Raw genomic sequence first — 72,089 nt, 5'->3', positions numbered from 1 at the left:
ATGTCCCAGAAGTAATTATTCCAGGGGCATTATGGCTACTGAAAGCGTGTGCAAAACAAATACATGTACAGGCTGACAGAGTAAAATGGACTATAAAATTCAGGGTTTCAGGGTTAAGGGTTTACATGGCCACGTAATGGGATTATTTGGGAAGAAACCCTGCCTCTGTTAATCAGGTTCTCAGAGGCCAAGGGCCCAAATTCTTTGACCGCAATAAGGGTTTACAAAGCATTTTAGAAACCAAATTTCTGTGAATTATCGGGTTTTTGAAGCACATATAAAAGCGTTATATGATTAACAGGATGGATGTTGTATTATGAGTGGCATCACCGTACTGTGGGCACCAATCAGGCTGGCTTGAAATAAACCTTGCCCTAATTAAGGATAAAAATAACATAAATTCTTGCTTGTGCTTATTTTAGTTTTTTGAACTTTTTGGCTCTTGACCTTTGCTTGTGCTTTCTGACTTTGATATTGTTTTCCTTTTTGGTTTTGGTAGCTGAATTGCACTTGAAATAACATTCAGGCCTCACGTCAGGTTTCTGCTTACTCTACTGTCTTGCCTTCAGCTCCTGATTTTATTTCAACATTTTATGACAATGCCAGATTTTTTCCAGCATAGAATGATACATGGGTATTATACTGTGGGTGCCCTTTAAGGGACTGGCACCCCATTCAGTGTTAGTTTCTGCATTTAGTTCTCCACAATCCTGAAAGTGCATTAAGTAGGGTCAGTAAAATGGTGTTTGATATTTGAAATGCGAAGATTAGTCCTGTTTATTAATGGCCCTCAAGATCAAGGTTTAGGGGCGTCATGCATAATTCCGTGCGTAGAATTCACACTAAAACATGCCGTACGGACAAAAGCGGAAATGTGCGTATGCAAAAAAAAAATCCAGATGCATAAATCTGTGCATACACCAACTTCCACGTTCTTCCACTCCATAAATCCCAGTCAGCATGAAAAGTAACGCATGTGCACGCACCTACTACTCCACCCCAACTCCTCCCAGAATTACACCTCTTTGAATATGCAAATCAATATAAATAGCCCCCATCTCAGCCTTCTGTGAAAAGGCAATGGCAAAAGCATGAGGGAAAACAGAAGAATTTCAACGAATACCAAGTGGAGGCAAAAAAAAAGCGTACTATTTGTTGGTTTAATTAGTGGTATAAACAACAAAAGGAAGTTGATCGAGTGACATAGAGTGTCGGAGAAACTCGAAAGCTTAAGTTCACAAAGTCGCACAGTTCCCAAAATTAAAAAGAAGTTGTCAGATATCAAAGTTGCTGTGAAAAGGCGAGTTATAGCCCACCGTCTGAGTGTCATATGAAAGCTTATTAAGGTACAGAGAAAAGAAAAAAAAAAAATAGGGACACAGTGGGAGAAAAACTCAAAATTTCCACTTTAATCTCGAAATTTCCACTTTAATCACGTAGTTTATTTTGTCATTAAAGTAGAACATCATAAACTTCATCTTAAAATTGTTTCATTTACTAGTTTCTCAAATACCATTGTAACTAAAGTAGCACGTTAAATGCTTTGTATTGTATATATTATTCTATGTGCTCTATGTGTGTGAATCACTGCATGCTTCTTAAATGGGCTTTCTCTTCTTCCGACAGGGCACAGAATCCATTACATTTGTGACATTACAGCTCTCTGAATAATTTAAATACTGAGATGTATACTTGATATCATTTCAGTATTCATATCATATCAATTAAAGCATGTATTAAACATGGGAATACGGTGGCGCAGTGATAGTGACGTGCTGGCGCCCTGTCCACAGATTGTTCCTGCCTCACGCAAGATACTTGCTGTGACGTGCTGTGTGAACTTCGATGAAATAATTTATTGTGGCAGTACTGTCTATATCAAACATACTAATACCCAATTCCTGTTCTTACTTTTCTTTCTCCAAATACCCAATCATCACACAATCAGCTCTGTAATAGACGTTAAGGCATCTGTAAGCTTAGAACGCTGATTCTTCAAAACTTTTAAGGAACATTGAAATATCTTCATAGTACGTGTTTAATTATTCCATCCATCTATCCTTCCAGTGTTGCGCCAGCACCAGCAAGAATACAGTACGAGGAAGGAACAATCCCTGAACTGGGCGGCAGCTCGTCGCTAGTGCTGCGACACCGTGTCCTCACATGTTTAATTATTAACAATATAGATTATTTAAATGTTAACATTTCTTCTATATAATGTAATAAGCATATTTTTGCTGCATTTCATCTTAAAATGATATCATCATCATATGTAAATACACACTAAAGTGGCTCAGGTTGTGCAATATTATAACTGTAGTGCAAGTTTACAGTGAGGTAATTGTACTAATAAGTGCAAACAGTTCTACAAGGAGCACTTGATGGATTGATTGAGCGCGTTTATAGTTCTTGGGATGAAACGGTTTCTGAACCGCAACGTCAGTACAGGAAAGTCTCTGAAGCGTTTGTCGCATGAGAGCAGTTCAAAAAGGCAGCATGGCTGAGGCAGCGTGTGCTTGATGCGGTATACTGATAATTCTCTTTCCGATCAGCTGCTGTAGATCTGTGATTCCACACTCAGATACAGTGATATTAATACTCCGAGTGGTGCAGTGAGAGTAATATGGAAAAAGATGATCCGCTGTGGTAACCCCTAATGGGAGCAGCTGAAAGAAGCTGCAGTGAGAGTAACAACGCTAAAGCAGCTAAGGTATTTGAAATAGTTTGGCCATTCTGTTGACCGTTATATTATTACAGGTTAATTACAATCAGTTGCCTTAAACTAATAAACAATATGTGGTTAATTTCAGTGTATTTGATAAAGCCGCGTCAGGGACGTGGATCTAAAAAAGAAAGGGAAACCACACAGGAACAAAAGCACTGCTTTGATGCTGGGTGCCACCAGTTTGCAAAACCGAGCAAAGAACTTGCGTATGCCAGGGTTTGAGCTACCATGAAAATGTGCATGGCTTTACGCCAAGTTTAGTTTTAATGCATCGCGATGTGAGCATGGAAATGGGATTACGCAACATTATACACGAGGCCCCAGGTTTTGGCATGGTTAATATCCTTTTGAGAATGGCATGGTTTCCAGTTGTTCAGATTGGTTTATTTCATTCAACTTTCCTCATTTCAAAGCCCGTGAAGTTTAGTTGAATTTGTTGTTTGCTCTTTGATGGGCTGGCACCCTGTCCAGGGAAGATTCTGGCCATGTGCCTGATGCTTGCCGGGATAGGCTGTAGCTTCCCAGCCCTGGGTAAAAAGGTTTAATAAATGGATGGATGGATTGTTGCTCTGTGTCAGCCTGCTTCGAGTATGGGTGCCTGCATGAATGATGATGATGATGAACTAGTCTTCTATGCAGCTAGCTTTCTGTGTCATTATAATGGAAAAAGTGGACCCACAAAATGTATTTTTACTTTAAACGCTCTTCATTAACAGCATCCTAAATATTTACAAATTATAGCAGATAGAGCATGCCTTCATTTTTCCACATTGTGCCTTTTTTGCACTGAAGGGTAGGAAAACAGCTGCTTAACCAGAACGACATGACACAGAGGGCCTCATGGGAACTTTTGCAAACAGCCCTCAGTATGAACTTCTGCTGAGTAGGAGGGAGGTTCATTGCCCTGGGTAAGTTTGGTCAGTTTCAGGTGCTCCAAGGCAAACAGAATCTTATCAGCCCACACAGTATAACAATATTTTTCAAACGCCTCAGTTGCTGACTTTAAAATGACTCTTTTGTTCTCAGGCTATTATAGATCTTTGAACCTTTCTTCCATGACCTTCCCTTTTTTCGTCATCCCAATGCTAATGGTTTAATTGTTGAACTACACTTTTTCCTGAGGGTCATGCTGTGGCTCCGTTTTCAGTGCTGGGTTCAATTCCTGGTCCCATGACACTTTGCACCCGTTCGCCATACCTTTGTCGGTTTATCTCACATTTTTCTGTGAAACTCACTATCAGCTTCATTGGTGGCTCTGAATTAGCCCAGTGTGTGTTGATTTGAGCGTATCTTGCAGTGGATTGTTGTCCCATTCCATGACATGCACCCAGGATAGGTTGCAGCCTGCAGCTCTTTATGACCCCCAGGGCTGAATTGAATGGAGTCAGTAAACAGGATGTAAGTTTTGCGGTGTTAATTGACTTTACTTTTTTGTTCAATGTTTTCCTTAACCATTTTCTAAACTCCTGTATCTGATCTGTAGATTTACTGGCAATTCCATTTTGCACCGTTTACCTCTGCCAGGGCCTATAGCCTATTATGACTCTCCTAATTTCGAGAAGAAGGGTGAAACAAAATGAGAAAATGAAGAAATCGAAAGCAAAGAGTAAAATGATTCATTCCAAAGTTGCAATGGAGTTAGAATTTTCCCCTCTGTGGCCTGTTCGCTGAGTCATCAGTATGTATGTTTTTATTTCTTGTTGGAACTGACTATTTTAAGATCAATGCAGACTGCCAAATCTCTTTTTTAATGTTCATTTGGTCTCTGTAAAGTCAAAACCTCACGTTATTAACTTTCAGCTCGGTGTTGTCTCTCACAACAGAAATCGCTTTTCATTTTGTCTAACGCTACTTGTCATGTGTATGTCTGGCGTGATGGAAGCTCTACTCTCATTTCCTGTCAACCATAAAAAAAATGTAACTGCTTCTGTTTTGTTCAAACAACAGAGTTTGGGAGCTTGACTTCTGTCCCAGGGCATTTTCCTTGCGCTGCGTGTTTGCTGTTTGAATTTGTTTACATTCGCTCACTCGACCCGAGTCACTCACTGATTTTTGTTTTACTTCTTGGCACTCCATAGTGGACCCACATCAAATGCCTGTGGGTATAATTATGTCTCCCTTCAGGATGACCGGATGTCCCGAATGAGCCGTACACTCACGTCTATCTTCTTTCTTTGTCTTCTCAGTACCAATTTGAGTTTTCCATGTCATATTTTCCCAGCAGAAGCTGTGGGATGCAGTTGTGAGGATTTTTGTGAGAGATCACATTCTGTGTATGGGATTTTGGTCCCCTGTGCAGCTTTTGGCATGATAGGAAGCAAGAACGATAAATACTACCGAAAGGGTTTGAGGCGAACAACACAAAGAGCTCTGTCTCTGATTTATTACACAATGAATTTGGAAAAGAGTTCTATAATAAATTAGAGCAATACAAAAATATATTCTCCCTCTTTAACACATTATGCTCCATGCTGGCTTAAAAGCACATCTCATTTAAATAGCAACATCATCCACGATGTACGCTTGATAAACCCAATGAACCTAGAAATTTGCCAGGATATTTGACCAGGAATTGTGGATTATAAAATGCATAATTCAAAGGCATAACGAAATTTCTATTATTGTCAACCTTGCAACAATGCAATGATCTTTTATAGATGTGTGATGGAGCGATAAGTAGTTTTAATCAGTTAAGGAGATATCAAAACTAATAACTCTCTTGCTATTTCTTGGACATTTTATTTCACAAATTCAAAAATAATCCATTCATACATAAATTGACCAGCAAGAATAAAAAAAGAAAAATGTTTTAAATGAGCCAATGTTTAACCAAGAATTCTGACATTAGTTATAATAAGAACTGCTCATGATGGGGCCGGAGGAGAATATGCACTCTATGTGGTCCTTGTCAAGGTAAAATCTAAGAAAAGTGAAAGTTATGTAGAAACCCTGGTCTATAAGACTCAATGATAATGCATATATTGATTTGCAAAAAGTTTATACGCAGGTCATTATTCCAGTAGACAGAGAAAATATTCCATGATAGAAAGACATTGAGAACTGGACATATCTTGAGGAGGTATATCCACCTGTAATAGATTCTGAATTTGATCTTTTAACACAGTCTTTGAGCTGTGGCAACTCATACCTAGTAGAGGAGGTGGACCTCATGCTGTGAAAACTGTACTTGGATGGATGGTCGGTGGGCCTTACAAGGAAATAGATGACCTCGCAAAGCACAGTGGTAAGCTGCCTAAATACTCAGTCAATCGTGTGTCAATAACAGAAATAGACGAAATTTTGCACCAACAGTACAATTCAGATTTTCCAGAACGAAGCTACAAATTTTGTCATACAGCTACATATGACTGAGTGGCTCTAACTCTACCGAAGAAAAGATTATAAATAAGAACGCCTTATGGACTGTTATATTATGAAAAAGTGTTCACAAAAGGTACTTTAATCTCTAAGGTTCATTTACATTGGTGGAGAAGTTAATACTAGAAATACCTAAAGTGTTAACATTGATTCACACATACATCCTGTAGCACATCCCTGTTTAACATTCACTCAACACAGATAAGCTCAAATCTGATGCAAGAATATCTCAACATTGGCCGAGGCTGACTATTCTAACAGTCAATATCTCACTTGGGCCTAGAAGCCAGTCCGCTCATGAGCCATCCCTGTCAGCATTCACAGATGTGTCAATCCGACTTCAAGTTGTATCCCTTAAAAGGGCTAAACTTCAGAATACCTCAACAAAAGACAAGAGCCACCATAAGGGCTATTTCGCACCCAAATGGCTACCTTTGAAAATGCTGCACAATCTAACAGAAGCCAAGGGTCAAGTCATGGCATGCCGTTCTCGAATTACAACCCCTCTGAAAGTACTTAACCCAGACAAACACAACTTTATATTAACACTCATCATTGATTCTAAAATGTCTGTAAACAACAAAACAAGTTCAGTAAGGTAATACCAAATTTTATTCCAATCGTTGTTTATGTTTGTTTATTTGCTGAAACACCATGCATAAATGAAGAGCATACAACCTGAACGGTTCAAATCAGGGTCACACAACAAGCTTTGGATCAAGGGTGCTGTAGCATTAGATACTGCAGCCTTTGTCTTCTTAAGTCAAGTGTGATGCTTCTGAGCACTAAGACAGTAGATTGTAAATCTGACAGAGTTGCTATCTCTATCTGACAGTTATGATGCCTTTTTAAAAATGCTTTTCAAAATCCTTTTCTTTATAAGGTGAATTTGATGGCTACTTTATATGCAAGATCTTCAATCAGTTGAAATTGAACATCTGATCAGTTCCAATAGTCTGGTTACTTAAGCTACTTATAAGAAAAATGTTGACTTACAAAGTCTGTATACAGTATCTCAGCTTCTTACAAGCATATACACACTGGTAAGTTTAACTTAGCTTAAACATACTATTCTAATAGATAATACCTTTGCTTGCATGTTCTTTAAAATTTGTATATCCTCAAGAATACAACACTCTTTTAAAACACACTTGTCTGCCCGTATTTTATCTCTCCTGTAAAACATACAAATCATTTGTCCTTTTGATCTAATGAGCTAATTTGCACCTGCCTGCTGTTCCAGTTACAGTACACTTTGATTTGTTAGCTTTACTTTATGAACTCTGGGCACACGGTTTATTCATTTAAAAGTCATTCCTACATAATTCTAAAAAAAACAATAAATTAAAACATACAAATTAAATATTATGAAACCTATTAAGCAAACTGTACATTTTTTATCTTTGCTACATGGATTAACGTTATAGATAGTGTTATGAATTTCATAATTCTAAAACTCAGAAGCAGGCCCCATTTTCAAGAACAAGCCTGTACTCCCAGACAGGTCTGCAAAATGCAAGGTATGCCTAACACTAATAAACTAAACCTGGCCCCCAAAAATCAAGAAATGGACTTTCTGGCTTGCACATGCAGAAAGGAGCCAAAGCCTAAACATTCTAAAAGAGAGGGGAACCATAAAACCCCTGGCCAAAAAACTAAACTAGATTTACTTATAATTAAAGAGTTTACTTATAAAAACAGGGAGAAAATGGGCAAAATAGTTTACCTACAAGGAGAAAACCAAAAGTTAATCAAGTTTGGGACCTAAATAATGAAAAAGGCAAAATGAAGCAAAGTTCGAAAGCTGTAAAAAAGAAAACAAGAATGCTTACAGTGCAAAATTAGCAATCCAAAATGACCTGAACAAAATAAGCAGTGAAATGAATGCCTCTTGGGTCATTTAGAGAGCTAGGGCAGTTGTTTAAGCTGCCACATCATGGAGAACCATTCCCTTAAATTCAACATTTAAAGCACAAGAATAACAATTAACAGATTGATTACAAAATACAAAATAATACACAAGACAATATTAATTCAAAATAAAAACATATTCCATTCATTTAACACAAAAGAATCAATAAAAATATATGATAAATAAAAGGAAAAGAAGCTAAAGCTTGGGAGGAAATCCTAGCCAAACCATAACAAAAAATGTGAGTGTTTGCCTGAAACAATTAACTCCTAATGAACAAATGAAGGACTATACAGACAAAAAGGAGAGAAAAATACAGATCAAGCAAACACGAACATCAAGAAGAATTAAGTAACTATGCTCTAAAATACTGCAACAAGATGATGGGCAAAAAACACTGGCTCTCCTCTAAAATGAAAAAGGCTATAGTGACTATGTATTAACAAGTCCCTTTTGAAGTTCAAAGATATCCACTATGTCACCATGCAGACCACACTTCCTACACAGTAACCTTTGGCCTGCATGCTGTGAATACCTTGACAGCTCAAACTTCCCAACAATAGTGACAACCAGATGTGCAGTGCAATGTTGTTGTGACCACAAAGCTATATTGAAAGCCACAGGTGGCTGTGAGTCAGACCATCAGTTAAAATAAGTAAACAATGAAATGTACAAAGATCGAATTTAAATGAATGCAACCAGCTTTTGATTCTAGATTTGTGCAGCTGACACTGAAGCAGTGGTTTTAGGAGGGGGTTGTGTGAGGAGTGAGTTGGCTGCACGGGGGAGAAGAGATGCTTGTATGGAACTTATTATTTCTTCCTTCTTTGTTTCTCATAATTGGAGTGAAAAGGATGTCTCCTTTTTTGCTGTTTTGATGTGTTTTTGAAGACATTGATTCATATGTTCTAGTGCTGTCTATAATAATGGTTGATTTTGTGGACACCGAGCTGCTTAGTGGATCTAACCTTTGTTATGTTCTAGATTATGATCAAATCCGGGTATACTTACACCAGATACAAATTAACGAACATAATTCGATTTAATACAACTACTACTACTATTTACTGTTACTAAATAGAGTTCATAGGTCCTCTACACACCTAATGAAAAAATGTAATATGCTAAAAAGGTCATTATTATGCCATGTACAGAATACAGTGTAATTCTAACTTGAATGTGCTGTGGCGGGCGGCTGGGGGTTGTGCCCACCAGGCACACCGAGAAGGACCGAATGAGGGACTATGCCTCCCCGTAACAACGAGAGGGCTGCCTCCCTCCAGTCATCAGCTGGAGTTGGGTGGAAGAGGACGAAGCTCGGAGGAGAGGAGTGGAGGCGGTGAAGGCAGGACTTCGGAGAGGCCTGGACTTGAGGGTGTGGGGTGCAGGAGTACTGGGTTGTGTGCGGGACTTGGACTTTTGTACATAGTGTAAATAAATGTGTTGTGAGTTTGGAACCATCGGTGTCTGTCTGTCTGTGCCGAGGCTGATCTTCCACAGTGCTAATCCACATGTGACACACGCACCTTACCAGGAAACCTTGAATCTTATGACTACATTAACTGTTAAGATTCAGTGCATTCAAAATGGTGAAAGGGTGTCAGACCCATTAACCAGGCCAGGACCTCCCTAGCCTGCCCAGAAATAGACCTCAACCAAGGTAGCCTGACCCCAAACTCTACTGGCAGGCTTCAGCCTGTCCAGGCCCCAAACATTGAGAACAGGCTTTTGAAGTTCAAACCTATCCTAAATGTAGAAAATATATCAAAATCAAGGGAGAGGAACCATTAAAAAACCAAAAGTCCAAAAGCAGGATCTTAATAAAGAAAGATATGTATTTATAATTAACAAAGGAGAACCAAATGGCAAAAATAAACACAAAACAAGACAAAAAATGAAGTGCCTAACGGGCAATTCTCAGTGAATAAAACCGAAGGTGAACTGCAGTATTCAAGAACTACACACAAGCAAACTACCCACAATCCAGAAAATCAGTCCTCATGATATGAACTTAATCCAAATGTCAATGAAGCACTGAAGAATCCACTCTTTAGCCTCAGCATATACAGACTGATAGCAGTATTTTATCTGGTGCATCAGGGTGGCCCCACCTTTTGAGCTTTTACCTACAAAATGCAAGGGATGAAGGAGAATATGCAATATATACATAGTAAATAAATAAACAGAATGACATCAACAAAAATACATAAATACAATAAACATCAGAAATAATATACTTTATAATAAGCAAAGAAGAAACAGAACATAAAAACACAGTGAAATTGCCTTAACTGGGGGTTTGGCATTCCCGGTTTTGACCACTGCAGCTCAAATTTATTAAAAAAGAATCCACAATATTGTCAAAGAAGAACTTTGAAATTCCTGTGTGCAGCACTGCCTTCTAAATACACACAAGAAACCATATGCTGCTGAGTCACAGCATACCCAAGCCTAGCTAACCCTCAGTGGGTTCACTTCAAGCACACAATCATCGTTATACTTTTATATAAATCCTGAGCATCTGTGGGGTGTTCTGGAACCTTATACCTGAGAATAAGGCAGCCCGACTTATAAACAACCCAACGCAGTTCATCTGAATGCACTTGGGAGTTTTTGGTGAGTTACTGTGATTTTTCTGTGTTTTTCTTTTGTGATGTATTGAATTTTTGACATTTCTGCTCTGTCGTTTGACCACTCTTTGGGGCTTTGTGTAAACTGTATTGTTTTAGGCAACTCCTTTTGCATTTTGTGCTCCAACAGAGCTTCATTCTAGATGAAGAACATTTCTTTGAAAATAAACCATTACATTTTTAAAGATCCTGTTTTTTTTCCCGTCCTGGGTATGACGCTAATCTGCATCCATCCCTGTATGTAGGCCCTCCAACCTGCAGGGAAAAACTTGGGGGCTGGGGGCAGAATTGGACCTCCAGCCACCATTAAAAACTTCACACTGTTCCACTCCATCTGAACTAGTGTGGTACTGAGGCGTCACCCGTTGCATGGCTGCACTTGAGTTCTAATCTGGACTTGAGTTGATTTGTCATGTGGTGGGTGTGGCAAAGCACTATATCAGCGTGTGCTCCTAACCTAACCTGTGTTTTCCTTTATATCTAGCTGGGGTTTCATGGTATACCCCCCAGTGACCATTTTTGGAATTGTTTGGGAGCTCTCGAGTACATAACAATGTGTTACAAGATGATTATCATATACAAGTAAGAATTACAGGTACACAGTATATGCTGTTTAGACATACAGACATACTATATATACTGCACAGTGCACTACTAACCATTGCATGGTATTAAAAGAACTTTTAATAGATCTTTTTCATAACACTGCAAATGTAAGCTAAGTTTGAAGCTTAATCCTGAAAGATTTTGTTTGTAATTGTGACCATGTGGACACATGTGAGTGCCTACCTAACTTTTCAGTAACTCTTAAGCACCAGTACCATCATTATATTTTTTCTGTCTTTCATACTACGAGTTGAGGTGGCAGCACATTTAGGATAGACCAGACCACTCTGTCTCTAGTGACTTCTTCCAGGTCCTTCAGGGCAATTCCCAGATTCTTCAAGGCCAGTCAAGTGACTTAATCTCTCCAGTGTGTCCTGGCATTGCTCCTCTGACTTTTAAAAGTAGGCTGTGACTGACACATCTCTTGTGGAACATGGCCAGACCACTTCAGTTAGGACTTCTCAGTCTAGAGCAGCGGTTCTCAAACTTTCGTATTTCGCACCCCCTCTTTTCTACCTGGAATAATTCTGCTCCCCCTGCATAATATAAGATAGATGAGAATAACCCATGATACAACTAACAAAAGTATGATACTCGTGTGGTGTCGCAGTATCCTACCATTTTTACTTCCATAAGATTTGCATGTTTTTGGCTAACTTCGATGAAATATTTGCAATTTATTTTTTTTACAGTGCTTTAATAACTGTTGAAATGCCTTGTGTGGTTTTTGGTAGTAATACGAATTCCAAAAATAAAGAATAAATTATTTATTCTTAATTATTTTTTTATGTAAAGAAACAATTAAATATGTTTTCATTTTTAAAAATATCGTAAACGAGGACACCGATGAAGTCATAAGTCGAATATAATTTCGACAAATATTATACCGCTGTTAGTTGTATCATGAAAATAACTCAAAACGCAGTAAATTATTGAACTTAATTTGGCAATATTGGCTACGCTGCCAATGTGGTGCAGTCGCGCCACATTATCACCTGATCTACTGTTACCTGAATGTTTGCGACAGATACCGATACGTCTCGAACTTTATGGATTGAAAATATGCAACTATAAAAGCAGCAGCAGTGGCGCCACTCGTCATAGAAACAAACTTCAAATAGAAGAGGAGTCTATCTCGAATATCAAACCAAACCTGGACAGGCTGTGTACGTTAAAACAGGCACATATTAGTCATTAGATCTATGCCTTAGAAATGTTTTATTTTTAATTTTAGTTATAATGCATTCGTTGTGATTATATGCATGCAAATTTAAATTTGAAATAAAAATGTAAAAAATTAATTTTGATGTCTTGTTCATTTATTCGACGCTCCCCCCTTATACAGCTTCAGCACGCCCCAAAGTCTGAGAACCGCTGGTCTAGAGAAAGTAAAGATTATATTCCAAGATCATCCCTAATTTCTAAACTCCTCAAAGTATCAAAGAGCAATGAATCCATCAACCTTAGCAGGAACCTCACTTGTACTAACACAGCCTCACTGTTTTTGGTCGTCGCACTGTGCTTATAATGCACATTGATTGGCACACAGAAAGCTTCAGCCAAGGCCTTAGAACCCACTTCACTAGCAAAGTCCAGAAAAATGGCATTTGCCATACACTGGACAATCGCACAGCCTCATCTACCCTCACTTGTGAAGAAGACCCCAAGGTATTTGAACTCCTCTTCATGGGGCAGATCCTCCTTTACCTGATGGGAACAAACTACCTATCTCTAGGAACGGTTCAGTGGGGATGGCAGGGTCCAGGCCAAGGCGAAACTTTTTAATAAGCTTTAGACTTTTTAGATTTTTTTGACAATTTTGTTTGACAGGGCATTGGCAAGCTAATATGTGTTATCCATGTTAAAATTACACAATTTTTAATGTTTAAAAACTGTTACAAATACAAAATGTTGCAAAGTTATATTTTACAAATGCCAATCTTAGCTAGTTCACTGACTTACTCCAACTGAAGACGCTCTCCATTGACTCATTCAACTGAAAAGGACTAACCCTTCAAAGAAAAAGGTGAGGGAAGAAGTATTAGAAAAAAATGAAAGAGCATTATTGAAATACCTCAATTGTGATTAATAATTTTAAAATGTAGTTAAAACTTTAGTTGTTTTCATATTTTGTTTGATATTTAATATGTTTTATTTTTGCAGGTGGTGTGGTTAGGGCTGGCAAACTCAAACAAAAAATATCACAAAGCTGAAAAAGAAAAGACAAAAGAAACAGGATCACAAAGTATAATGTGAAAAAAAAGAGAAAAGTGCAACGGCACATTTGGATTTAAAGAATGTTTCAAAATAATAGTCAAAAGATTGGAGAAATTTCAAAGGAAATCAGAAGAGTAAAGAAACTGTAGCAAGCCTTCATGAATTCCTTTATAAGGGAAGAAAATAAACACCAAGTCGTCACATGGCAGGTCATGTGCCCACGTTCCTGTCACATCGTTGGCCTCATACTGGATCCCTGCTAAACAAGACTAATGAATACAAAATGACAGTTTATATCCTTCTAGAAAATAACTGTAACTTTTTTTGGCCTTATTAGTTATCAGCAATAGATTTGAATTTTAAATTAAATAAGGTCCACTGATAAATGTGACATACATCCAAAGCTAAAACTGCCCCATCTGTTTAGATAGATAGATACTTTATTAATCCCAAGGGGAAAGAAGGAAAATATGAATTTATCAGTAGGTGACCACAGATAAAGCAGGCATGCTACTCTGTGCTCACCTTTTGAGTTATTACTATTTGTTCAAAATGTCAAAAGGCTCCTGGCTTCTGTCCTGAATACGTTTCTTCCGATGATCTGAAGCACAGGATTCACTGGTTTCTGTGGTACACTTCCTTTTGTTGTGTAAGCCCTAATCAGGGAAAAGTTATTAAAGGGGAAAATTAGAAAAGACTGCTGTGGACTAAACTGAACAAGCAGAATTTAAAAAATACTTGAACTGTTAAAAACAGAAATTAAAGAAATGGATAGGAAGGAGAGCTGTGCTCATAACTCTCAGTGAAACAGTAAGAAAGTAAATAGCTGTCTAATGAAGAGTCTACTTTCTGTTAAATACTGATAAACCTGTTTTGAATGGTTAGAATTTTTTTTTTTGTTCCAGATAATTTTATTCATTTTTTTTACATTTAAAGAATTTTAATATTTTTGAAGCTGAATTTTCTAACTTTGTTTTTACTTATTGTCACATATGCGCTTTGAAGGGTCACCTTCCGGGCTCATCAGAGGTAAGCAACACCACCCCAGGACACTAGGGGGAGTGATCGCTAACTCTTTTGTCTCTTGTTTCACTAACAACTGCAAGGAGACTCCCACTGAGGGCAACTGACTCCGCCCCTTCCACTCCATGAGCAATAAAGCAGGGCTCTGCTGGAAGGAGGTGTTTAATTTGGGAGATGAGATATCCGCCCAACGGAGCTCTCACAGCCAATGACTGAGTATAGCTTGTTTTTCATCATTGCACCATCGTGCGCTTCTTATTCTGGTTCTGCTTATTATTTCAAGTAAAAGGAGTGACCCAGCTGGCATCCCAGTATTTCACATGGACTCTTGCCTCTGTCACAGTCGATGACAGTATTTATTTGAAATTTTATTTCTTTGGATGAGAAACACTTAATATTTTTTTGTCTAAATTTTATGTGTCACATCACAGTTTTAGAAGCCGGTCCAGATGAGAAATGAATTGCTAGGGGACAGTCATACAGGATTTCACACTAAATAATCACTGAAGTCACTCTGCAATGCCAAATCTGCAGGAGGGTAACAACTGAACAGGATAGTTCTGCTGGGCTGTTCTAACTGGACAAACAAACTCCTAACCTTAGATGAAAATTTGAAATCTGTGGTTCATCACGCAGTGCTTTTGTATGTTGTGAAGAATGCAAAAGGATTGTTATTTAGTGTGTGAAGCCAACTGTCAAATATGGAGGAGAAAGTTTGATGACCTGGGATTATTTGCTGGATCCTGAGTTGGTGACTTGCACAGAGTGATGGGTAGCCTGAACCAAAAGGCCTACTGCAGCATTTTATAGCATGACGCAATACCCTCTGGTCTAAACTTAGTGGGTCAGTGGTTCATCCTAAGGCAGGATAACGACCCAAAACATATCTCCAGGCTATGTCAGAACTACCTGAGAAGAAAAGAATAAGAAGGTAGGCTTCAAAGCATAGAATGGCCAGTATAGTCTCCAGATTTAAACCCCATTGAACTGGTTTAGGATGAGTTGGAGAGAGAAAAGGAAATCAACTTACAAGTGCAACACGTCTGAGGGAACGATTTCAACAGTTCCTCGGAATGTCTGACTTATTGTACTGTAGAAAGAATGCCATGAGTGTGTTCAGCCGTTATATTTACAAATGGTGGCTACTTTAATGAGACAAAAATTTAGATTTAATATTGTTAAACAAAACTATTCCATTATTTCTTTTTTATCTCCAATTGTTTATTTGTTCAGTTTTTTAATTTCAGAATATTTTGGGACATTAACCTGCATATATTTCAATAAAAACCGGAAAATGTGACTTGTAGTCATGTCATTTTCTAACCCGCTTAATCCAGACCAGGGACATGAGAGTGAGGCAGGGCTGGAGCCTATCCCACCTAGCACATAGTGCAAGACAAGAACAAACCCTGTACAGGGCGCCAGTCCATTGAGGGGCCGAACACACACACACACACAAGGGCCAATTTAGCACGGCCAATTCACCTAACCTGAATGTCTTTGGCTGTGACCCCTGCAATGCAGCAGTGCTACCATGGGACTTCACTGGACCTCGCTTGGACTACCTTCACAGCTCATTTCATAGAGACATTACAGCACAGCAACAGAGGCCCTTTGTCCGAGATTCGGATTTGAGAATTGAACCAGAGGGCTTTGATAATCTTCACTCTCTGTTTTTCGCCTCATAGCTCTCTTGTCTCAACATAGATTTTGTCTTGGTATTTTGACTCTGGGTAAATAATGGTATAATAGTACTCCATAAATGACCTGTTGCAATCCTTGCCTGACTTTTATCATGGTTTGACCCTCTGGGTCTCAGAACAACTTACAGTCTTTATTAAAGTATTATTTTGTTTGTTTTTCGATTTCATTTCTGAAAGAAATGTGCATCTTCTGGCCTGGTATGGTTAACATCTATCACCCTTTGCCAGCAGATTATTCAGTGTGGTCAGCTGAAGAGACCAGCAGCATGCATCGTAGCTGTGGCCCAGCCAAGCCCCTTGTTTTAGTGACTTTCACAGCCCACTATCAGCTTGATTTAGCTGTTAGTGAAGCTTGCATCTCCAAAACCCTGAACAGAGGTAATAATTATGGTAGGTGAAAGATAAAAAAATAGAAACTGACCAAAACAACTAAGGCTACATGCGCTAAAGATGAATGAATGTTTTTAATCATGTTGTAATCAGATGAGGTGAACTGTGGATAAGAGTCTGCCAAACATAATGACCTACCCTCAAGGGTGAAGTATCCACTCAGAGAAAACTGAATGCCGAATCAGTGCAGCATTCTCTATGGTGGTGACAGAAAGCAGACTGTCCTGAATGATGATACTAATGAAGCAGAACGGTCTATTGGTGAGCACATTTCTGCCATAAGACGTCCATTACCGGTGTGAGATCCTTTCTTCTTTTTTTTATTGTGGGTCAGTAAGCTGGGATGAGGGATTTCTTTTTGCCTGTAGCTCCATCTGGACTAAATTGTAATTGCTATCACTGTTCCAGGAGATGGAAATGACTCATGGAAGAGAATTATGATGCAGCTTCAGAGTTGCAGTCAAGCAATCAGTTTTCAGATAAAGAAATTGTTTTCTGATTAAAAACTTATTTCCAAAAAGGAACGGAACACAGTTATCCGCAACACAAGAAGCTGTGTTGCTGACCTGTGGGCTAGATTGCTTAATTATAGTTATGTTTATGATTATTTGTCTTGTCATTTAGTCCCCCCACCATGTCAGTCCTGAAACTTGGCAGGAAGAGAAATGCTATGTTCATTTTTAAAGGGAGACTACCAAAGAAAGTAACAAAAATACACACAAAACAAAAACCAGCCTAAATCTTAGGGCTGACCAAAGAAGTGCTCTCAATATTTGAGTGAACGTCTAATGGCAGGCTGCTCCTGTCATGGAATAAAACTTTCCTCTATCTTCAAAGACGGCAGTCACAGAGCCAAGATGACAATGCAGAACATTTCTACACAAATGTGTCATCAATTAAACAATTCATCTGATTTTATATTTTTTTCTGATTGCATCCCCTCATCTAATACGTCACATCATCTGATTTTAGTCCACACATACCCGGGTATTTTTTAAAACATGAGTTTTCCTCCTTTGTTCTTAATTCTGCCCATGCATACACTGTTTTAGGAAAAATCTCCATCCACATGAAAAGGCAAAAATCTGCTGTCAAGCGCTGTTGACAACACTCACAGGCGGTCTCATATTTGTCTTTACTATAAAGTGCAGCATTTTGTCCCACCAAATAGAAGTCTGGCCGGGTCTCGTACAAAACCTGTGACATTGGCGGCTGGGTTTGTGTCTTAAGAGTGTTTGATGTGGCAATGACCTCTGTACCGCATTCTGACACTTCTGTTGATTAATAGAATTATAAAATAATTGTATGTTTAAATTTAAACATGTAAAAAGTCCAGTTAACAAGGTTAACACCAGCAATACTTAAGCTACGCCTGCCATTGCACAAAATTTCCTTATGTAAACAAAACGGATAATGGTGCACACACTGAGGTCAAGCAAAGAAGATATTGGCACACAATCTGATGTTAAAAGTCAAAAACTCTGTTTCTAAACATTTGCACCCTGGAAGGAGTTTTTCAAAAGGTCCATTTTCAGGGACCTAAAATAAATTTTTTTTGTGGACAAAAGTCCAAAACATATGCAAAACGCTATGTTTTAAAAAATGCCCAGGTATGTGTGGACTAGGCCTTAATATGCAAAACTTTATTACCTTATCCAATCAACTAACGCCACCAGTAATTTCTGACTCATGTCAATTCTCCCATATCCCTGAATACTGCTGCATGAAGAGGGGTGTTTTGTAGGTTGTCCTATTGATCTTAGCTTTCAGCCTAGCAGGTCACTGAATTCAGGCAACTGAATTTGAAAGTTTAAAGACTCTAAAAGTTCCAGAATATACAAAAATATTTTACTAGGGTGAAAAACTGAAAATTCTATTAAAGCCAAATCCTACAAAGAATCTTGATAAAGGAAAATGTTTATTTCAGAAGAACAGAAGAATTTAACAGAATACTCAAAAGAGAAAAAAAAGAGTCAAAAGAGATTTGCTTCCAAAGGCAATCCAAAGTAAACAAGTCTAAATACAAAAAACACAGGCGAAATCCAAAAACAGAGGCGATAGACCAGACCCAGAAGATAAAAAAAATACTTACAAATTCTTAAATAAACAACTTGCAATGATCCACTAGCTGGGTCTCTTACTCAAGTCTACATATAAAGGTAAAGGGAGGAGCCAAAAGCACTGATGTCAAGGTGGCCCCGCCACACAGAACTCCACCCACAAAGTATATGGAATGGACTCAGATTTAAAGAAACAGTACAAAAATACAAAAATAATAGAAAATGCATAAAACTATAAAAAATACAATAAAACATGAAATACATATAAATAAAAATTCAAGCATGACAATAGTATTAGCCAAATGAAATTTGAAAACAAAAAATCAGTCTTAAATCGAAGAGACATACAACTGTTTTTAAATCTGGTGGTTCTGCATTTCAGGCTGCAGTACCTTCTGCCTGAGGGCATGAGGGAAAAGAGTTCAGAGGCAGGATGAGTGGGGTCTCTGGAGATCAGCACAGCTCTGGCCAGACAGCGTTGTTTTGCCAAGTCTTGTACATTAGGCAGTGGGGCTCCAATGATCCTCTCAGCAGCCCTCACCACTTTCCTCAGTGCTTTCCAGTCTGAAGCGCTGCAGCTCTCCTGCCACAGAGAGCTGCTGCTGGTTAGCACGCTCTCTATGGTCCCTCTGTAGAAAGTGGTGAGGACCGACTTGCTAAGATGGGCCCTCTTTAGCCTCCTCAAGAAGATCATGCGCTGGTGAGCCTTCTTGGTGATGGAGGAGGTGTGCAGGGACCAGGTTTCTTCCTGAATTCGATCACCAGTTCTTTCGTTTTTTCGACATTGAATGTCAGATTGTTGTTATCACACCATTCCACAAATGACTTCACCTCCTCTCTGTAATCCCCCTCCCCATCACCTCGAATGAAACCCACCACTGTTGTGTCGTCCGCATACTTAATAATGTGGTTTGTGCTGAACTTGGCACAACAGTCGTGGGTCATGAGCGTGAAGAGGAGGGGACTCAGAATGCACCCCTGTGGAGAACCTGTGCTCAAGGAGATGGTGTCTGATTTATTCTTCCTTACCCGTACATACTGAGGCCTGTACGTTACAAAGTTCAATATCCAGTTTTGCAGAGGTGTGCTCAGTCCCAATAGACCCAGTTTGCTGATCAGATTCTGAGGGATGATTGTATTAAAAGCCGAACTAAAGTCAACAAACAACATATGGACCAGAGCATCTCTGTTCTCCAGATGTTCCAGTGAAAGGTGGAGTGTAATGGATATGCCGTCCTCAGTGGCACAGTTGGAGCGGTAGGCGAATTGGAGTGGGTCAAATGAGGAGGGTAGGACAGAAATAATGTGGTCCTTAATCAGCCTCTCAAAACATTTCATCACTATTAATGTTAGGGCTACAGGGTGATAATCATTCATGGTTTAACTGCGGGTTTTTTTCGGAACCGGGATGATTTCTGAGGTTTTAAAGCAAGATGGCACAACAGCCTGACACAGAGAGACGTTAAATATATCCGTAAGGACATGTGTCAGCTGCTCCGCACATCCTTTGAGTACGCAACCTGGTATCTGGTCTGGTCCTGCCGCTTTCCTTGGATTAATTCTCCTCAGAGTCCGAAGAACATCATCCGATTCCAGACACAGTGCCTTCTCGTCAGGATGAGGGGTGGCCTTCGCTGGTGATGTATCATTTAATGCTTCAAACCGTCCAAAGTACTTATTTAGGTCATTCAGGAAGTTGAAGCTATCGTCATAGGGGTGAGAAACTGTTTTGTAATCTATAACAGATTTAATCCTCTGCCACAATCTTCTTCTGTTCCTGTGATCTTGAAAATGACTCTGGATCTTCTTTCCATGAGCCCTTTTAGCTCTTCTGATAGCTTTATTGAGGTTGGCTCTTGCTGTTCTGAGGGCAGCTGTATCTCCAGATTTAAAAGCAGAGTTTCTCACTTTCAGCAAGGCTCGCACCTCAGCAGTCAGCCACGGTTTATCGTTTGCCCTAACAATGATGTTTTTGGTGACACAGACATCATCCATACATTTATTTATGTAGCCAGACACAGCCTCTGCATATTCATTTATGTCTGTCCTTTGATCTGTGGTAGCTGCCTCACTAAACACAGACCAGTCGGTGCACTCAAAACAATCCTATAGTGCATTCATTGCTTCTTCTGGCCAAACTCTCACCTGTTTAAGTGATGATTTTGATCTGATGAGCACATGTCTATATGCTGGGATTAGCATAATAGAGATGTGGTCTGATGAGCCAAGATGGGGACGTGGTGATGCTTTGAATGCTCCTTTGATGTTGGTGTAGACATGATCCAATATATTGGTTCCCCAAATTGCAAAATCCACATGTTGGTAAAAATGGGGTAAACCTCTCTTCATGTTTGCCTGGTTAAAATCCCCAACAACAATGAGAATTCCCTCTGGATGTGTGGTTTGCAGATCATTGATGTAGTGGCAGAGTGTGTTAATGGCTGCCTTGGTGTCAGCGTCGGGAGAAATATAAACAGCTACTATAAGTACAACGGAAAATTCCCGTGGCAGATAAAAAGGCCGGCATTTAACTACCAAAAACTCAATGTCCGGAGAGCAAAATGTGTGGATTTTTTTTGAGTCAACACACCATCTGTTGTTTATGTAGACGATGATACCTCCACCCCGTGTTTTGCCGAGACTGCTGCTCCTGTCTGCCCGGTGAATAGTTAGCCCCACTAGGCTGTAGTGATGGGTCGTTCTTGAACGATTCGTTCATTTTGAATAAATCTTTAATGTGACTCGGGAAGAACGAGTCATCTCGTGGGAGTGATTCGTTCAGTCGCGCATGCGCATTTGCGCAACTTCCTATAGTTTCTGTATTGGAATTGATTCACCTGTTTCGAGTCTTCGGGTTTTTCGAGTCGTTCGCTCATCACGTGACAGCCCCATAAGCTTAACCAACTCAGTCTGAGCCGGAAACAGAATTGATTAGTTCATCTCTCGAGTCTTTGAGTTTGAGTCGTTCATTCATCACGTGACAGCCCCATAAGCTTAACCTATGTAGTCTGAGCCGGAAAGAGAATTGAACAAAATAACTCGAAAAATGATTCGTTCATTTTGCTGAACGAGACTCAAAGGTCCAAGTCGGTACAATGATCCGAACTTCCCATCACTACTAGGCTGATAGCAATGTCAGTTTTGGAGTCGGTGAGCCAGGACTTCGTAAAGACAAAAGCACAGCAATCCTTAATCTCCTGCTTCGATGTTAAATCCAGCCGAATATAGTCTAATTTATTCTCCAGTGAGCGGATATTTGCCACCAAGATCGATGGTAGTGGTGTTCTGCATGGATTAGCTTTAGCCTTAGCACTCAGCCCACAACGGACACCTCGCTTTTGTTTACGCATGCATCGCCGCCGTCTTGTTCTCAGGGCGCAGGTAGCACTGGTAGATGATTTCGGTGCTAAGCAGGCTTCACCGCTCGTCCGTAACAGTCTGAGTTCTTTCAGTATTTCATGATGTTTGAATTTACTAGTCCTTTATCCTGTTCCATACCCAGTGACAGAAGGTTTAGACGAGTATATATCTGGATTTCCATGTTGAGTGACATAAATCACTATAGAGAACGTGTTTTTATCATGAGCCCGTGCAGCCGCAGCCTGCGTGGCGCCGTCAAAACTCTACCTGTATGTGTGGACTGTATAAACTTGCATGGGAATTTAATAAAATATTGTTAATATACAATGGATTTTCTCATTACATTATTCAGCAAATTTTTTTACAAAATAACACATGGACTTTATCAAAATATAATTGGAGAATATAATTTGACAAATCCGCTCGAACGGGACATGCAGACATCAAAAGCAGGGCCACCTTAGGCATGGGGCCTGGGGCGGTCAAAACGGCGCTCTTGCATGACACTGACCTTCTAAATTGTCATAAGTACACTCCTAGCCATCTTTGGGACCAGAAACCAAAGCAACTGTTGACATGAAAGATTTCTTAATGGCGGCACCCATAAAGGTAAAGAGGTAAAAAACATTCAGACCAGTGCCAAATACGCATCAAATAATATTTTAAGCTTCAAACATTAATTCCTTATGGAGTAAAATCCTAAAATGGACAAAACTATTTGCAGAAAAATTAAGAGAAAGGTGAATATAGATTAAAAAGAAGTCCAAATCATAACAATATCAAGCTTGGATGCTGTCATACAGATCTTGATTCTGCCGTGCACATTCCTTTTAATTTGAAGTCAGGGATCTTATAAGAACATTTGGCTGCCTGGTCTTGTTTATGAACTGGAAAACTACACCTCACTTACCATTGTCATCTTACTTCTTTGCCATCTTGTGCTATTAGCCCCCTTTTTTTTTCTTCCCTCCACATGGCTGAATCCATGGTGCCCATTTCATTTTTTTGTTTTTGGTGTATACTGCCATCTCCATACCCTTTGCAAACTGGCAGAGCCTCTGGTAGCCCATTCCAGTACACATTATTTCAACATCCTGTTTTTGTTATTTAACTCTTGCTCATTAAACTAAATCTGCACACCTAGGTGGAGGGATGTGTCACTCCAACTGGGATCCTCTGGTGCACATGGTACAGATTTATATTTTCTGGAAAGATTACATTCACTTCTCTGTTTAATCACAAACAGATGCATGGGAGCTACTGTTCCGGCCAAAAAATAAATTGGATGGTTGGAAAAGAATCTGAACAATGACCTTTTTGTATCCACCAAATGGTACAGAAGGCTGCTCAGGTATTCATTCAGCACCTAGGATGTGGACACAGTGGACAATCCCTTTGAAGTTATTCTTTTATTGGGATACCAACCTCCAGCCTTTTACAAAAGGTTTGGCTCATCACAATCAAATACACTACAATACTATAAGTCTATCATTCACATTCCTAACGTTTTGAGCTGTTGTGTTTTGCAGAAGGAGTGGTACATGTCACTGTGAGATTTGTTTTTTTTTTGTGCATAATTTAAACTTTATTGGTCAAAAATGAATACAGCAAGAATGGAAATTATCTGTGACATGTTGCTAAAAAGAAACATCTGTACAGAGGAGCAGGTTGCACAAAAATTGGCAGCACAGAGGCCCCCCTTTTAAAGGGGAGGACCTTCTGTTAGTGTCATAGGTGGATGTCACCTTGACATCTCTCCAATTTGGAATGAAGTCTTAACATTAAAAGGAATGGTTTTATTAAACCAAAAAAAAAAAAGTACAGTGCTGGGATAATCCAAGGGTGAACACAGTGAATCAAAGGAACACTGGAAAAGGTGACAAAAATACTGAAGCAGTCTATTAGGTGGAGTGGCTTCCCCAGTTTTCCACCTCTTATTTTGACCAGTTATAAAATGACCAGATCATCATCCTGCTCTGGAGCTTAAACATTTACATGCAACCAAACTCACTTTGAGTCACTTTGGGGTCTGTAAAATCCTTGCAAACATGGCCTATAAGAAGTATTCACCCTTATTGAGGTTTTCATATTTTGTTGTTATACAACATTGAATCAGAATTGATTTTACTTGAATTTTTTATATTTTAAAGTCAAAGTAAAAACAGATTTTTGCAAAGGGGTCTAATTAATTACAAATACAGGTCAGGTCAGGTTGGGAAGCCATGTACTGGTGCAGCACGTTGCTATACCCACCACACGACGAAACAGTTTGGGATCCTGCTTGACAAGACACCCAGGCTGACACGCGGTCCAGTCCCACCCTCCAGAAATGACCATCTACAGTATCTGCTGCAGCCAAGTGCTACAGGGGCATCCCCTTGGCCTGGTCCAGTCACTCACATCCTCAACAATGAACAACTTACAACACTACACATACAAAACACAAAATAATTGGTTGCACAAGTAATATGACACACCTAAATGCTTACTGGTGGAGCCAGTGGGTTTTAGAAGTCACAAAATTAGTTCAGTGGCCATCACCTCTCTGGGGTTTCAGGTGATTGTAATATAAATGCAGCTTATCTGGAAGGTCCCACTTGGGAGGAGTCAGTATTGTGGTCTCACCTACAAAATGAAGACAAATGAACACTCCAAAGAATTCTTTGAAAAGGGGATTGAAAAGCATGAATCAGGGGATGGAAACAAGAAAACATCCAAGTGACTAAATATCCCTTGGAGTCCAGTTAACTCAATCGTTATGAAATGGAAACAGTATGGCACAGTCAGAAATCTGTCTAGAGCTGGCAGTCCAAAGAAACTGAGTGATTCTGCAAGAGGAACACTAGTGAGGGAGGCCACCAAAAGACCTGTGGGAGTGACAAGCTACAGTGGCTCAAATTGGACTGTACCTCATCAGTCATTGCTTTATGGGAGAGTGGCAAAGAGAAAGACACTAAAAACAGGTGACCATTTTCCAGAAAGTACAGGGAAGACTCTGAACTCATTTGGTCTCTAATGAGTCCCAAAATTGAGCTTTTTGGCCATCAGACTAAATAGCATAATTGAACAATGCATATTATCAAACACAACATTTACTCTGTGAAGCATGGGGTTGGAAGCATCTGGTGGTTACTCTGTAGCAGGCCTTGGAAGGCTTGTGATCATAGTATAATAAATGAGGCAAAATACAGGAAAACCATGGAGGAAAACCTGATCTAGTTTGCAAGGAACCAGCATCTTGGGAGAAGATCTGCTTTCCAGCACAACAACCTCATGAATAAAGCCAAAGCTACATAGGAATTGCTTTGAAACAACAATGTTAATGTCCTGGAGTGGCCAAGTAAGATTCAAGTTGAAATGAGGATTTGTGGCTGGACTTGATAAAAGACTCACGATCTCCATGCAGCCTGACAGACGTTGACCAGTTTTGCAAAAAAACAAAAAAAAACAAAAAACAATGGAGAAAATGTCCAGATGTGCAAAGCTGATAGAGATCTATGCATTCAAAATCAAGATCATGGCTGCTATGTACTGACCAGTCTCTTTTGTCTCGTTGGACTAGTTTTGCTTGTTTGGCATCCTACTGGTCATCAGTGCCTTTGCTCTTTAGCATGGAGAGCTGCACACTTCTCTCCAGGGTCCTGGGCTGTTTCTGCAGCCAGCATGTTCAGGTCCTTTGTCCTGCTAGTGGTGCCATAACAGCGGACCGAGGATAGAGCCTTGTGGAACACCATATTGGATATCATGTGTCTTCGAGTTGTGATTACCACAACAGACAAAGATTTTTCTCCCTGTCAGGTAGGATTCAAACCAATTTAAGACACTACCAGAGAGGCCCACCCATTGACTAAGGCGATTTCTAAGAATATTATGATCAATGGTGTCAAATGCAGCACTCAGATCTAAGAGGATGAGAACAGATAAATGGCCTCTGTCTGCATTCACTCGCAAATCATTTACTACTTGTAGCAGTTTCTGTGCTGTGATTTGTTCTAAAACCCGACTGAAATTTATTAAGAATAGCATGTTTATTTAGGTGGTCATTTAACTGCATAATGGCTGCCTTCTCCAGAACTTTATTTAAGAAAGGCAGGTTAGAGATGGGTCTAAAATTTTCAAGAGCCAAGGGGTCAAGATTATGTTTCTTAAGAAGGGGTTTAACTACAGCAGTCTTAAGACAGTCTGGGAAGACCCTGTATCTAATGACGAATTTACTATGTCAAGAACATTATCAATTATCATGCCCGATACTTCTTTGAAATAATTTGTTGGTAAGACTGAGTCCAAAACAGAACTGATCACATATAGTAAAGATGGCGGATTTAAAGGCCCGTTCAGGAAGTGACGTCATCATTAGGGCCGGAGCCGGAAGTGATGTCCTTGGGACCGGAAGTGATGTCATCTTTGGACCCGGAACAGGAAGTGCCATCATCTATGGACCCAGATCCGGAAGTGACGTCATTGGGACTGGAAGTAACGCCGTTGAGGGTGCCAGAACCTAGCTGGATTTCCCATTACGTCATTAGAGGGTGGGTTGGTGGTGATGTTACTGTTTGGCTGATTTTTCTTCTGGTCTGTAGAGGAACAAAGAGAGAGATGGTTAGATGACAGCGCCAAACCTTGGTCCGGCAGAGAAACAACATTATTTGAGCCTACCAACCTATTCCCAAGTGCACGTGTGTGACAGTAGCAACTCAAGCATGGAGTGCTTGTCCTACGATAATGGGACTTGACTTAAATGCGGAGATCAATGGCTGCATTGGTAGATAATTTATTCCAGGGTTTCGGGGTCTAATAGCTAAACGCTCTGCCATTTTAACAGTTGCCAGTTAAATAAAATTAAACATTTTAAAAATGTCAGATGAAAAAGAGCAGCCAGAGAAAAATCCACTCAGACAGAGCAGGCTTTTCTATTTTGTTGTATACGGTTAAATTGTTTATCCCTGGCACTGTTTAAATCGCTATTTAACCTTTTTTACTTTTCTCTGTCTTGCTATGGCCAGTGAAGATGTGTCATAATTATAACACTTTTCCCTGGCATGTTTACATGGCGTCTGACCTTACGTACTGCATATGTGTTGTGAATAGGAATCTCAGACAAAGTGAAATGGGTGTGGGACCTCCTAAAAGAACCATGAAGGGAGGCCAAGCACCTTACCAGGAGACTCACCCCAAATCCAGATACTCCTCACTAGTAACTGCTGGCATCTGGCCTAGCAGGGCCCAAATAAGGAGAGCTGGAAAATAACTTGAAAAGTCCTAAAATAAAGCAAATTGCCCCACAAGCAGAGGTTGACCATAAACCCACACTTGTGCAGCAAAGGGCAAACATAGAATCTTTTTTCAGAAATTAGAAAAACTGTAAGGAAAACAGGGCAAAAGTACTCAAAGGAGTGACCTGAAAGGTGATCCTATTGCCAACAAGCCAAATCCACAGTTTATGGGCAAAATCCAATGACTGAAGCAATAAAGCAGAAAAAACAACAAAAATAGTAATACTGACAAGGCTCCTCTACAAACACAATGTTCTTCTGCTCCTGGGCCTTCTCTGCTGTGACTTAAAGAGCCAGAGGGAGGGATCCAAGTGGTGACATCAGGGGGGCTCTCGATAAACAATATTAGAGGGAATATTAGAACTTTGACCTTTATAGACATTAACCCTTTCACAGTGCCGCTTGAACCCAGGTTGTAACTTGCCTTTTTAGAATTTAGGTGTTTCTTTTTATATTAAATTATATAAAAGTCAGTTGACCAAACTGCATTAAATGATAAGAGTAATCTATGGATCTCAAAAGTTACAATTCAGGAAGAATTTAAGGAAGCACCCCAAATAATTCAAAATAAACCTCCTTGGTGTTAACCTCAAGTGTGTGCATACAGCATGGAACACTTTGCACCCTGGGATTCTGTTCTTTCTTGAATGGAGGGCATACATGAGCCTTATCCCCATCCCTTTCCAAACTATGACTGAAATAATCAGATGAGAGAAATATGGTACAAAAATAAATAGATGTATGTAACTTGCTTTAAAATGTAGCTTCCACCTGTAATTTGTGTAATGGAACACACAGTGGTCATCGAGTTCTTCAGTGGGTATGAGGCAACTATATGTGCTCGATCTGGCAGGGTAGTGGCAGGAGCATTTGGACAACTTTTACCTTCCTGGTGAATCCCTGCCATTATGAATACTCACATATTTGCATATTCATTGAGATTTTTTCAGGAAACTTGCCGGGTATGGTCATGTTATGTATGAACTTGTGTTCTTCTGAGATCCAGCTAGCTCACCGTGCACCTGCTCTATTCACTCATGGCCTCTGCTTGAAAATAACCAGAACTGGGATTGTTCACAGAGAGAACTCTGAACAGAAGACAGGGGCCTCTGGCTGTTATGACCAACTAGGACAACTAGCCATCTTGAGTCATCTTTCACCTGTTTATGTCTATATTCCTGTCACATTCTCTGTGTCAGCTTATTTGTGTGGTTTTAGCTATCAAATAATGGGTTTGAATTAAACAGTGGCACACTTCAAAGCTATCAGGTATAGAATTCTCTGTAATTATGGTTATCCTGAATCAGACTCGGGGTGATGTTAATGATCTACTTTTGCAGTGTAAATCCAAAATAACTTTATGGAAAATATTGTGCTGTTATCTAGTGGATAACATAACATCAAGCTGCAAAAGAATCATGAATATTTCTATATGTTTTGCCACTCTAAGGTAACTTGTCAATATTTGTGACTGTGGCAGGCCTTCAACCCAAACACAGTGACATGTAAATGAGAAGCTGTAAAGCCAGTTTTAGAACAAACTGAAATTAAGCCATTAGTTAAATCAAGTTATAATGATGACAATGTGAATTGGCCATCAGACATAAACACGGATAGTGAAGCTGGCACAAGCGGCACTGTACAACCAAACTGCCACTATATGCCTGGTGAATTCAGTCACATAAAGCTGCTGTGGGGTGCAGGTAGGTGTGTGGAAAAAAGGCAAAATGACTGTGATGAAAAGAAAGACAAGAAACGCATTAGCCCCCTAGCTACTGGTCACAATGCAGCAGCTGTCGTTCATGTCAGGGGAAACGTGGAAGTGACTAAGTGTTGTGCTGTGGTAGCCTACAGTAACACAAGGAGCAAAGTCCATCATACGGATCAGGCACTGACATTCTACCCTCTCATGTGCAGGCAATAGAAAAAAAATATAAGAAAAGAGTGCAAAGAAACATACACTTCCACTGACCCAATTACAACATCACGCGGTCTGCTGGTGACCATTTCAAAACATGCCATATGGATGACGAGTACTAAATCTACATCAGTACAGCCGTGGACACTAGAAATACCCTTCCTACTCTATTCATGTTGGCCTTTTATTTCTGTTACACGTAGTAACATATTTCTTGGTGAAAGCAATTCTATGTTTTTGACTTGTTTTTCTACAGATAAAAATAACGCTAAGGAGGAGGAGGATAGGAGCAGGCACTGATACAGCTCAGGATCCCAGATTAGGACCCGAGTGCAGCCATGTAACGCGTGACACCTCAGCACCACACTAATTCAGGTGGAATTGAACCAGTATGAGATTTTTTAATGGTGGCTGGAGTGCCAATTCTGTCACCAACCCCCAGGTTTTTCCCTGCAGGTTGGAGGGCCCACAAGCAGGGATGGATGCAGATTAACGTCATACCCAGGATGGAGCAATTGCAGGTTAACGGCCTTGAGGTTACCGTAATACAGAATGGCATAATAATAAATTAACACAATATTAAGGAAAACCATGATATGACATGAATTAAAAAAATAACAAAGTATTCAATATATTACAATAAAGGAAACTTGACTTGAGAGAGGGACAGAACCCTGGCTAAGGCAGAACAAAACTTTAGGATGTGAATAAACTGAAATTATCGTGACTCTTTTTACTTACCCTCTAGATGGATGCAGAAAAAGATTTATTTATTTATTCATTTCATTTTATTTGAAGAAAATAACATTCCTTCCTTTTCCAGTTTCCCAAAATCGTGCTGCTACTGAGTTGGAAAAGTAGGAGCCAGCATGAAATTTCTCAGTCCAGTGAAGTTTGTTTTAAAAAAAAGGTTTAGTGAAAATTCAAAGCAAAATATTTCATGCAAAAATAGATAAAAGAGGTATTACACCTTTCTTTTTCTTGTTAAACTTCAATTATTTTCTATACTTAAAGGTTGTGTTACTTCTCAGTGGCTTTACTTCATACATTCTGTATGTTCTATACGTAAGGCACATTCAGTATGCTGAATACGTTCAATATGAAACGATACGCCATATGATACCGTTTGAAATAGTTTGGCCTCCATGCCTTACCGACTATAAGGCAGATCATAAAAACTGGAACTACTCTGTAGTCAGAAGGACAAGAAATAATTAGAATATTCCATTTCAATTTAGCATGTGGAGGCATACAGTATATAGAATCTCCCATAGACTATGCATTAATATATAGACAAACATTTTAATGTAACTAGGAACATTAACACTAAATTGTATCAATTTAACATAACCTAACTAACAAACAAATGGCTCTTACACATACAATCAAGTCAAACCAATACAGTGAAGAAAATAACAGTCCATACGATCAAGTCGAACTTAACAAAAAAGAATTCACCCTCCACCTGAGAGAAAGAGAAGAAAGCCAACAGCAAGGGCAAAACTTTAAAAACAGCAAAGAAGGGAGAATTGTCCTTTTCTCCGATATAAATGCGTATTCTAAAATGTTATTAATTTTACCATGCCATATTTTTTAAAAGTTTTGAACACATCCTCTAGGTGAAAATTATAGTTTTTTTTCCAATTTCAAATAGTAGAACACCAGGAACCGATTGACTTAAAACAGGTTGGCTGGGATTCTTCCAGTTAAGCAAGATAAGTCCACATGCTAGTAGTGTGGTGTGGGCAATTATAATGAGTTTGTCCTTAACCAGTGTCATAAATATGAGACAGAGTCATATAAAGGTTTGGGGCAGCCAGCCGTATAATCTGGTATCCTGGCTGCAAAAGTAATGTTTTAGCAAATACAGCACTGATGTGCACAAAGCCGAGTCCAAAACAGAACTGAGGGACTAGGCAAAAGGTACAGGTTTTTAAAGGGGAAGACAGGAAGTGAGATCATATGGATCGGGCTCATGGTCTTCAGCCATTGGTTCAAGTCCGGACGTGACATCACAGGGGCCGGCATGGTCTTCTTTCATAGGCTCGGTCCCGGAAGTGACGTCAAAAGAGCCAGGTGGGATCTCCCGTGAATGGTCTACAGGAAAGGGAGAAAAAGAGTCAGTGCACTCTGTCACATCCCAGCATGCTTCGGAACTGCCCTTACTCAAGCCCTTTTGCTGCCTCCCATGCGCACGTGTGTGACACCAGTTAAAGCCCACCTGGAACTCCACCAATCACAGTTGCTAAAGAGTTCAGAGTGATTGTGACCCTAAGGCTGTCTGACAGGCGTTCACAGATTTTTGTCCAGAATTGTTAATTTGGTGCACACCCAGAACATGTGGCCCAGTGAGGCTGGAGTACAGCTGCAACATTCACAGGCTGAATCTTTAGATGAGTTAAATGTGATTGATAAAAGATTTGAAACTGAATTATTGAATGCTTTGTGCATATGGAGCTAGAGTATATTCTGTGCATGACTGCCTTCCACTCGTTTTCTGGGATATTAAGTGAAAGATCCTTTTTCCACCATACTCTAAGATCTTTGAAAGGAAGGGACAGCCAGGGCCGATCCTGGGTAGACGGCCGCCTTTGTGCGAATGTGGTTTCACCGCCCTACGTACCTATTTTCTATTATGATATGACGGATATTACTATTACATGTACTACTTCAAACAGGATTAAGACGGTGTTAGGTGCTGTACTTCATAATCAGCCGCAGGTCGTCCGAAGTGTGATAAGCTCGTACTAGGAAGTTCAGAAGTTTTTGGATGAAAAATATATTTGTCTAGAGCTCCCTGTAGACTTTTCCTCTCTTCTAGCTTCTTTTCTCTATTTTGCTTGTAGTACCACCCGCTCTCACGTTTTGTCTTTCTCTCGGACATTCTACAAAATAGGTAGAATAAAGGGCTAATTCAAATATAATAATAATTTTGTAATAATCTTGGGCCTAATTCACACAAGTGACATATACACAATACACACTAATGTCATGTCAGTGTGCATTGGGCAATAAGTAAACATGTAAAAGTTTGTAATTTTTCTGAAATATTTCATTAACACTTTGAGCCCCACGTGCGCCACCGATGGTCATTTTAAATGTAAAAATACATTGCCGGTGAAAACGTGTGCTCAAAGTGTTAAAAAAATCTGTACATACTTTCTCAATGAAACAGCATATCATAATCATAACTTACATTTGTGTAGAACCACGAGTCCTGAGCCTTTGTGTAGTCCAAACAAATAGAATCAAACCAAGGATCAAACCAAACCAAACCAGCCTAGATTAGAAAGTTGGCTTATTTAATCGTTCTAAGCGACAGGCAGCTCTGCACACAGTGACAAACAGTCAATTCAGAGATCGCCGCAGCCCCGCTGTCTTTTGCCGCTTCTCTTGACTCTAGTAATGGGAAGTTCGGATCATTTTACTGACTCGGATCTTTGAGTCTCGTTCAGCAAAATGAACGAATAATTTTTCGAGTCATTTCGTTCAATTCTGTTTCCGGCTCAGACTGCATAGGTTAAGCTTATGGGGCTGTCACGTGATGAACGAACGACTCGAACCCGAAGACTCGAGATGAACTAATCAATTCTGTTTCCGCTCAGACTGCGTTGGTTAAGCTTATGGGGCTGTCACGTGATGAACGAACGACTCGAAAAACCCGAAGACTCGAAACAGGTGAATCAATTCCAATACAGAAACTTTAAGAAGTTGCGCAAATGCGCATGCGCGACTGAACGAATCACTCCCACGAGACGACTCCTTCTTCCCGAGTCACGTTAAAGATTCGTTCAAAATGAACGAATCGTTCAAGAACGACCCATCACTACTTGACTCGCAATCCTGTTGAGGAATGTACGTGTCTTACATGAAATCTATCGCCTTCGCGACGCAACTATGAAACATGCAAGTTGAACGTTGACTAAGGGACTACACACATTTAGAGTTTTGGTCGCGCGTCGTAAACACATGGTAAGCAATGGAACTGTTCAGACAGAGCGTGCGATGAGCCGGCGACCATCAAAGGCTTTTGCGCCAGCTCGTGCGAGCAAATCACTATGTATGTGGAGTCCCTAATAGGCACGCCGACTGCTGCACGTCTCCTCAACGGCCGCCTTTGAGTTTGGCCGCCCACGTGCGGGGAACATTTTTTCCCGTCGCCAGGATCGGCCCTGGGGACAGCATTTTTTCACTTAAGAAATATGGCAAAAGTTAGACCTCTTATGACATTGCAAGATTATGAGAAATTAGTTCACGCTTTTGTTTTCAGTTGACTAGATTACTGTAACGCACTCTTCTCAGAACTACTCAAAAAAAGACATCAATTGATTGCAATGAGTGCAGAATGCAGCTGCTAGAATCTTAACTAGGAAAAGAAAATCCGAGCACATCTCTCCAGTTTTGATGTCACTACATTGGTTACCTGTGTCATTTAGAATCGACATTAAAATACCGCTTATAGCTTACAAAGCCTTAAATAATCTCGCTCCATCTTATATTTCAGAATGTCTTACACCTTACACTCCAAATCATAACCTTAGATCTTCAAATGAGTGTCTGCTTAGAATTCCAAGAGCTAAACTTAGAAGAAGTGGTGAGGCGGCCTTCTGCTGTTATGCACCTAAAATCTGGAATAGCTTACTGATAGAAATTTGTCAGGCTAATACAGTGGAGCACTTTAAAACTCTGCTGAAAACACATTATTTTAACATGGCTTTCTCATAACTTCATTTTAGTTTAATCCTGATGCTCTGTATATTCAATTAATTAGCATTATTATTCATGGTGGCTCCAAAATCCATACTAACCCCTACTCTCTCTTCTGTTCTTTTTCCGGTTTTCTGTGGTGGGGATCTGTGCCATCACCACCCAATCAAAGCACCATGATGTTCCTACATTGATGGATTAAAGTCCACAAGTCCACATGACCATCATCATTAAGTTCTTCCATGAGAACCCTGAATACCATGAAGACTGATTGAGGTCATTTATGTTCGGTAGAATGCCTAGAGGGGGCTGGGTGGTCTCGTGGCCTCGGAACCCCTGCAGATTTTTTTTTTTGCTTTTTCCCTCCTCCCTGGCCATCAGACCTTACTTTAATTCTATGTTAATTAGTGTTGCCTTATTTTAATTCTTACTTTGTCTTTTTTCTCTTTCTTCATCATGTAAAGTACTTTGAGCTACATTATTTGTATGAAAATGTGCTATAGAAATAAATATTGTTATTGTTGTTGAGATGCAGTCTGGGTGTTCAAGACCGATTAGCATTTCTCTTGGAATAGAAGTGGGTGGGAGGTGAGGAAAATTGGGCAGGGTCCTTTCAGCAGAATTTTTGACTCGAAAATAGTGGAAAAGCTGTGATGCTGGGAAGTTCAATTGTTCACAAGATGCAACACTATCAATATACAGTTTTCGAACTGTTTTAATCCTGAACATTTTCCAAAGATTAAATACTGTATAGGTTTGAGAGGGTTGAAAAAGGTGGTTATCATGTAGAGGTGCAACAGATAAAAGCTCCTCTGAAGTGCTTCTTGTATTGGTTCCATATTCTGAGTGATTGATGGACAAGGAAGGAGATTTTATTATCAAATTAAATGAAGCACCTATTGCTTTACCCTAACATCTTGTATCACTCCAGTCCCAAAGGTATCACATCCTAGTGACCTGAATGACTTCTGGCCAGTCGCTCTGATGTCACATGTGATGAAGACCATGGAGCAGCTGCTGCTTCACCACCCGCGGCCACAGGTCCGCCACGCCCTTGAACCTCTACAGTTCGCATAGCAGGAGACGGTGGGAGCAGAGGATGCCATCAGCTATATGCTACACCGATCCCTCTCCCACTTGGACAGAGGCAGTGGTGCTGTAAGAATTATGTTTCTGGACTTCTCTAGCGCCTTCAACACCATCCAACCTCTGCTCCTTAGGGACAAGCTGACTGAGATGGAAGTAGATTCACACCTGGTGGCATGGATCGTGAACTATCTTACAGACAGACCTCAGTATGTGCGTCTTGGGAACTGCAGGTCTGACATTGTGGTCAGCAATACAGGAGCGCCGCAGGGGACTGTACTTTCTCTGGTCCTGTTCAGCCTATATACATCGGATTTCCAATACAACTCGGAGTCCTGCCACGTGCAAAAGTTCGCTGACGGCACTGCTATCATGGGCTACATCAGAAGTGGGCAGAAGGAGGAGTATAGGAGCCTAATCAAGGACTTTGTTAAATGGTGTGATTCAAACCACCTACAACTGAACACCAGCAAGACCAAGGAGCTGGTGGTGGATTTTAGGAGACCCAGGCCCCTCATGGACCCCGTGATCCTCAGAGACGACTGTGTGCAGAGGGCGCAGACCTATAAATACCTGGGAGTGCAGCTGGATGATAAATTGGACTGGACTGCCAATACTGATGCTCTGTGCAAGAGAAAACAGAGCCATCTATACTACCTTAGAAGGCTGGCGTCTTTCAACATCTGCAATAAGATGCTGCAGATGTTCTATCAGATGGTTTTGGCGAGTGCCCTCTTCTACGCGGTGGTGTGCTGGGGAGGCAGCATAAAGAAGAAGGACACCTCACGCTTGAACAAACTGGTGAGGAAGGCAGGCTCTATTGTAGGTACGGAGCTGGACAGTTTGACATCTGTGGCAGAGCGACGGCCGCTGAGCAGGCTCCTGTCAATCATGGAGAATCCACTACATCAACTGAACAGGATCATCTCCAGACAGAGGAGCAGCTTCAGCGACAGACTGCTTTTACCGTCCTGCTCCACTGACAGACTGAGGAGATCATTCCTCTCCCACACCATGCAACTCTTCTGTTCCACCCAGGGGGTAAACATTAACATTATACAAAGATATTTTCTGTTATACCTGCATTTTTACTAATCTTTAATTTAATATTGTTTTTTATCAGTATGGTCCTGCTGGAGTACATGAATTTCCCCTTGGGATTAATAAAGTATCTATCTATCTATCTATCTATCTATCTATCTATCTATCTATCTATCTATCTATCTATCTATCTATCTAATGAGCCCACGTAGTTGAGACCCTTGAGGAAATGCACATCATTTCATCATTTTTACATTGCATGCATTTAACACTTTGAACAAAAAACGGTGGCCTACAACTCAGAATGAAGTGTTAATATGAAAGGGGCTTGCAGTGCTGCAGCCATTGAGAAAGTGTGACTGGAGTGTCACTGATTTGATTCACAGAGGACGTCGTGCCTGTGAAGAATAATTTGTTTGCGACTTGTGGTAAACCCATGAACTCAAGATAAACTCGACTTTACTGGATCGGTTATTAGAGGGAAATCTGGGATATTGATGTTCATTTAGTGTTGTTGGGTGATTTATTATAAGAAGAAATATGACACGCCCTGAACACGCAGGAATGTCGCGATGGCTTCAGCATTTAGTCTCAATGTGTTTAACACCTCCTGTCCAAAAGCAGCAACAGGTGTGATGGTCAGTAAATTTAGGAACCTCTCATTTATCAAGATGACTGATGAATGTAAGCAGCGAGTCTTCTACTTGCATTTCCGTTCGTTCCTATTACTTTAATGAGGTGGGAAAAATATTTTTTTATATACAAACCGCAAAGAAAATCCAAATGAGTTCAAACAGGAAACTAGCCAAAGTGATTAGAGTTTTCACAGCAAAACTGAAAAGTTTTGAATAACCCTGAGGCTTTCAACTGCTTCATAATAATTTGTTCCCTAAGAATGAAAATAAAGTCCTAGATTTTATGTGATTCCTGCAAATGTTCTTAACTTTTTTTCTTTTTATGTGATTTTTTTTCAAGCCCTCATTTCACAACACTAAGAATCACATCAAGCTGCTATTGTGCAATGAGCCAAAAGCAACAACTGGCCATACACTGGCAGCACATCTGGAGACATTTTTCATGCCACTTTGGATATTTAGAGACCCGCAGGGATGGTGTTGGCAAGATGGGAGCCACATAGAGACCTTTTAGAGCAGCCAGAAAGAAAATTCATATCTCTGTAAGAGCAGAGTAATCATTTGGAATTATCTGATAATGCCATGGGGTTGTTTGGGGTTTGGTGCCACAGCTCCATACCTTAGTAAAACGTGATGAAAGATAAACCAGCTCTGTTATGATATAATACATCCCAGTTCTCTTGAAAAGCTGAAACACATTTTGTGGCTTATCAGCATAATTGGAAAATTTCTCACTTCATCCCTTTCTCCCTCAAAATTTATTTCATATGATGTTGGCGACATGCCTTTCAGTACATGAAGAAGGTACAGTACACCACTTTCCTTCACTATCAGTCTTCTTTTCTGCTGATGGTTTAATGGCAAGTTATTTAGCTTGACATTCCAGACCACCATATCCACTGCTAACAGTTTTCAGTTAATCTTGGGGAATTCCCAGATACTCCTGGGGAGTGAATAAAATATCCCATGGTAATCAGCGGGTACAATTAGTGCCCCAGTGATGACTCTGCCACTATGGAATACAAGTATAGTAAACCCCCCACATACAAACCTTCAAGTTATGAACTTTCAAAGATGTGAATGCACTTGTCCAATAAATTATTTTTTTTTAAAATAAGTGAATAATTTTAAATTGTAGCGCAACTTCAAATTTCGCAGCAGCACATAAGTTAGTTCACTTGTCTGGCGCTAGGCGGAACGTAAAAGCCACGTTGTTATTACTTACATTCTCAATTATGTGTGTGCATCCTCTACAAGTGGCTGTGCTTTTGGCTTTATCTCTGTTTATGATGAGTTAATGCACTTTATTTCAAGATGTCTGGAATTAAGTGTGTTCAACAAGTACACGGGGACACAGTTGGAAACTTGTTGAGGGTCAACACTTCTTCAGTCAAAGAACCACTTTAACATTCCTTACAAAACCAAGCAGTGGGGTGGAGTGCAGGCACAATAGGGACTTTCAGTCGGATCTCATGAACAGCTTGTTCTTGTTGACTCTAATGTAAAAATATTTAGATATGAGCATGCTATCAGGGAACTGTGGGCTTAGTGAGGGCTTTTACTTTGATACACTCAAACTGGAGTTTTTGTCCTTGCTTCAAACTCAATCACTTACCAGGCATCAGCATTAAGTGATGGGCAGTAAGTGTCAAGTGATGATCATTTTGCATGTGGCGGCCATAAGTGGATTTGAAGACAATCACGTAGGCTTGTTTGCAAGCGGTAAGCGGATCTACAGTACCGAGATCAGCTGATGGAAAACAATGGGAATAAAAAATAACTTTCAGTTGTTTGTTGTTAAAATGCACTGCAAACCTGTAACTATATATATACAGTAATCCCTCCTCGATCGCGGGGGTTGCGTTCCAGAACCCCCCGCGATAGGTGAAAATCCGTGAAGTAGAGACCATACTGTATTGTATGGTTACTTTTATATATTTTAAGCTCTTAGAAACTCCCACACTGTTATAAATATTCTCCGCACAGTTATACAGTAAACCCTTGTTTATAGCGGTTGATCCGCTCCAGACAGATAAATGAATTTCCAAGAAGTAGGATTCTTTATTTATAAATCTAATATTTTTGCAGTTAGAGCATTGAAAACCTGTTTACGACCTTCTAAATAATTTTTAACATTATTAGAGCCCTCTAGACATGAAGTAACACCCTTTAGTCAAAAGCTTAAACATGACAAGACAGAGATGACAGTTCTTTCTCACAATTAAAAGAATGCAAACAGATCTTCCTCTTCAAGGTGCGCCATCAGGAGCGGAGAATATCAGAGAGATAGTAAAGTAAACAATCAAAAATCAATAGGGCTGTTGCTCTTTTAAGTATGAAAGCACCGCGATAAAGCGGAGCAATGAAGGGATCAATGTGAAGGTAGCCTTTCAGCATTTTTGTACAGGCGCGTCCGTATCTTCTAAGCAAACAGCCACTGTGCAAACAGCCCCTCTGCTCACACCCCCTCCGTCAGAAGCAGATAATGGGGCCAATCATACGCCTCCCTGATGGTATTGCATGATGAATAAGTATCTGTCTGTATTTCTAACAGAGAGTGAGACACAGAGAAAAGCAAATAATGAAAAATCTCTGTTAGGCTGTTAGAGCTTTTAAGTGTGCGAAGCAGCGAGCGGGAAGCATATCGTATATCATTGAGGAGTTTTATTTAATATGTAATACGTGCTCTGATTGGGTACCTTCTAAGCCATCTGCCAATAACGTCCCTTGTATGAAATCAACTGGGCAAACAAACTGAGGAAGCATGTACTTTAAATTAAAAGACCCATTGTCCGCAGAAAAACGCGAACCTGTGAAAAATCCGTCTTTAGATATGCTTACATTTAAAATCCGCGATTGAGTGAAGCCTCGAAAGTTGAAGCGCGATATAGCGAGGGATTACTGTATATATATATAAATATATATATATACTGTATATATATTGTGACAGATAGGGGGCGCTATCGCTCCCTTGAACCCCTGTCCACGACTCCAGACACCAGGTAAAAGTCCAATAGTTGACACAAAGCACCCTCTCCTCCACTATTCTCATATAAATCACAATAATCAAACACAATAAACCAATCCTCCAACTCCCAGACGCGTTGCCACCCTTCCACTCAGCACAGCTCGCCGTCTGGGAGCTCCCACAGTCCCTTTAATATTCCTTGATCCGGAAGTGTTCCCAATCCCCAATCCATGTGATCCTGTATCACTTCCGGGTCAGGAAAAAAGTTCTTTTCTTCACCCCGGAAGCCCGTTGCTCTTCCTTTGATGAACTTCCGGGTTATAGGGCCCAAATAAGTCTTTGGTCCTCCCTGCAGCTCCCTCTTGCGGCCCTTGTGGTATCCAGCAGGGTCTTGTATAAAAACTACATAGTCCATGACTCCCTGTTGTTCTTCGGGGCACCCCCATACTGCAGGGAGGGCTCCATCTGGCCCCTGGGGGTATTGGCTGGGATGACAAGTTGGCCAATGATCACAATATATATATATACTAGCAAAATACCCCAAACTCACACAATATAAACATAAGAAATGTTATGGATGATCTACAAAGCAGTGTGCAATACCATAACAATAACATCAAAGAAAGATGTGACACAATTTTGTCCAATATGCCAGAAACGTATAAGGCATGGGAAGTGTTTCGATCAGGTACAAGTGATCAGACTGTAAATAGTTACTGTGTATTCAAATAGAAAAGGTATGATTAAAAAGTGCAAATTATACAGACCTGCACTGCTGTTTCGGGAGGAGTACACTAAGCTCTAAATGTGGAATGTCCTGGTGAGACTGGGCTATCCGCACAGACTGGAGATAGATAGATAGATAGATAGATAGATAGATAGATAGATAGATAGATAGATAGATAGATAGATAGATAGAACTTTGTCTCTAATGTGAATTGAAAACTTTATAAAAGATCAAGAAAAGCATTCATATTTTAACAAACCACAACAATGCCAAACACACCCTTGGGGGGTATTTTCCGTACGTCGTTTAAATCATCTGAGATCAGATGCCTCATCTTGGATGAGTTAATGCCGGTGAGACTCATCCGGGATAAGTCGGTTTTTCAAACGGAGCCATGTAGTAGATTAATATAGCTAGATCTAATCATCCAAGATGAATGCACGTTGCCCTGCTGATTGAAAAGCCCATATTGAGTCTAGAAAACATGATCAGCAAGTCTTTGATAGGCTGCAACAAAATGACGAAAGAACGGATGCATTTTTCACACAAGCGGAGCAGGACCTTTTATTCGAAGGATATGAAGAATTTCAAGATTTAATATGCATAAGGGGTAACACTGCAAAAGCAGCCCAAACCAGAAAAGATGGCTGGAAAAAAGTGGCCGACAAATTAAACGCTAAGTAGTGTGTATTGTACTTACTAAATGCAGTGTTTAATTTCCTATATGTCAGATTAATTATTATTTAATATGTTATATTTCCAGATCAAACGTGAGCACAAGGAGAACATGGGAACAGGTTAAGGTGAAGTACAAGAATATACTTCAAACTGGTAAATATTGGTATATAACTATTTAAAGAATTGTTCAAAGCTAAGAAGGCAAAAAACAGGTGGAGGTCCACACTGTCCAGACCTAACCAATGCAGAAGAGTTGGCTCTCCAGCAAAATGCCCATCGCCCGGTTTCTGAGGGCATTCCAGGGGGAAGCTCCTCCTAAGTACCAGTGGCAGGATGCATTGGTCACTTCATTTCAGGTAAAGGATGGTCATTGCATATATTTGTCCTCAATGTGTGCCATAGGTATGTTCCATATAGCCCTCTTTTTTTTTGTTGGGTCAGTTGCAGGGAATGTCATATCCCTAAGAAATTGTGTCTGAACAACGAGATATTGACGAAGGTCAAATATTTGATGAAGACACTGTGTCTGATTATTCATCAGGAGGAGAGGTAAATTTTCGAAATAATGTTTGATCAAACTCCACTCTGATCAGTCCCATGTGCCCCAATCACATTTGGAAATCCTGGGTAATGAGAATGTTAGGCTGATTGTGAGATTCTTTATGGAACTGTGAGTGTTTTTGCCTGTGTACTACCTACCTGCAATGGCATGAAACACCTCTTTTATTGTCTGCACATGCAGGTGTCCAGGAAACATTATGAAAACCTGAAGGAAATATTTCACAGCCAAACAGACTTTACGAATTGCCTGGCAAACTGCACTTTTAGATAGATTTTCCGCATCGCTTACAGTATATAAAAAAAGTGCAACTTGCAAAAATACCTCAAAGCAATGCATACTGTCTGTGTGGTTGTGAGAGCCCGACTTTGAATATAAGGTGCTAATAGAGGTACAATATTCCCCCTCGGCTAAAGCGGTATCTTTCGAAAAGAATTTCCTCCAGGAGCAATAAAGGATCTTGCTGATCACGCAAAACCCTCTCTTTGTGAAATTCTCTTCTTATAATTTGCACACCGATATCAATTGGTTGCTCATTCATGAACGGTAAAGCCATGACTGAATGAATTCCATGCACGGAAATCGATTAAGTGTGTGAGCTAATCCTTGTTTACATTGGATAAACTGGCTCCAAGCAGGTTTGAGGATTTGGATCTGCTGCTATGACAACACATCCAGCAAGAGTTTTGAAAAACCAACAGATCCAAGATCAGGCCAAATCGTCAACAATTACATCCGGATAAATGAGTAATCCATGTACGAAAAACCCCCAAGAACTTCTAGTAAATAATGAAAGAGCTGCTGCCGTCTGATAACAGGCTTGTAGGTGGATGTAAGACATGGTCAGATCTGCTCAGATGTGCTGCAGGTTTCCATTTAAAGCAAACAACATTTGAGCAGATTGAGCAGATTTCGCTTGTTGCGTCCACAAATGGAACATACTGACTGAAAATTGTTCCCTCCAAAGTTCCCCTGGTTGAAGTCACCAGCAATGTTTGTTCAGAATGATTCATCATTAGAGGGTTGGCAATAGAGTGAACCAATTTCTGTTGCTGAGTTAAAAAACATTAATCAGGATTATCTACAGTGGTGTGAAAAACTATTTGCCCCCTTCCTGATTTCTTATTCTTTTGCATGTTTGTCACACAAAATGTTTCTGATCATCAAACACATTGAACCATTAGTCAAATATAACACAAGTAAACACAAAATGCAGTTTTTAAATGATGGTTTTTATTATTTAGGGAGAAAAAAAAATCCAAACCTACATGGCCCTGTGTGAAAAAGTAATTGCCCCCTGAACCTAATAACTGGTTGGGCCACCCTTAGCAGCAATAATTGCAATCAAGTATTTGCGATAACTTGCAATGAGTCTTTTACAGCGCTCTGGAGGAATTTTGGCCCACTCATCTTTGCAGAATTGTTGTAATTCAGCTTTATTTGAGGGTTTCTAGCATGAACCGCCTTTTTAAGGTCATGCCATAGCATCTCAATTGGATTCAGGTCAGGACTTTGACTAGGCCACTCCAAAGTCTTCATTTTGTTTTTCTTCAGCCATTCAGAGGTGGATTTGCTGGTGTGTTTTGTCCTGTTGCAGCACCCAAGATCGCTTCAGCTTGAGTTGACGAACAGATGGCCGGACATTCTCCTTCAGGATTTTTTGGTAGACAGTAGAATTCATGGTTCCATCTATCACAGCAAGCCTTCCAGGTCCTAAAGCAGCAAAACAACCCCAGACCATCACACTACCACCACCATATTTTACTGTTGGTATGATGTTCTTTTTCTGAAATGCTGTGTTCCTTTTACGCCAGATGTAACGGGACATTTGCCTTCCAAAAAGTTCAACTTTTGTCTCATCAGTCCACAAGGTATTTTCCCAAAAGTCTTGGCAATCATTGAGATGTTTCTTAGCAAAATTGAGACGATTGGAAATCTGGCTTGCAGGCCGTTTTTGCCCAGTCTCTTTCTTATGGTGGAGTCGTGAACACTGACCTTAATTGAGGCAAGTGAGGCCTGCAGTTCTTTAGACATTGTCCTGGGGTCTTTTGTGACCTCTCGGATGATTCGTCTCTGCGCTCTTGGGGTAATTTTGGTCGGCCGGCCACTCCTGGGAAGGTTCACCACTGTTCCATGTTTTTGCCATTTGTGGATAATGGCTCTCACTGTGGTTCACTGGAGTCCCACAGCTTTAGAAATGGCTTTATAACCTTTACCAGACTGATAGATCTCAATTACTTCTGTTCTCATTTGTTCCTGAATTTCTTTGGATCTTGGCATGATGTCTAGCTTTTGAGGTGCTTTTGGTCTACTTCTCTGTGTCAGGCAGCTCCTATTTACGTGGTTTCTTGATTGAAACAGGTGTGGCAGTAATCAGGCCTGGGGGTGGCAACGGAAATTGAACTCAGGTGTGATACACCACAGTTAGGTTATTTTTTAAGAAGAGGGCAATTACTTTTTCACACAGGGCCATGAAGGTTTGGATTTTTTTTCTCCCTAAATAATAAAAACCATCATTTAAAAACTGCATTTTGTGTTTACTTGTGTTATATTTGACTAATGGTTAAATGTGTTTGATGATCTGAAACATTTTGTGTGACAAACATGCAAAAGAACAAGAAATCAGGAAGGGGGCAAATAGTTTTTCACACCACTGTATCTATGTGTTACAAAGGCACAATATAAAATGAAGATAATATTAAATGCTCCAGTTAATGCAATATTCATTTTTAATAATATATAAAGATATAATACTGCTAAGAGTTTGAGCATACATATTTTATCCATAAAGTAGCACTGTAAGAAAAAAAAAACAAAAGAACTCAGTTCACTACATTTCTATAATATTGTTTTTACTTTGCCATTATTTGGTATTTTGTGTTAATTTGTGTAAGGAAAAGTGAACTGAAATGATTATAAGGCAAGGCTGCAACATAACAAATGTGAAATGTGATGGAGCCTGAATACTTTCGAAAAGCGCCATTAAATGTAGGTATAAATATCCGATTGAGAAAAGAGCACAAACGGGGACTTTTAGAGATACCGATAATTAAAACAAATTAGTTTACAAGAACTGCGAATGCTCCAATGGCGTGTATCAAGATTATTTGTTCTTACTTTGATAACAACCTTAAAACTTCAACAATTAGGAAAAAGTGAGATGACTTGCTCTCTTTCTACTACCCTTTTGGGGGCTTTAGGTCCACCTAAAAGCTAAATGAAAAGTGGATGAGTATGTAGTGGAGGTCAGCGAGGTTTACTCTCAGAATTTTGATATTGCTTGAGGTAATTTTTTATGCACTTACAACATTTTCCTTTATATTAAACAGTCCATTTAAAACAAATCCTCCCCACACACCTCTCAAAAAATATCTACGTTAAGGTAGTTTTAGTTTCAACACAAAGAATAAAAAAGATGGAAGGAAAACTGGGAAAGCAGAAAGTGAATACTGTTAAATACAGTACTGTAAAAGACAGGGGGCACCACTGCACCCCAAAACCTAAGACACATCACACTACTCAGTCCCAGGTGCAAAAGAAAGGTTTTCATTCTTTTTTTTTTTTTTTTTGGCAGATGAAGTTTAACGTAATTATTTTATTTTTTTTTTTTTTTATTTATTTATTTATTTTATTTTATTAGCAATCAAGTTTTTACACAAAAAAAAAAAGAATTATGCTAAGAACAGATCGATCCCCACCCTTGAGAGAGAGAGCAAGCCAAACGTGTAAAATTTAAGGCTTTTAAAAATACCTAAATCAACAAATTCTCTGTGCTTTATAAAATCATTTCAAAATATTACTGATTAGATCCTGCCATGTTTTGAAAAAGTCTGCACAGATCCTCTAACTGAGTATTTGATTTTTTCCAATTTTAAATAATATAACACATCAGTTTCCCACTGACTTAAAAGAGGAGAGTTTGGGTTCTTCCAGTTTATCAGAATAAGTCTGCGTGCCAACAGTGTAGTGAATGCAATCACAGTTTGTTTGTCTTTCTCCACTTTAAGACCCTCTGGAAGAACCCCAAACACAGCTGTTAATGGGTTAGGAGGGATTGTGAGTCCAAGACTGTCTGAGAGGTAATTAAAAATTTTTGTCCAGAATAATGTTAATTTGGAGCAGGCCCAGAACATGTGACCTAGTGAGGCTGGGGCTTGGTTGCAACGTTCGCAGGTTGGATCATGCCCTGGAAACATTTTGGAGAGTTTTAGTCGAGACAGATGTGCTCGATATATAATTTTGAGTTGTATAATTGTATGCTTTGCATATGGAGCTTGAGTGAATTCTCTGCATTGCTACTTTCCACTCCTTTTCTGATATATTAATTGAGAGGTCATTTTCCCAGTGTCCTCTTGGATCTTTGAAAGGAAGGGATTGTAAAAGGATTTTATATATTGTAGAGATGGAGTCTAACTCCTTGAAATTGAGCAATAATTTTTCCAGCGTGGATGAGGGTGCAAGATGAGGAAAATCTGGAAGGTTCTGTTTAACAAAGTTCCTGATTTGAAGATAGTGAAAGAAATTTGTAGCTGGAATGTTAAATTTGGAACGTAATTGTTCATAGGATGCAAAGACGTTGTCTATATAAAGGTCTCTAAGCAAGTTAATTCCAAATTTTTCCAGATATTAAAACTGCATATGTTTGTGAGGGTTGAAAGAGGTGGTTCTTTTGCAGGGTGCCACAGAAAGAAGCTTCTCCGTCTTAAAATGCTTTCTACATTGGTTCCAGATTCTAAGTGAGTGGAGCACAATTGGGTTATTAGTGTATTGCCGATAACGTGTGTTTATTGGAGCACAAAGCAAGGAATACAAAGAAGTACTGCAGGATTTTACTTCTATTGCGGTCCATGCCTGTGTATGTTCTTCTATTTGTGTCCAGGTTCTTATCGACTGTATATTTGCCCCAGTAATAAAACTGGAAGTTAGGTAGAGCCATGCCGCCTTCTGCCTTTTGTCTTTGTAGGGTCGCTCTTTTGATGCGTGGATGTTTAGAATTCCAAATAAATGAGGTTATTGTTGAATCTAATTGCTTAAAGAACGATTTATTAATGTATATTGGTATGTTTTGAAATAAAAAAGGAGCTTAGGAAGAATATTCATCTTAACAGTGTTAATTCTTCCAGCTAGTGTGAGATGAAGGGTTGACCATCTATGCAAGTCTTGTTTAATTTTTTCCATACAGACGACGAAATTTTGTTGATAAAGAGCTTTATGTTTACTTGTGATGTTTACCCGAGGTATTTAAACTGTTCTGCAATGATAAAAGGAAGGGTGTCTAATCTAATATTATATGCTTGCGAATTCACGGAAAGAGTACACTTTTATTCAGATTAATTCTGAGACCAGAGAGCTTTTGAAATTCTGTGAGTGCTGCTAAGACTGCAGGCACAGAATTTTCTGGTCCGATATATACAGTACCATGTCATCTGCATATAATGAGATTTTCTGTTCCAGTCCTTCTCTGCTAATCCCCTTTATCTGATCAGTATTTCGACAATGTATTGCCAGTGGTTCAATGGCAATTGCAAACAGCAGTGGTGACAAAGGGCATCCTTGTCTTGTGCCACGTTCTAGTTTAAAGTAGTCTGAGCAAATGTTATTGATGCAAACTGAAGCTTCTGGGTTAGTATACAGTAATTTAATCCATGCACAAATGTTGGGCCAAACCCAAACTTCTCCAAAATAGTAAAAGGTATTTCCATTCAATCATGTCGAATGCTTTTTCTGCATCCAATGATAATAATATTTCTGGGGTGTTTGATTTAGTTGGTGAGTATATTACATTAAACAGGCGTCGAAGATTTGAAGATAAGTGTCGGCCCCTAATAAATCCAGTTTGGTCTTGTGATATTATTGAGGGAGCACTTTCTCCATCCTTCTAGCTATGATTTTAGAGAGTATTTTAACGTCGTTATTCAGAAGTGAAATTGGTCTGTATGATGCACATTGTAATAAGTCCTTATTTTGTTTTGGAAAGACAGTGATTAGTGCTTGGCGAAAGGTTTGTGGAAGAGATTGGTTATCTCTGGCTTCTGTAAATGTTGCTAATAGGAGGGAGCTAGCTGAGCGGAGAATTTCTTGTAAAACTCTGCAGGGTAGCCATCAGGGCCTGCTGCTTTTCCACCTTGGAGTGACTTTATAGCATCCAGTAATTCTGATAATGACAGAGGTTTATCGAGCTCCTCCACACTAATAGCGTCAATTTGTGGTATCTGTAATTTATCCAGAAATGCATTAGATTGTATATTGTCTTCTTTAAACTCAGTAGTATATAGGGATTTATAGTAGTCTCTAAAAGTGCACATTATATTTTTGTGTTCGATGATTTTATCTCCATTCGTGTTAGTAATTACGAGATTGCGTTGCGCACTTCTTGCTTGTGAATTTGTTGCGCTAAAAGCTTATTAGCTTTCTCTCCATGTTCATAATAATGATGTCTGGATTTGTAAATTAGTTGTTCGGTTTCTTTAGTTGTCAAGAGGTTTAATTCTGAATGTAGAGCCTGCCTCCTCTTATGTAGAGTCTCGCTTGGTAGTCTGGCATGTTCTTCATCTATTTTAGTAATTTCGCTTTTTATCTCTGCTACTTTCTTCGGGATTTATTTCTGTGGGAAAGATATGAGATAATCTGTCCTCTTAAGAAGGCCTTAAGAGTTTCCCAGAGTGTTCCTGCAGAGATCTCAGGGGATGTATTTGTCTCTAGAAAGAATTCAATTTGTTTGGATATAAATTCAGTACAATTCTCGTCAGCTAATAGAAGCGGATTGAGACGCCATCTGCGGGTGAGTGTATGGGGCTTAGTAATTTCAGCTCCAAGATCATCGGAGCATGGTCTGAAATAACAATAGCATCGTATTTACAAGATTTAATCTTAGGCAAGAAGTTATTATCTATAAAGAAGTAATCAATCCTTGAGTAGCAATGATGTACTGGTGAGTAGAAAGAATATGTTCTTGAATTTGGGTTTAAAACCTCCAGGGATCTGATAAGTTGTGATCAGTTATAAACTTTGTAATTATCTTTGCGGTGTTAGTTGCGTTCCCCTGTGGAGGAAGTCTTATCTAAAAGTGGATTTAGAACACAATTAAAGTCCCCAGCCATTATAAGTTTATGAGTGTTCAGATTGGGAATGGATGCAAATAAATTTTGTATAAATTCCTTATCATCAACATTAGGTGCATAAACATTTATCAAAATCATTTTACAGTTAGATAAGTCTCCCATGACCATCACATATCTCCCTTCAGGATCCAATACTACATCTGATGCTACAAATGGTACTGTTCTATGTATGAGAATTCCCACCCCTCTAGTTTTCTTTGTAAAACTAGAATGGAACATTTGGCCAGTCCAGTCTTTTGCAGCGGAACTGATCCTTACTTAGTAAGTGGGTTTCCTGTAAAAATACTATTTTAGCATTTAGACCTGTTAGGTGAGAAAGTACTTTCTTTCTCTTTAATTCGTGATTCAGGCCTTTAACATTCCAGCTTACGAAGTTAACTGTCCCATCATGGAGACACTGATTCTGAGTTTTGGTGTCATATTATAGTCTTAACTGGAAGTGAAATAGTTTAGGTCTTAATTTCCTATTCCCCAAGAGTTGTTGCCATGCAGCTTATTATTACGTTGATAGTTATAATTATAAAGATTGAGATGATAGATTAGATATAGATCAAGCCTGCTCTCTTTCTCTTCCCCTTAACCCCCACCCTCCCTTTTTGCCTCCCCAGGTGAGGCTAAAACCCACTTCATGCAGTCCCAGTCCTCTGACATACCCAGAGACAGAGCACGTCCAAAGCACATCAAGCCCCCATGCAGTGGCGCTTTAAGGTTAAAAGATAGAGATATCTGTTACCAATATAGTCTTTAAAAGAGGAAAAAGAAAGAAAAGAATTTTGCACTTAATATATATATATATATATACATACACATATACATATATATATATATATATACATACATACATACATATAATCTTCATCAATTTTAGTGCATTAAGATGATATCCCCAGATAATAAACCCAGGTGATGGTGTTAAAGATGTGTCCAAAACAAGCATAACAAGTCTTAATGCAGTAATAGCAATAACAGCAAACCAAGGGTATGATATTGAACAGTCTCATTTAGGGTACACATGAAATAATTAGAAAAGAAAAAAACAGAGAGGAGGAAAACGTAATTAAGCACAATAAAACACAAACATTTAGCCCTAGTAATACTAAGTAATGATAAGTAATAAGTAAGTAATAATAATATAAGAATATGAGAATATATGCTGATAAAAACCCGTATTTTAAAACAAATAGATCAGACAGTAGATTATTAATCCTAGCTTTATCATTTACCGCCATGACTCACAATTATGTATCAGAATAGTCCGGATCAGCTTTCTTAACTCATTTTCTGCCTCCTCCTTGCTAGCGAAAACATAGAAATGCCCTGCCATTCCACTTTCAGTTTTGCGGATACAGGAGGCCGTATTTGACATTGGCTTGCCGTAGCCGCTGTTTAATATTATAGAAGGCGGCGCGTTTGATAGCTGTTGCTGGGGGGGAGTCAGGGAAGACGCGAATTGGCAATCTTCATATATAATATCTTCCTTTTTTTTCCCTGAGGAGTTCCATCACCTCTAACTTAAATGATAATCGTTCAAAACGGACTATAAAAGATCTTGGTCGGGTCTGACGGTGTTTGATCAGCGTGCGTAAGCCGCTGCTATCTCAGATTCTGCTTTAAAGTCGCCCCCGATTATTTTAGAAAAAAGTTCAGTTGCGAATTTCACCGGGTTTAAACTTTCTCGATTCTCCGGCAAGCCTTCAATTCTGACATTATACCTTCTATTCCCATCTTCTAAAGCAGCCAGTCTGTCTCCAAGTTTTTCTCCGAGTTTTTTACATTCAACTGACATTTACTGCTCTTTCCTCGGCACTGGCAGCTAGATGTTCGGCTATTTCGATCCGATTCGTGAATGTCTCACTAAGATGCTCCCATCGATCAGCAAGCGTGCTCCGTTTAGCGAGTTTTTCTCAATGCGCTCTTCAATTTTACCCAGCACCTGTCGAAGTTCAAGCTGTACCTCTTGACGCCCTTTCATTTGCCTGTTGGATTTCCTGTCGCAGACATTCATTGGCCTGTTTCATCTCCTGTTTCAGTCTCTCATGTGCCTTTGCCGTTGCTTTCTCATTAGCCTTCTCGCTTTTCTTTATATCTTGCCTGAGGTCAGCGAGCAACACTTTCAGTTCAGATAGCTCAAATGTGCCTTCTTGTACCGTAGATGAAGCAGCAGACTCTGCTGAAGCCGGTGTCCCCGCTGCTCCAGTCCCGCGTGATTGCGTAACTGAAGCCGCGGACCTCCCGGCCTTTTCCAGTTTCAGGTAATCCTCTCCAATCGGCGAGCTATCCACATCTGCACTCACGATCGCACCTTCGCTCCCCTTTTCGCTCTCAGCAGGCGACGATGTAGCGGACCGTGGTCCCGAGGAGTCTGTACTTTCGCCCATCTGATCCAGGTCTGTCTCTGAGAGGCCGTATCTCGAACTAGGGCTTGCTGATCGCAGCTTGGATGTAGCTTTAGTCTTCGATTCTTTCGGACCCCCCTTCTTGTTGGCCATGTTTATATGTGTTTACATATACTGTAGCGGTCCCTCTCGGGTTGAATAAATACAGGATATCTCAGAATAATAAGCAAATAATATGAAAAATAGCACCACTGCTAGCGGAGCTCCACTTCAGACGTCCATCTCTCGCATCGGACGAGACCAAAAAAAAATTCTTCTTTCATTCTTAAAAAATACCTCAAACATAGTTCTGTCCACAATCTTCCAATCCATATTCTTCCTTTTCCTCATTCAGGTTAACTTTGCCTTCTGACTCCCTGGAGGAGGCTGGACGTCTTGCTTTTGTACTTCTGGTAACAGGGCACAGCCCATAGGAAGCATTTCCGGGTCAGGTGGAAGCCTCCTGAAGTAGGAAGTCCCTCTCCCTGCAGCACCCCCACTGGTGGCACCCAAGGACCCCTACAGGATTTTCCCTCAAAACTAGAATGTTCATACACCCCTGCGGGCATCCCTACTGAGTCCATGCCAGCTGAGCACTGTCATCTAGTATACTGGGAGAGGAACTGCCCTGGAGTTACCAACTTCCCCATATTATCCATTCATTTATCCCTTTGTATGGGACGTTACTTCAGTGCCATCCTGGCCGGGTTGTGCCTCCTTCCATACTGTCCTTCCGGGAGAAGGTCCAGCAGAGCACTCACGATACACAAACTGTTTTTTTAGAGAGGTAGTAAAATGTGAATAAACATTTAGTGTTGAACTTGGGAGTCTTGAACTCTTTATCAAGCAAAGTAATTGAGAAAATGAATTTAGGGGTAGAGGACTGATAGTAGGAGTGTGTTATAGGCCCTCAATGAAGATGATAGTGTCACTTTATATCTTTTTAATAAAATCAAATAATTTAGATGGAGATACCATAATCAGGAGTGACTGTAATTACTCAAATATTATCTGTGCTGACTTTTCAAATCATCAAGCCTAAGAAAATATTAGTTTCTAGATGCAATCAGTGACTGTTCTCAACACATTATGTTAGTGTTTGTGTCAGTGACCATCAATATTTGGCAAAGCTTTGTGTGAAACATCTGAAACTGTTAAGTTTAACTTCAACTGAGCAAAGTTTGATCAGATGTGGCAAAGTCTAAAAAAGATAAATTGGGATAAGCTTTGAAGTGTGGAGACAGTGGAGGAGCAGCGGTCAGGATTATAAGTGTTTACATACAAAGCAGGAAAAGTTCAGCCTGTAATTTAAAAGCAGTTAAGAAATTAAAAGAACTCCATGAAGGATAAACATGGAGCTGAAAAAGAAACTAAATGAGAAAAAGAATAAAGAAAACAAACTAAAACATTTGTATAAAGAGTACAAGGCAATAGCTGTAGGGCTTCTGAGAGTAATGCTTTTAAAAGGATATTAGGAAAGGTAAAAGGCAGTTACATTAAAGGCCAAAAATGACCTAAGAAGTCCTTTTGATATTTTAGTAGTAAAAGAACAGTCAAGGAGGAGGTGAGATGTGTCAAGATCAGTAAAGGCAAAGTAAAACTTACGCTTTTCAGAGGGTCCATGTGCAAAGACGCAGACGACCACCCTACGGTAATAAAGAATTATGAATAAGGTGCAGTGATACCTTGTACTGTACTTCGAACTTAATTTGTTTCAGGAGACCATTTGAACTCGGAATTATTCAAGGTCTGAGTCAGTTTTCTCCATTAGAAATAATGTAAAGTGAATTATTGGCTCCCAAACGCTAAACAATAGCCATTTCAATAAACTTAAACAGCAAATACACATAATCTAAAGTAAAAATAACACAATTAAATGCTCTAAATAATAAATTAACACATGAAAACCATAAATAAAATATGTAAATAGTGTATAATAAAATGAAAATTGCATTTACTGTACCCTTAGTGAGGAGTGGTGGTGTCCTATGTGGCTGGTGGAGAGGAACAGAAATGATACTGTTAGGAAGAGGAACATCTATAAAGATGCTTCACAATAAGTTCCTTTATCACCTTATTTGTCGATACTATAACCTTCCTCTTAGGCTTTGCTGCTTCCACATTCTTCTTGGATGCTGTGTTTAATAGATAGATAACCAAAAATACCAAAAACAAAGTGAAAAAAGCACTGCAAACTCATGAGCATAACGCAAGACATGCTTTCTCAGCGAGAGCAAGAGACGACTTGGGTGCACACTTGGTGACGTTTACACTTGCTGCACAAGTGCTATCTATTTGCTGCATGTTTTCACTGTACTCACAGTTCGAATGTAGAAATATCCAGATTAAATTTCTCTCAAATTTAGCGTTCGAACTCTGGAAGTTAGAATCGCTCAAAGTATGAGGCACCATTGTATTTGATCTATACTAGGCAAAGCCCTCACTGACTGTCTGACTGACTGACTGACTGACTGACTGACTCACTCACTCACTCACTCACTCATCACTAATTCTCCAACTTCCCGTGTAGGTAGAAGGCTGAAATTTGGCAGGCTCATTCCTCACAGCTTACTTACAAAAGTTGGGCAGGTTTCATTTTGAAATTCTACGCATAATGGTCATAACTGGAACCTATTTTTTCGTCCATATACTGTAATAGACTGCAGCTCGATGGCCGTGAGAGGCGGAGTTGCGTCTCGCATCATCACGCCTCCCACGTAATTGAGTACCTGCCCATATAAGGTAAATATTTGCGGGTGAAGGATAGTGCTTAGCATATTCATAAGTAAAAATATCTGAATCACAAACTGATGTTAATTATATTTTGTCCATGAATACTTATTAAATAATTCCAAATAGTCTGTCCGCTTCCTTTCATAGCTTTTCTGATGGTTGTGCTGCTTCCAGGCATGTATTTTCATATTACAGCATTTAACCAATCACATTTCAGCCATCATTTGTTGCCAGGCAAAGAGGACTTCACAATTCGTTGTGCAGGCACTCTAACACAGAATAAATGTCGATTAACCTGTTGCTTCAACCAATCAGATTTTGAGTTGGTGTCAGTACGGTCCTCTAGCAGGTGTACGGCGACGTCACCATATTCAGACCCATTGGTTGGATAGAAGCCGCAGGTTCCACTTTCAGCATTAGCTTCGATGGAGATAGAAAGGGACTTTTGATGGAACTGAGGCGCACGGATAATCCGTACGACAGAGTGATTGAACTGTTTTTGAGGAAAGAGAGGAGGATGGATTTTGTTTGCAAATAATCCACATTTTGGGTGAGTAAAATGTTGTGATTTTCCTAAATAATATTGCAAGTTTATGAGTTATTATTGATGTTTTTTTTGCGGCTGTGGCTGCAGTAGAAAGGACCTTGTTCACTCCTGGTTTGTCTATTCAATAAAGGCATTTATTGTGGCTACAGGAGTTATCTATCTGTGATGCAGTGGCTCTTTATACTGTACTAGCAGAATACCAAGGCTCAGTGAGAAAGTATTGTGTTAAAGAAGGTACGAAAAAGAAAAGGAAAAATTTTAAAAATAACGTAACATGGTTGTTAATGTAATTGTTTTGTCATTGATATGAGTGTTGTTCTCATATCTATCTATATATATATCTCTATCTATCTATCTATCTATCTATCTATATATATATATATATATATATATATGTTTTCTTATCTATCTATATTTAAATATATATATATATACTAGCAGAATACCCAGCCCATAAGCAGGAGAAGTAGTGTGTTAAAGAAGGTACTGAAAAGAAAAGGAAACATTTTGAAAATAACGTAACTTGATTGTTAATGTAATTGTTTTGTCATTGATATGAGTGTTGTTCTCATATCTATCTATCTATCTATATATATATATATATATATATATATCTATCTATATATATGTTGTTCTCATATCTATCTATATATATATATATATATATATCTATCTATCTATCTATCTATCTATCTATATATATATATATATATTGTAAGATATGGCGCCATGTACCCGCCAATACCCCCTGCCGCCAGGTGGAGCCCTCCTTGCAGCTCTCAAACAGAATGTTCATACACCCGCGGCATCCCTATTCGAGTCCATGCCAGCTGAGCACTGTCATCTAGATACTGGGAGAGAGAACTGCCCTGGAGTTACCAACTTCCCATATTATCCATTCATTTATCCCTTTGTATGGGACGTACTTCAGTGCCATCCTGGCCGGGTTGTGCTCTCCTTCCATACTGTCCTTCCGGGAGAAGGTCCAGCAGAGCACTCACGATACACAAACTGTTTTTTTAGAGAGGTAGTAAAATGTGAATAAACATTTAGTGTTGAACTTGGGAGTCTTGAACTCTTTATCAAGCAAAGTAATTGAGAAAATGAATTTAGGGTAGAGGACTGATAGTAGGAGGTGTTATAGGCCCTCACATGAAGATGATAGTGTCACTTTATATCTTTTTAATAAAATCAAATAATTTAGATGGAGATACCATAATCAGGAGTGACTGTAATTACTCAAATATTATCTGTGCTGACTTTTCAAATCATCAAGCCTAAGAAAATATTAGTTTCTAGATGCAATCAGTGACTGTTCTCAACACATTATGTTAGTGTTTGTGTCAGTGACCATCAATATTTGGCAAAGCTTTGTGTGAAACATCTGAAACTGTTAAGTTTAACTTCAACTGAGCAAAGTTTGATCAGATGTGGCAAAGTCTAAAAAAGATAAATTGGGATAAGCTTTGAAGTGTGGAGACAGTGGAGGAGCAGCTGTCAGGATTATAAGTGTTTACATACAAAGCAGGAAAAGTTCAGCCTGTAATTTAAAAGCAGTTAAGAAATTAAAAGAACTCCATGAAGGATAAACATGGAGCTGAAAAAGAAACTAAATGAGAAAAAAGAATAAAGAAACAACTAAAATTTGTATAAAGAGTACAAGGCAATAGCTGTAGGGCTTCTGAGAGTAATGCTTTTAAAAGGATATTAGGAAAGGTAAAAGGCAGTTACATTAAAGGCCAAAAATGACCTAAGAAGTCCTTTTGATATTTTAGTAGTAAAAGAACAGTCAAGGAGGAGGTGAGATGTGTCAAGATCAGTAAAGGCAAAGTAAAACTTACGCTTTTCAGAGGGTCCATGTGCAAAGACGCAGACGACCACCCTACGGTAATAAAGAATTATGAATAAGGTGCAGTGATACCTTGTACTGTACTTCGAACTTAATTTGTTTCAGGAGACCATTTGAACTCGGAATTATTCAAGGTCTGAGTCAGTTTTCTCCATTAGAAATAATGTAAAGTGAATTATTGGCTCCCCAAACGCTAAACAATAGCCATTTCAATAAACTTAAACAGCAAATACACATAATCTAAAGTAAAAATAACACAATTAAATGCTCTAAATAATAAATTAACACATGAAAACCATAAATAAAATATGTAAATAGTGTATAATAAAATGAAAATTGCATTTACTGTACCCTTAGTGAGGAGTGGTGGTGTCCTATGTGGCTGGTGGGGAGGAACAGAAATGATACTGTTAGGAAGAGGAACATCTATAAAGATGTTTCACAAAGTTCCTTTATCACCTTATTTGTCGATACTATAACCTTCCTCTTAGGCTTTGCTGCTTCCACATTCTTCTTGGATGCTGTGTTTAATAGATAGATAACCAAAAATACCAAAAACAAAGTGAAAAAAGCACTGCAAACTCATGAGCATAACGCAAGACATGCTTTCAGCTGAGCAAGAGACTACTCTGGGTGCACACTTGTGACGCTATACACTTGCTGCACAAGTGCTATCTATTTGCTGCATGTTTCTCACTGTACTCACAGTTCAATGTAGAAATATCCAGATTAAATTTCTTCTCAAATTTAGCGTCGAACTCTGGAAGTTAGAATCGCCAAAGTATGAGGCACCATTGTATTTTGATCATACTCAGGCAAAGCCCTCACTGACTGTCTGACTGACTGACTGACTGACTGACTCACTCACTCACCTACTCATCACTAATACTCTCCAACTTCCCGTAGGTAGAAGGCTGAAATTTGGCAGGCTCATTCCTCACAGCTTACTTACAAAAGTTGGGCAGGTTTCATTTTGAAATTCTACGCATAATGGTCATAACTGGAACCTATTTTTTCGTCCATATACTGTAATAGACTGCAGCTCGATGGCCGTGAGAGGCGGAGTTGCGTCTCGCATCATCACGCCTCCCACGTAATTGAGTACCTGCCCATATAAGGTAAATATTTGCGGGTGAAGGATAGTGCTTAGCATATTCATAAGTAAAAATATCTGAATCACAAACTGATGTTAATTATATTTTGTCCATGAATACTTATTAAATAATTCCAAATAGTCTGTCCGCCTTCTTTCATAGCTTTTCTGATGGTTGTGCTGCTTCCAGGCATGTATTTTCATATTACAGCATTTAACCAATCACATTTCAGCCATCATTTGTTGCCAGGCAAAGAGGACTTCACAATTCGTTGTGCAGGCACTCTAACACAGAATAAATGTCGATTAACCTGTTGCTTCAACCAATCAGATTTTGAGTTGGTGTCAGTACGGTCCTCTAGCAGGTGTACGGCGACGTCACCATATTCAGACCCATTGGTTGGATAGAAGCCGCAGGTTCCACTTTCAGCATTAGCTTCGATGGAGATAGAAAGGGACTTTTGATGGAACTGAGGCGCACGGATAATCCGTACGACAGAGTGATTGAACTGTTTTTGAGGAAAGAGAGGAGGATGGATTTTGTTTGCAAATAATCCACATTTTGGGTGAGTAAAATGTTGTGATTTTCCTAAATAATATTGCAAGTTTTATGAGTTATTATTGATGTTTTTGCGGCTGTGGCTGCAGTAGAAAGGACCTTGTTCACTCCTGGTTTGTCTATTCAATAAAGGCATTTATTGTGGCTACAGGAGTTATCTATCTGTGATGCAGTGGCTCTTTATACTGTACTAGCAGAATACCCGCGCTTCGCAGCGGAGAAGTATTGTGTTAAAGAAGGTACGAAAAAGAAAAGGAAAAATTTTAAAAATAACGTAACATGGTTGTTAATGTAATTGTTTTGTCATTGATATGAGTGTTGTTCTCATATCTATCTATATATATATCTCTATCTATCTATCTATCTATCTATCTATATATATATATATATATATATATATGTTGTTTTCTTCTCTATCTATATTTAAATATATATATATATACTAGCAGAATACCAAGCTTCGATGAGAAGTAGTGTGTTAAAGAAGGTACTAAAAAGAAAAGGAAAATTTTGAAAATAACGTAACATTGATTGTTAATGTAATTGTTTTGTCATTGATATGAGTGTTGTTCTCATATCTATCTATCTATCTATATATATATATATATATATATATCTATCTATCTATATATATGTTGTTCTCATATCTATCTATATATATATATCTATCTATCTATCTATCTATCTATCTATCTATATATATATATATATATATATATACCCACGCTTGGCAGCGAGAAGTAGTGTGTTAAAGAAGGAAAGAGAAAGAAAAGGAAACATTTTGAAAATAACGAACATGATTTTTTATATACATACATACCTATCTACATCATATATACACATTATACATATCATACACACACACAAATTATATATATGTGTGTATGTATGTATGTATGTGTGTGTGTGTGTGTGTGTGTGTATATATATATACACATACATATACTTGTGTGTATGTTTGTATGTGTCTATATGTGTGTGTATAGGTTTGGTCACTGAGTGCAAGGGAAAAATAATAAATTATAGTCTATAAGTTATTAAACAGTAAAACATTAACGCTTTAAGAAGTACAGGTACATTGAAATTACATTTTCTATGTGAACGCTCAAATTTGTGCCTCTGGTAATGTGCCTTACCGCATTTAAAGAAAATTAGTTTTGTGTCCTCTGCAGTGTTAAGAGAGAAAGGCTTTGGTTTGGGATAAAAGGAAAAAGGTGTAAAGAAAGGAAAGTTGCCTTTTTCTTTTATATAGTATAGAGAGATGTGTTCGCTGACGCTATGATCGCTTTTGGGGACAGTCGCGTGGGTCTTGTGTAGACTGGTGAGACGCCCCGCCATTAATCGGCTGTGATGGCACTGTCAGTCCTCCACTCCTGTGCGTGTCTTCATAATCCGAGCTGAGGACCTCATAATCGATAATGCAAAAGAAAGTGTGAATCGCCTTAATATTATTTTGCCGTGGTGTAGAAAAGGGGTCCCGTGTTTGCACTTGTCTGGGCTATAGCGCAGGGGAGGATGAAAAATTAAAAGTGCTCACTTTGACTTAAGGCAGAAGCGCAGTCAGCGCCTCAAAGGCCGGCACAGCTATTCACGCGCGCTGTCTGCTCGACTTTTGCTTGGCAGGAGACCCCAGTTTTGCAGACACGCTCATGATATCAAAAGTCTCAGCCTTTTGGGTCATTCATATATATATATATATATATATAAAATACCCGCTACCGCAGCGGAGAAGTAGTGTGTTAAAGAAGTAATGAAAAGAAAAGGAAACATTTTAATAATAACGTAACATGATTGACATTGTCATGAGTGTTGCTGTCATATATATGCCTGCCTAAATAAGTCACCCTCGCTTTGCTCTTACTTTTTACCGCTCATTTAATCATGGCTAGTGGCGAAAAATTATAAAATGGAAGGAGGATGGCTTTACCAAAACAATTATTGATGGCTTAATCGATTATTCATAAAGCTTGAATTGGTGATCTGTTTTTCTGTGTTAACCTCATATTTTTTCATACTTCTTCTCAAACTAAGGTGGTGCGAGGGTAAAATGAATCGGATGCGCTTGATCAATGTAATCGTGTACCAGGAAATCATGCATTGACAAAAGCTCCCTTTGCTTGTAATGCAAAGTGTGATTAAATGCATTATTTTTAACGCTGCTATGGAGCACATGCATCAAGCTTCTCAGCTGTGCTTGTGCTAAGAAAAGGAAAGATTTTAAAAATAACGTAACACGCATTGTCAATGTGACCTTTTGTAAGTAGTGCCTGGAGGATTCAGTGTGGAGAAACTCTAGAGACAGCGGTGTATTAACTTGTGGATTTTTCTGTGAGTATTTGGTGGCAGTCTGACGGTTGTTTCGAAGACGGCGTTAGCCGCTGAGCTCAGCTCAGAGCAAATAAGATGAATGGGAGGGGAGATGATGACGTGACTCCCCACCCGCCTTTAACTGTCAATCCCCACAAACACAGTCTCGAATTTGCATAAGCACACCCCTTCACCTACAATTTTAACTTAGTTACAAAGTGATCAAAACTCTCGCTTATATCCCAAGGCCCTCTCATTAAACTTGTATCCCGTGATTACCTGTGGGCATGTGAAACGCCAGCGTAGCCTGTCTATGAACTTAATTTAAAGTTTAGGTTTACACCTTGCTTTCTTTCCGAGGTAGCAGCACTCATGAATATGGTAGTATATGTCACTCGCCGCTTCTTATTGTTTCGCTGCCTTCTCAATTATATAATGCATGTTTTCTTAAGCGCTTTTGGAGGTCTTCCTGGTTTTCTACGCACTGCGCTGACAGTCAGTTCACGTGATTACGGGGAGGCGTGATGATGTCACACTAAACTCCCCCCACGCCATTCCAGCTCAACTCCATTACAGTTAATGGAGAAAAATACCTTCCAGTTATGACCATTAGGCGTAGAATTTCGAAATGAAACCTGCCCAACTTTTGTAAGTAAGCTGTAAGGAATGAGCCTGCCAAATTTCAGCCTTCTACCTACACGGGAAGTTGGAGAATTAGTGATGAGTCAGTGAGTGAGTGAGTGAGTGAGTGAGTGAGGGCTTTGCCTTTATTAGTATAGATGCGTTTGATTCAGACGGAGCAGTACTGAAGGCCTAGGTGTGAGATGCACGGTCCGCCAATGGACCAGATGATACGTAAATTTAATGAACATTACAACCCGAAAATAAACAAAACTGTAGAGAGGCCCATGATTAAATGAACGGTAAAAAGTAAGAGCGGGTTTACGGTGACTTATTGAGGCAGGCAGGCCAGAACACAATAGCACGGGTCTCGATGTAGTGCGCGTTAAGTCGATCTAAAATGCGCGCTCAGATTCGAAAAAATATATCTTTTCAAGTTCTATTTGGATATAAGTAGGTTCTATTTAGTTGACAGAAATATCTTTGGTAGGAATGTAAGTTGTATTTAGTCTTTACATTTCTATGGTGAAAAAAAATTTATGCAATGATGACTAAATTTAACTTACATTCCTACCAAAGATATTTCTGTCGACTTAATAAAAAATACTTATATTTAAAATTTAAATAGAACTCGAACAGGTATGATAGTTCATAATGCCCACGCAGCACTACGTACACGTAATAGCGGAAGTCATCCGTTTTAACAAGCAGCGTATTGCACTGGTACGAAATAGCCTGCCCATTTAATTATTTAGGAATGGATAGATAAATTAAGAATTTGTACAAATAATGTTTTTCTGTTTTCTTCCTCGATGGATTCTGGCATGCCCAGCAACAGCTGCTCGGACCCCAAAGGATATATATATATATATATATATATATGTATATGTGTGTATATATGTATGTGTGTATATATGTAGAAATGTATATATATATACCTGCATATATATATATGTTTTTATGTGGATGTATGTGTATAAAATATATGTATGTGTATATATATATGTGTATATGTTGATATGTATGTATATGTATATGTGCATGTGTATGTATATATATATATATATGTTAATGTATGTGTGTGTATATATATGTGTGTGTGTATATATATGTATGTATATATATATATATATATATATATATATATATGTGTATATGTATATATATATACATGTGTGTATATGTATATGTGTTGTCGCAGTATGGGGTGCTAGTGCTCCCTTGAACCCTCAGGTACCACGCCAAACACCAGGTAGTAGTCCAATAACTATTATTTATTATAATAATTAAGTGCAGAAAGCACCACCACTACACTATTCACATACAATAATCAAATAACTACAATAATACAATCCTCCACTCCCAGACGCATTGCCACCCTTCCACCCAGCTCAGCTCAACGCTCTGGTGTTTCCTTGTCCTTTTTATAGTCCATGACCCGGAAGTGCTCCTTGACTTGCAGTCCATGTGACTTCCTAGCACTTCCGGGTCAAATCAAAACTCTTCTTTCTTTGTCAGCTTGGAAGCACTTTATTCCTTCCATCCTCGTGACCGGCAAGTACTTCCGGGCTGTAGGAACACCAAATGTCTCTGTGCCTTCCTGCAGCGTCCCCTGGCAGCCCCGACGTTCTCCAGCAGGGCTGTGTATTACAACTCCAAAGTCCATGATGCCCTGCTGGAATTCGGGGCATCTCCACATTGCAGGGAGGGCTCCATTTGCCGGCTTGGGGGTCTTGGCCGGGATAAACTGCCGGGCATAGTCCACAGTGTATATATGTACATATGTATGTATATGTATATACTAGAAAAATACCCGCGCTTTGCAGTGGAGAAGTAGTGTGTTAAAGAAGTTATAAGAAAAGAAAAGGAAACATTTTAAAAATAACGTAATATGATTGTCAATGTAATTGTTTTGTCACTGTTATGAGTGTTGCTGTCATATATATATACACAAACACACACACACACACACACACACACACAGACACAGACATATAAAATACATACATATACATATATACATATAAACATATCTACATATACACATATCTACACACACATATCTATATATATATATACACATCTACATATATATGCATATATATACACATATCAACATATATACACACATATATACATATATACATACATATATTACATACAGACGAAGAACTGCTTTTAAATTTTTATTAAGAAGAAAAGAAAACCTTTTTAAACTGAGGGAAAATATACCAATAACTATCTGTTAAGGATCTCTTTGTATACCTCGTTGTCAGTTCAGCACTCCGGTTGTAATATGACCAAGCTGTGCACTGAGATTACTTTTGAGATTGCAACGTATAGTTTTGTCCAGGAGGAAAGCAATGTTGCCTCAAATCAATGGCAACCTTTTGTGGGGTGTGTCCCTGAGACTTATTAATTGTCATCGCGAAGCAGAGCCTTACTGGAAATTTGACGGATTTCAATTGAAATGGGAGATCAGAGGGTATAACGGTGATGCCAGGAATACATTCAGAGTGTGGCTCTGCTGTTTTTTTGTGTAGCTGCCTTCACACAGCTTCTCCGCTGCTTTATAAACGAATGCCATATAAGGCCATCGTTTCTCCTTGCTTCGCAGTTCTGTACTGTTTTATTGTTCGTTTATTACGATTCTTATAGTTATTGTGTAGCTATTCGAGACTTACTTTACTGTTCAGGTACTCATTTCCTTTATTTAATCCGCGGCTTGTACGTTATTTTTTCTTCGTTTATTACGATTATAGATATTTATTGATTCCCGTCTTTAGCTGACTGCCTGCTCATATAAGACACTCTGCTGGTTTTTTGTGAAACAGCCTTTACACAGCTTCTCCTCTGTTTTATAAATGAATGACATATAAAGCAATCACCTTGTCAATTGTGAAATGCGTTTTTTGAACAGGTTTGATGCATGGAAGTGATCACTCGTACTGCGTTCAGTCAGTTCACGTGAGCTGCTCTCTTGTGTGATGTTGCAATGTCCACAGCTTTATTTAATGTTAGCTAAGACCCGGCACTTAAAAGTTTCTCGCTACAGCAATTTTAACTCCGTTACAAAGTGATCCAAAGTCTCGTTTATACCTCGTGTCTTCTCATTAAACTTGTATCTCGCAAATAAAGTATTTGCCGTTTTTCTTCAGCACTCTTTGGGAGCTCTTCCTTCTTTTCTACGTACTGCGGTCAAAGTCAGTTCACGTGATTACGTGGGAGGCGTGATGATGTCACATGCAGCTCCGCCCCCCACGGCCATCAAGCTAACGTCCATTACAGTATATGGAGAAAAATAGGTTCCAGTTATGACCATTATGCGTAGAATTTCGAAATGAAACCTGACCAACTTTTGTAAGTAAGCTGTAAGGAATGAGCCTGCCAAAGTTCAGCCTTCTACCTACACAGGAAGTTGTAGAATTAGTGATGAGTGAGTGAGTGAGTGAGTCAGTGAGGGCTTTGCCTTTTATTAGTATAGATGTACACTCACCTAAAGGATTATTAGGAAAATTATACTAATACGGTGTTTGACCCCTTTCGCCTTCAGAACTGCCTTAATTCTATGTGGCATTGATTCAACAAGGTGCTGAAAGCATTCTTTAGAAATGTTGGCCCATGTTGATAGGATAGCATCTTGCAGTTGATGGAGATTTGTGGGATGCACATCCAGGGCATGAAGCTCCCGTTCCACCACATCCCAAAGATGCTCCATTGGGTTGAGATCTGGTGACTGTGGGGGCCATTTTAGTACAGTGAACTCATTGTCATGTTCAAGAAACCAATTTGAAATGATTCGAGCTTTGTGACATAGTGCATTATCCTGCTGGAAGTAGCCATCAGAGGATGGGTACATGGTGGTCATGAAGGGATGGACTTGGTCAGAAACAATGCTCAGGTAGCCCGTGGCATTTAAACGATGCCCAATTGGCACTAAGGGGCCTAAAGTGTGCCAAGAAAACATCCCCCACACCATTACACCACCACCACCAGCCTGCACAGTGGTACCAAGGCATGATGGATCCATGTTCTCATTCTGTTTATGCCAAATTCTGACTCTACCATTTGAATGTCTCAACAGAAATCGAGACTCATCAGACCAGGCAACATTTTTCCAGTCTTCAACTGTCCAATTTTGGTGAGCTCGCGCAAATTGTAGCCTCTTTTTCCTATTTGTAGTGGAGATGAGTGGTACCCGGTGGGGTCTTCTGCTGTTGTAGCCCATCCGCCTCAAGGTTGTGTGTGTTGTTGTTTCACAAATGCTTTGCTGCATACCTCGGTTGTAACGAGTGGTTATTTCAGTCAAAGTTGCTCTTCTATCAGCTTGAATCAGTCGGCCCATTCTCCTCTGACCTCTAGCATCAACAAGACATTTTCGCCCACAAGACTGCCGCATACTGGATGTTTTTCCCTTTTCACACCATTCTTTGTAAACCCTAGAAATGGTTGTGCGTGGAAATCCTAGTTACTGAGCAGATTGTGAAATACTCAGACCGGCCTGTCTGGCACCAACAACCATGCCACGCTCAAAATTGCTTAAATCACCTTTCTTTCCCATTCTGACATTCAGTTTGGAGTTCAGGAGATTGTCTTGACCAGGACCACACCCCTAAATGCATTGAAGCAACTGCCATGTGATTGGTTGATTAGATAATTGCATTAATGAGAAATTGAACAGGTGTTCATAATAATCCTTTAGGTGAGTGTATATGTGTATATATATGTTTATATGTGTGTGTGTGTGTATATATATATATATATATATATATATATATATATATATATATATATATATATATATATATATATATATATATATATATATGACAGCAATACTCATAACAGTGACAAAACAATTACATTGTCAATCATGTTACGTTATTATTAAAATGTTTCCTTTTCTTTTTCATTACTTCTTTAACACACTACTTCTCTGCTGCGAAGCGCAGGTATTTTGCTAGGTAATCATAAATTAAAAGAGAGTATTGCTGTGTAGATTTAATAGTCTGCTGTCTAACAAATCACTGAGACCAGATAACCGCCTATAGTACTTAAGGAGGTTAGTGATTGCACATATAATGATGAATATTTCTTGAAAATCAATGCTCATGGGAAAAATTCCTAGGGATTGTATTATCTGGTGTAAGAGATGGCCAGGAATCCTGCCCCACAGGGATGCCTGGAGGAAGGAGGAACCAGGACAGTGGCGCTTCTTTCCCTGGGAACTCGGCCGCTCCTTGATCCCAGGGGGACAGCACTTCTGGGACACCAGGAAGTGCTGACAAACCAGGGATGGTTTATGCCTGGAGCGCTTCCGGGTGCAAGGGCAGCACTTCTGCCACACTGGGGAGAGCTGCCGGAAGTTGGTCATCAGGCACCTGGAGTACACCTGACTGCAGTTGGGAGGATGAGGACAGAGCTCCGTGGAGAGGAGTGGAGGTGGTGAAGGATTTTGTAAAGGACCGAGAAGATTGGTGCAGGGGCACTGTGTGCTGTGAACATTCTTTGTAAATAAACGTGTGCTTTTTGAGACATGGAGGTTTCTGTCTGTCTGTGTCAGGGGTTGGCTTCCACACTGGTTACATAAAAAGGATGATCGGGCAGAACCAAACAACTATAGGCCAGTTAGTTTATTGTATATTGCAGGTAAATTAATGGTAGGAATTATTAAGGATAAGATTGAGCAGCACATGGCAAAAACAGGAGAGCTGATAAACAGTCAGTAGGTCTTCATACGGGGGGAGGCTCTGTGCCATGAATATGCTAGAAAGTAACAAAATCATACAGTCAAAGAAGTGCATATGATATTTTTTAACTTGATATCGAGAAAGTGTTTGATACGGTGAAAAGTTAATCATTAAACCAAAAGAGAAATTGAAGATTCACTGTGTACATGAGTGGAAAACTGGCCTAAATACTGGGAATAAAGGGTGTAGCAAAGGAGCTTTATAGGCGCCGACCTGATACAGACTGACATCAGTGGCACAAATAAAACTCAAAAAACTTTTATTTTTCTTCACCTGTGGAGCACATCTTCCCCGTGACCCACAGGCACAACACAGTCCCAAGCACACCAAACAAAACCCACACTGAACTTCTTTGCACCACCACTCCTCCCGGCAAGCGTAGTCCTCCTCCTCCTCCTGACTCAGGCTCTATAAGTGGTGGCTGCTGGCCCCTTTTACAGTCCACCCGGAAGTGCTCCAGGTGGTTGACACTGCGAAAACACTGCCAATAAATACTCAGGAGTCCCAGCTGCAGCACCCCCTGGTGGCACCTGTGGGACCCAACAGGAATGCACCAAACCCCAATTCACATAGAGCCCTGTGGGAAACCAAAGCACCGCTCCAACCCAGGGGAAGGTATTGAATGGCCCATGGCTGCACCCCCTGAACATATGTGGAAGGGGAGTCCTGGCCCGGCGTGGGCCCCGGCCATCCGCCACAAGGGTTATGGTGCTGAAACTCAGTAGGAACTGACTGATTCTTAAAGTGGTGTTCCTTAGGGCTCAGTGTGAGGGCTGTTGCTCTCTTTAATAAACACAAATGATCTGGATTAATATATAAATGACAAACTGGTCATGCTTTCAGAGGATACCAAATTAGGCAGAATGGTAGATAATCTAGAATCAGTGGACTCAATACAGAGGGGCCTGGATGGTGGCCAGGCTTTGGCAGATTCAGGGCAGAAGAAATTTAGTATAAGTAAATGTAAAGTAATACACTTAGAAGGTACTAATCTTAGATTTGAACACACAATTTGAGGATTAAAATGACATAGTACTCTTTATGGCAGGCGTGTCCAACTGTAACCCTGGAGGGCCACAGGGGCTGCTGGTTTCTCTTCCTGTCACTTTCTTAATCGGTAACCAATTTCTGCTGTTAATTGCTTTCTTTTCATTTCATTTCAATTGACTTTGTTTTTTACAATTCAGCCATCTGAATTGCTTCTTTTTTCCTTAAGCCGAGCTAAGTTGGGGGCCTCAAACTCCAACCAGTTTCTTAATTAGAAGCAGAGTCCTGTTGTTAATTTAACATGTTATTTAATTCCATGGCTTGTTAGTGCTCTCATTCAACCACAGATGGAAGAACCATCAAACTGTTTTGTGGACCTGAGCAGATCAACACTTTTCATTATTTTCCGATATTGTATAATGGACACAGGTTAGCTGGTCATTTGTTTTATATTTTATTATTTTTTGGCTTGTAATTAAAGAATACAAGAAACAGTTGAGGGATTTGACAATTAAATAGCAAGTCAATTAAAATGAACAGAAAAGTAATTAATTAGTAGCTAAAACAGGTCACTAATTAAAGAAAAGGTTAGAATGAAAACCTGCAGCCACTGCGGCCCTCCAGGATTGGAGCTGGACACTCCTGCTTTCTGGAATGGGAGAACCTGTAATAGACTTATCACTTTTAATATCCAGAGAGTGTAGAGGTGCCATTAAGAAGGCTAATAAGATGTAAACTTTTAGGAGGTATATAATGCACTGGTGAGGCCTCATCTGAAGAAATGTGTGCTAAGTAAGTTCACATCCATTTTACAGTGTATATTAAAACAGGAACAAGCTTGTTGGAAAGAATTTAAAAATACCGCTGTAGCTGCAGACACCACACCCGTGTTGTAAGTTAAATATTGACGGGGAACTTCCCTGACAGGAATATAACTAAACAAGTTTAAAACATGAAATGTTTACAGTGCAACCCCCATAAAACTAAAACAAGAGTCAGCAGAATAAGAATCCACAGCCTGTCCATTAGAAAAACACAGTGCCTCTTTGCTTCTCTGCCAAAACACCAGAGCAGAAGGAGGAGCAGTTGAACAGGAGATGAAGATCAGCACTCACCTGCATACCAGACGACCTTCTACTTTGTTATGGCTACATCTTTAAAGAGAATGGGTACAATAACCTATCAAAAAAGTTATTTTTTACATTCTGTTGTATTCAAATATCCATATGAAGGTAATTGTGCACAGTCTGTGACTTTGCAGTATTGGTTTTAGTAAAACCAGGGCACCTGGGACACTTTGAGGTGAAAACTTCAATCTTATGTTATTTTCCAAAACTGTTTGGGAAGGAGTACACTAAGCTCTACTCCTGGTGAGACTGGGCTATCCGCACAGACTGGACATAGATAGATAGATAGATAGATAGATAGATAGATAGATAGATAGATAGATAGATAGATAGATAGATAGATAGATAGATAGATAGATAGATAGTGTTGTGATGTGAGATTTTGCATATAACTTGATAAATATTTTGTATGTCTTTATTTGTAACTTAGGCAAAGCAATGTAATATTAGTGTTACATTATTGATAATAACAGCAATGGTTCGATAGTTTAAGAACCCCTCCCTCCCCACCAAGACTGAGTTTCTTTGAATTTTATGACAGGATTTGGGGGATGCGCCTTTAACCAGTTAGGCAAGTGTTTCTCTGCTAAGTCTCTGAACCCCTTCAAGAAAGCCAGGCTGCCTAACTGCCAAGCTTTACCTTAACATATGGTCTTGGGGGGTGGCAGCTTTTAAGATGTTCTATTACCCCATTGGTCTGAAGTATGCTGGCTTGGCTTGTATCAGAAGCCTTTAAGTACCATGACGTCCTGTTGGCTCTAGGGGTTGGACAGAAAAACTATAAATCTGCTTGCTTAACCTCACTCTCTCTCTCTTACTAACATCTGATGAAGGAGCATCTCTCTCTCTTATGAAACTGATGAACTGAAAGGACAGCACAATGGAGAGCACAGCTCAGCAGCCATATTGAAACAAGCATGCGGCCTGTTCTGAAGAAAGCTGACCACAAATGATGCATTAACTAGAGACATTAAGTAATAAACAAGTCTGTGTGCCGCCTTAACTACACATCACCATTTAATCAGGTTGTATGGTTGTCAATATTCAAATGTACTTTGCATATTGTTATCATTTATGAATATTACCAATAATACATTGTTTAAATTGTAACTTAACTCCTGCTTGTCTTTTACTACACCTAATTGCCTGAGGTTATAGATGTAGAATGGAAGGTGGGGAAAAGTTACAGTACATACTATAATACCTTATAAACAGTGGTAAGTCTGGGAGGCATTCTGACAAAGGCTACTTATTAATAATACAAAAGGGGAAAGTAGAGCAATATATTACTCTACCAATACAAGATAGATAGATAGATAGATAGATAGATAGATAGATAGATAGATAGATAGATAGATAGATAGATAGATAGATAAAACTTTGTCTCCAATGTGAATTGAAAACTTTATAAAAGATCAAGAAAAACATTAATATTTTCACAAACCACAACAACGCCAAACACACACTTGGGGGGTATTTTCCGTACGTCGATAAATCATCCGAGATCAGATGCCTCATCTTGAATGAGTTATTGCCGGTGAATCTCATCTGGGATAAGTAGGTTTTTCAAATGCAGCCATGTAGTAGATTAGTCTATCTGGATCTAATCATCCGAAATGATTGCGTGCGCCCACTCTGAATGAAAAGCCCATATATATTGAGTCTAGAAAACATGATCACCTACAAGCCTGTTATCAGACGGCAGTAGCTCTTTTATTATTTACTAGAAGTTCTTGTGTGTGTTTGGGGTTGTTGTGGTTTGACCATTTATAAAGTTTTCATTTCTCATTGGAGACAAAGTATTATCTATCTATCTATCTATCTATCTATCTATCTATCTATCTATCTATCTATCTATCTATCTATCTATCTATCTATCACATTTTCTCATCCTCTTTATATTACTCACTTTGTAGCAGTGCAGGTCTGTATAATTTGCACTTTTTAATCATAACTTTTCTATTTGAATGCACAGTAACTATTTACAGTCTTTGACCACTTGTACCTGATCTAAACACTTTCCATGCCTCATAAGGTTCTGAAATATTGGACAAAAATTGGGTGATATTTTTCTTTGCTGTTATTCTGGAAGTCAGCAAAATCCATGGCGTATTCATTGCTATAATACATACTATATATTGCGTGTTGAAGGACCTCCCCACAGGCTCAGTCGAGGTATGTAATAATCTACCAGGACAAGAGGGGTGATATTGCCAACATTGTCATCTCATTATTTCTCCATAGTATCAAGAAGCCGCCTACTGAGTGCAACTGACTTCCTCCTTCCAGTTCAGGGCCTCCCTGAAGGAGGTGTCATTAATGACTCCATTAGCATTCTGACCTTAGCTATCCAGCCCAACAGCTCTTTTTTGTTTTTTGCCTTGAAAAACCCACATAACAGGAAGGATGCTGAAGAGCGTTTCTTATGTTAAGTTCTGTTCTGTCAGTGTACAATAAACGGGACAACCCTGTTGGCGCTCCAGATTTTCTCACATGGTGGGGCTCTCATTCCTGCAATCAGCAGCTCCCAAGTCTTGGGGTTTTGAGGTAGCCCAGTGTCTATGTCAGTTGCACTAAAAAGGTTCCTGAATGACACCTGATGCTGCTGAAGTAGGCTGTGGCTCACTATGACACTATGCTGGAATGAATGAGGGAATGTTTTAAGTAAATGTTTTGTGTGTATGTGTTAATATATATAAATGCATGCAAACACAAATACAGTCACAAGTATGTATATGTAGCAATTCAAACGTACATCATATTCCACAAATGTACTGCCATTTGCAATTAGCAAAATAAATCTGAGCGATTCAAGTTTTTAGACCTGTATTGCTAATAAAAATAAATGAACAAGGCAGGATTTCCAGCTTGTAAAAATCAAGCGTGGCAGGCCTTGGCCTTGGCATCTACTGGAGTTTATCACATTAGTAATTCATTTTGAGCGGTTAAACAGAGCTTTACTATAACAATATTTTATGCTTAACACAGGCACTTTATGGAAGAGTCCATGATCTGTTTAGTGTGTCTCATTCACTTTCCTGAGGGGGAAAATTGTGTAAGGAGACCTCCTGTTTTACCAGTTGGTCACTCTGCACTGCCAGAAGGGTCAGCCTTTCTGAGAAGTGTTAATCCACTTGGCATCAAATGCAGGGAGCTAAACTATAAAGTCGATGACATTGGATAGGAGGTGAAGGATTCAATTCACTATTTGCTTTTTTTAATATGCCCTTGTATTTAAAAGCATAGCCAAGCAGTACCTGATTTATGGCTTACTGCAAAATGCTGACCCTTAAATTGAAATAAAATTTGAACTCAGTTTTCCTTTGAAAGAAAATGTTTGGAATTGCACATCTCAGCATGATTTACCTCTACTTTGTAATCTAATTTACAAAATGGATCCAAGAACCAAATCAGTTGGAAACAA

At 39.4% G+C, this 72,089-nt stretch overlaps 1 long non-coding RNA gene across 1 annotated transcript; it reads right to left on the bottom strand.

The window, feature by feature from the left end:
• Window positions 1-31,252: 31,252 nt before the first annotated feature.
• On the bottom strand, window positions 31,253-53,095 carry LOC120517604. Its single transcript, XR_005631062.1, has 3 exons — window positions 53,056-53,095; window positions 52,698-52,738; window positions 31,253-31,292 (listed from the first exon to the last, which is right to left on the bottom strand). It is a non-coding gene; the product is annotated as an uncharacterized LOC120517604 (long non-coding RNA).
• Window positions 53,096-72,089: the final 18,994 nt, after the last annotated feature.

Source organism: Polypterus senegalus, chromosome 17 (genome assembly GCF_016835505.1).
Source record: "Polypterus senegalus isolate Bchr_013 chromosome 17, ASM1683550v1, whole genome shotgun sequence".
Classification (NCBI taxonomy): Eukaryota; Metazoa; Chordata; class Cladistia; order Polypteriformes; family Polypteridae; genus Polypterus; species Polypterus senegalus.
Note: the sequence above shows the minus strand (reverse complement) of the source record. Positions and strands in the feature narration are given on the sequence as shown.